This window comes from Myotis lucifugus, unplaced genomic scaffold, assembly GCF_000147115.1.
Source record: "Myotis lucifugus unplaced genomic scaffold, Myoluc2.0 scaffold_12, whole genome shotgun sequence".
Taxonomy (NCBI): Eukaryota; Metazoa; Chordata; class Mammalia; order Chiroptera; family Vespertilionidae; genus Myotis; species Myotis lucifugus.
In genome coordinates this window covers 3,378,414-3,450,502 of record NW_005871060.1, presented here as the reverse complement: position 1 = coordinate 3,450,502, position 72,089 = coordinate 3,378,414, and the positions used below count along the sequence as shown (strand labels likewise).

Below are 72,089 nucleotides of genomic sequence, written 5' to 3'. Positions count from 1 at the left end.
CAAACCGGTTAGGGCAAAATGATGCTTCTTTATCCCTCTCTATCCCCTTGCCTGCTTTAATCTTTTCTTTTCATACTTATCATTGTCACATTATGCTATATATTCAATTTTTATGTATTATTTCTCTCTACCACCTAAATGTAAGCTCTCTGAGCACAGGACATGGTCTGTTTTGTTCACTGCCATACTCCTAGCACCTTGTACATAGCATATTGTAGGAACTCAATAAATATAAGCTATTGAATATCCACTATATCCTTAGGATCTAACAATGAATAAGACATGGTTTTGACCTTGAAGGCATTCATAGACTTTTTAGAGAGACAGGTATAAACATAAATTCAACTCATACTAGGAGAACTTGACTTGTATTCATGACTTCAGCAAAAGTGATTTAACTGGTTAGCTGTTGGACTCCTGGGTGTGAAGGTTAATTTTATTTGTCAACTAGCCATGGGCCATGGAGTACACAGATATTTGGTTAAATATTAGTCTCAATATGTCTGTGAGGGTATTTCTGCATAAAATTAACATTTGAATCAGTAGACCAAATAAAGTACATTGTGCCCTCTAATGTGGGTGGGCCTCATGTAATCAATTGAAGGCCTGAATAGAACAAAAAGGCTGACAGCACACCACACCACCACCACTACCACCATAGTACCTCCCAACCCCCAGGAGTAAGAGGGAACTCCTTCTGCCTAACTGCTTTGACATTGGTCTTTTCCATTCCTCAGACTTAGACCTAACCATCAGCTCTTCTTGGATCTCAGGTCTGTCAGCTTCAATCTCAGGTCTGTCAGCTTCAGACAGGAGCTTCGCCATTAGCTCTTAGGCCTTCGACTGGAACTACACATTGGCTCCCCTGAGTCTCTAACTTGCCAACTTTAGACCTTGGGACTTTTCAGACTTGAGCAAATTCCTACTAATAACATATATACATGTTATTATGAACCAAGAGGAGATATATATATTTTATTTATGTTACATGTTATATGTTGTATGTTATATATAGGCCTATATATTATAGATAAATAACATTAATGTTATAATATATAATTATATATAACATATAATATCTCTATATGTGAGATCTAGCCAATATACATATGATTTCCTATTGGTTCTGTTTCTCTGGAGAACCCTAATGCAGTGTACCAGTCACACAAACTTTTGAAAGTGTCATGTTCTGTTTGTCCTAGAAGCAGATGTCAAATGGAATCAAATGTGCAAGAGGTCTACTGAGGGAAGTGCCTGTGAAGGATAAGGGATGAAGGGGAAAGGAGCAGGAATAGGCAGGGGAGCCTTTAGCCAAAGATGCAAGCGTAAGGCCTATAAAAGGGAAGAGGGAAGGAAGGGTTGAGTAGGAAGAGTTTCAGACCACAGGACAGTTCTGAGAAAGTTTTGGCCATCCTGACGGAGAGTCCCCAAGCCACAGTGCCCATTTGAGGAATTCCCCTTGAGACAGGAATGGCCCTGCTCTGGTCCAACCAGAGTGCTCAGTTATTGGCTGGGAATAGCCCCGGGGGAGTGTGGACTGGAATGAATGCTGCAGTAGACACAAAGCACAGCAGCTGGAGGCTGTGAATCAACTATGCTCCACAACAGGTTCTCTGAGCAGGGTACCTTCATGACCTTCTCTTCTAGAATGCCCTTCTGTGGCTGGGGGTGAGCTTTCACAAGATTTGGTAATCATAGAGTATGTGGTAAGGACAATATGATTTTAAGGGAGGATCCTAAGAACTTACCTTAGAGCACATGATCTTACTTAGTCTATTTACCAAAGCCAATCTGGAGTTGTCTCTGCCCTAGAGCAGGAATGGGCTGGGCTGCAGAAGGATGGTGGTGGGAATCCAGGGAAAAGGGACATGGAAGATGGACTATCTGTCAACTCTGCCAAAGCCAGCAGCACAAGAACAGTAGGCACCTGCCATCCCAATTGATAGGAAGGGCGCCTGGGTTTTGAAACCAATAATACATCAATCCATGGACCAGCTTTGGTACCCAACTCTACTGACAGATCTTGGCTGAGGCTTTGAGGATCTGGATACATTTCAATAGAGCTGGGAGGAATATGGCAGGGATGAGCTTTCCTTAGTTGGAGCAGATAAATCTCCCACAAGTGGGCAGAAAATGATCGTAGGCCACCTGTTCTTCTGGCAAACCAAATAGTGCTTGTTTTGTTAAATGATTATCAATCAGGTTCTCTCTTTTATCTCTCCTTTAGGATCAAAATTTATTAGCAATCCAGAAGATTTATGTGGGCTGGGCTTCCCCTGTAAGCATTTCACTTCTTTAGCTAGTGTATTTGCCCATCTCTACAAATTAAGAGAACTGCTGCTAAAAGCTTATAAAAGAAACAACCTTGCCAATTAATTTTGATGGAATCATAGTGATAAAACAGTGCTAGGCAGGAATTGGAAATCCTCTATTGTTACCTATAGGGAAATTGAAACCCAGAGAAATGAGTGATTGCCCAAGGTCACCTGGCTGACTAATGGCAGAAAGCAGGCTGGAACCCAAGCTTTCGTTCTTAGGCCACAGCTCTGCCCACCACGGCAGCCTAGCTTTCTTTTCTGAATGTAGCCTCCTTTTATTTTTTACATCCTTCAAGTTAAACACATATTTGGTTAGCCAAAGATGTTTTCGTAACACCTTCTCTAGGAAACCACGTTTTTCTCTGGCCAAGGGTTTTGTGACCTAACTTAATGTTAGAAAAAAAATACAAAGAACAAAAAGCAGGGCTGTCCCTCAGGAGCCTATATGAATGCCATTGCCTTGAAAACAATGGCCAAAGCCTAACATAAACCCTATGAAGGGAAAAGTAGGTCCCCAAATCACCCAGCTTTGTCACTGACAGAGCCAACACTTGTTTACTCATGTGTAAGATTCTGGCAGCTTGCTCACCTGGAGACTTTAAAACTTCTTTGAACTGGAAGGAGCCTTGATGATTACCTATGAGGAAGCAGAGCACCAGAAAAGGCAAGTTAGGATTGGAACCCACACCTTCCAACTCTTAACCAGGTAATTGTTTACTACAAAATACATTGACGGGTGCAGATGAGGCTTTTGATTTAAGACAAGTGAGGGCAATGATAATCACTATTGCTCCCTACTTATGTTACAGGCACTGTTCTAAGTGCTTTCCATGGATGGAGTATTTCTCTCACTAGACTATGAGTCAGCCTCATCAGGTTAGGTGCCAGCAATAACCCCCAAAGGCTCAGTGGCTTACAACAGAGGGTTATTTCTCATGCGTTGTATGATGGCTGAGGCTCTGCTCCACATGGTTTCTTTGTTGCAGGATCTGGCACAAAGACCCTATTTGAGGTATATCAATCTTGAAGCAGGAGGAAAAGGGTACAATGGCCCTGAAGGCCTCTGCTCACTTCCATTACCACTTCCACTCAAATTCCACAGGATAAAGCAAGTCATATGGCCAAGCCTGATGCCAATGAAAGGAACACAGCAAGTCATGTGACAGTGGGAATATACTGGTATATATTTAAACATGAAAGGCAACAAAATATTTGAAATAACATTGCAATCTACCACACTGGGAATCTCCACTCTACATAATTTTTTTTTTAATCTTTACAAAAAAAAACTATGAAGTAGGGAAAAATATCATCTGATGTCCAAAGTTGTACCATTAAGAGACAGAGCTGGTATTTGAATCCAAGCAGTATGGCTCAAGAGCCCACACTTAATCAATAGACTATAATCAATAAGTTGTTTTTCATACTATGTTGCCTTTATTCTGATAACCCTCTGACACAATCCACCTCTGAGAGAGAACATCTGTGAGCATGACATGATACAAAGCAGTAGGCAGAGAGTGGTTACCAAGAGAAACCAGAAATAGATTATTGGCCCTGCTTTCAGAAGCCTAGTCAGAAGTTGTATATCTAATATGCATGGAATAAACTGATAAATCCTAAATACAAATGTACCTACCATTAGAGTGCTGTGGTAAAGTAATAGATATCTTTTGAGGAGGGAGGCCTAGACCAGGGTGGGAGGGGTTGGGAATGAAGATGTACAGATGGAGGGGAAGGAGAGGAATGCATGAAGACAGGGCCTAAGGGCATGGTGTGGGGCAGCAGGCATTAATTCAAGGCATGCACACATTCAGCAGGGGCCTAAGAAGAGCTTCAGGCCTGTCTCAGGGACACATACACTGACAAGAGTAACAAGGACCTTTGTCATTCTAGTTTAAACGGGTGTTCCAATACTGGGTCACACTGCCTATAGTGACTAGGAATGGATATTTTTATAACTCCTGTAATTATCTTTGAATAGCACAATTATATTACATTGTGTTTAATAAACATTAAAAGCATTAAATTGATAAACATTACCTTCTAAAATATATCAAATATTTTAAAATCCTGTTTTGACTTTTCTTTATATTTCAAAAGTACACCTGCAGCTTCAAAAAATGAAAGCACATTTCATGTCTTTCAACATCCAACAGACCCTACAGCAAAACACAATGGATACACAGTACACTGACTTGGGCTGGGAAGATTGTTTTTATTCATTTGTTCATTCAACCTACAAATATTAAAGAGCGCTTACTATAAACAAGGCATTATTCTAGGTGTTGGGGGTACAGGAATGAACAAGGGGCACACATTCTGCCCACATGGACTGTGCATTGTGCTGAGTGTGCAAAGAGAAGTAGTGAGAACCAAAGAGCTAAATTGCACATTTATAAAGGAAGTGAACCATTATTGTTGAGCTGACTAGCATAATTGTTCTTCTGCAGAATGGGGGGAGTCATTGAAGGGCTTCTGCACAGAAGATGAGAACTACTCTTGCGGGGGTGGTAACTGGACAGTATTACACGTGTGTGTGTGTGTGTGTGTGTGTGTGTGTGTGTGTGTGTATGTGTGTGGAGGGGGGAGTGAACTAGAAAGGGATTTGAGTAAAAGAAGCAGCATCCAGAAAGCATCTGATGCCCAGCAGATGGAAAAGCAGTCCTGAACCAGGGTAGTCAGAGGAATGGAAAGCATGGACAAGATGGGAAAGATTCCCTCGAGGTGGAATAGGAGTGGAATTCCTGATCATGTGGCTGGGGGACCAAGACAGAAGAAGCAAATTTCCTGTAGTTTGCAGCCTGCTCTCTGGCGGGGGCAAGGTGGTTTAGCCCGGAGTGGGCTTTGGATCAGATGGCCCTAGCTTCAAAGTCTGGTCTGACCCTTACCAGCTGTGAAACTCTCGGTAGGTTGCTTCACCTTTCCGAGCTTTGATTGCCCCATCTGTAAAAGGGAAATATAACCCCTAACTTGTGGGATTAAATAAGAAATATATGATGCACCGAACACAGATTAAGCTTTCCATAGTTTTTGTTATGATTATGATGGCTATGTGGAGGATGAACTGGCCTGGGGCATACATTTGAAGTAAGTGTAAGACATCCAAAAACAGGTGTTGAGTGGACAGTCACAAAGATGATAGCCTCAGATGAGCCGCTACATAATAACAATGTATTAACATTTATTTTTGATCATTTATTGTGTTAATTGTTCGATGAGCTCTAGTTCAATTAGTCCTCACAGCAAGTCTGTGAGGAAAATATGGTTGTCATCATGATTTTATAAAGGAATAAACTGAGATTTAGTTACCTGAACGTAGACCAGTCCACACAACTAATGAGAGGCATAATTTGAATTCAGGCCCCCTTCCCTCCAAAGCCCATACTCTTTTGTTTTCAATTACACTTTACTTCCAATTTTATTTTGCATTGGTTTCAGGTTTACAGCATAGTGGTTATCGTATACTTTACAAAGTGTTCCTCCTGTTATTTCCAGTACCTACCTGGCACCATATGTAGTTATTATAATATTATTGACTATATTCCCTATGCTGTACTTTACAGCATCATAACTATTTTGTTACTACCAATCTGTACTTCTTAATCCCTTTACCTCTTTCGCACAGTTTCCCAAACTCCCCCTCCCCCCACCTCTGGCAACCACCAGCCTGCTCTCTGTGTCTGAGTCTGTTCCAATTTTGTTTCTTTATTTTGTCCTTAGATTCCACATATAAGTGAAATCATATGGTATTTGTCTTTCTCTGGCAGAGTTATGTCACTGAGGATAATGAAATAACTCTTGGTCCATCCATGCTGTCACAAATGGTAACATTACATTCTTTTTCATCATAGCCGAGTAATATTCCTTTGTATATAGTTACCAGTTTTTTTACCCACTAGTCTATTGCAAATAAAGCTGCATTGAACATGGGGTGCATATAGTCTTTCAAATTAGTGTTTTTGATTTCTTTGGCTACATTCCCAGAAATGGAATCGCTGGGTCACAAGGCAGTTCCATTTTTAAATTTTTAAAAATATATTTTTATTGATTTCAGAGAGGAAGGGAGAGGGAGAGATAGAAACATCAATGATGAGAGAGAATCCTGGATCGGTTGCTTCCTGCATGCCCCCTATTGGGGATTGGGCCTGAAACCTGGGCATGTGCCCTGACCCGGAGTTGAACCATGGCCTCCTGGTTCATAGGTCAACACTCAACCACTGAGTCACTCCGGCCAGACCATTTTTAATTTTTTAAGGAATTTCCATACTGTTTTCCATAGTCAAGGCCCATATTCTTAAACATTCAAGGTTTGTATTAGCAAACCTGGAGGTGGCATTTACAGTCATGCGCTGCATAACAACATTTTTGTCATCGACAGACCACATGATGGTGGTCCCACAAGATTATAATAGACCTGAAAAATTCCTGTCACCTAGTGATGTCATATCCATCTTAACATGGTAGCGAATCATATTGCTCCCATGTTTGTCGTGATGCTGGTATAAACATACCTAATGCACTGCCGGTCATATAAAAGTATAGTACATACAATTATGTACAGTTCATCATACTCGATAATGATAACAAATGACTATTGATTTATGTACTTACTATACTATACTTTTTATCATTATTTTAGTGTACTCTTTCTACTTAAGTAGAAAAAGTTTGCTGTAACACAGTATGCTGTGTTATGCTGGGAGCAGCCTCATAGATTTTGTGTTTACCACGTACCTTGATAGCATCGTGTTCTCTTATAATTGATTTAATCTCTTGTTGTTTTATACAGTAACATACTGTACAGGCTGGTAGCCTAGGAACAATAGGCTAGACCAAATAGCCTAAATGTGCAGTAGGCTATCCCATCTAGATCTATGTAAGAACAGTCTGGTGTTCGAACAAAAATGAAATCTCCTAACAATGCATTTCTCAGAACACATCCCCATCATTAGAGAGCCAATGGCTATAATTTAGTTTAAGAACTGGAACTCCCCCTGCCCGTCACACTCAGGCCACCACCCCACCCTGTGGCTGGCCCCATTCTCCTGCTGTGCCGAGGAGGCCTGAGTTCAGTCAAAGGGAACCACCCTGCCCATCTGAGCAGCACCATTTTTGTGAACTGGGGCATGTTTTATGGTTCCACTGAGATACCAGTTGGTCAGCCTAATTACCATCACAGACTGCTCACTGTCCTTCCAGTTTACTTTCCCAGGTAATCTTGACCAAATTTCCTGGGCTGGAAGCTACTGTGATGGAAATACAACCCAGGAGTCAAGGCCCAGGGTCAATTTGCCCAGGAGTCAAGGCCCAGGGTCAATTTGGGCCTCCACATCTCACTATCTGTGTGGTTTGGGGAAAGTCCCTTCTCTCTCTCTCTCTCTCTCTCTCTCTCTTTCTCTCTCTCTCTTTCTCTTTCTCTCTCATTTGCAAAACAGAGATAATCAGATCAAACAACAAGGAAATGGCATATGCAGAAGGAATCACTATATAAATAGCCTCTGTTCTCCATGCTCACTCTGCCCTAAGAGTGCCCAACTGGAGGACTGGGCTCCCTGCCCCAGAGGATGTCCAGGTCTTGAGCCACAGAATGCTCCTAAGGGAAACCCTCTTACCTGACCCTTTAATGAGATTGACTACCTTGAACTCATGTCAAACCTGTCTTACCTCTTCTTTTGTTTCCCAAGTGTAGCCATATTGAGTCATTTTTCACTCAAGTAAAAGTGTCACATTCTCAGTCCTGCCCCTTCTCTTTTTGATGTTAATTTCAGCATTACCTATGCAGAGTACAGGTTTTTCATCCCAAACAAGCCCCACTTAGAACAGAATGGAGGCAGCACTCTGCCTTACCATGTAATACCAAGCATGTTAATAGCTTTGCCATTTCCCAGTGAACAAAACCTGGCAACAAAGCCAACTATAGTTCTTTCCTAATAATTTTCTGTGTGAGTATCTGAAAATTGGCTTTCAGAAATCCATGCTACAAAAAGCCTTTGCCAGCCAGTCTTTGAGAAGAATTTGATATTATCAGAAGAAAGCCCGATGCAAACTGTTCTATGCTTGACTTTGCTTCTTATTCGGAATCAATCCCTTTAAAATAGGAACGCATCCCAGTGAGCAAAGACCAGCCTTTTTATGAACATTCACTTCTCACACTGTCTCACAAGTAGGCATTTTCTTTTCTTTTTCTTTCGCGTACGATCTGGCCTATCTAAGGAGACACCGAAATGCCAGAGCAGTCGAGCGAGTAATCGGCATTTGCTCTGGGCTCTGCCGCGTTTTCTAACCAGAAGGACGGCCGAGTGGAGTGAGTGGGGGTCTCTCTTTGCATGTGGCTTTGTGCAGCAGGCCTGCCAAGCATTGCTATTCCAGCCCTTAAACCTGTGCCAGACTGTTAATGTCTTAATGCTTATTGGAGTGTCAGGGAGTGCTGGCAGATGTCAGGGGGAATGGGAGGCTGTCAATAAGGAAATTACTTACATTCACAGGGTGATTGCCGGCGTCTGTCAGGTAGTGTTGCAGAGGATGTCAAGCTGAAAGAAGGAAGGGGGCGGGGGGAGGAGGGGAGGCAGCAAACAGCACTGGGGGAGGGTCCTTGTTCTATATATACCTAAATTGTTTAGAGATATTTTATTTTCCTTTTATTTCAGGTACAGCAATCACAGGTCAAGCAATAAACAAAAAGTGGTTTCCTATTTTGGGAGATTTCACACATAAGAGCTGCATGACCGGGGCCTTTTGTTTCTGACACGCGACAGATAATTCAAATGTTTTTCCTCAGAAGGCAGAAGGAGTCAGGTCCCTGGCCATCAGGAAACACATATTTTATTCAACAACTACTTACTCAACTGCCTACTCTGGGCGAGACGTGGTAAATAACCCAACAGCTACATAGGCGCAGGGAAAAGATGTTAAACACATTCTTTAAATTCTAGAGAGAAAAAAGGCATCCTCTTTGCTGTGTGGTTTTAAGATTAAGAATGTGAGCTAAGTAGAGTCCCACCCTTGTAACTACCAGCACCTGCCTGCCTTCTTTGCCTGTGAACAGAGGAGACCTGAGAATGGAGCTTCCGGGGAAAGAGGCTTGGAGGTAATCTTGCCTTTAAAAGCTTCTCTCAGTCCTGGATTTGCCATGGTGATTCTATTTATTGCCTCCTTAAGCCTGTAAAGCTCTACTCCTGTCTCATTTCTTTACTGGTCTTTACACCCCTCCCCCTCCCTCCAGTGCGTGTACACTGAGTGTGCTGGGAAGAGGCGGCTGCAAAAATACTGCTGTCATTAGTCAATACTCAGGCACAATGGTCTAATTACAAGGGGGAAGAGGGGGGGAAGCACATGAAGCTACCAACCTTACCTTTGTAAGGAAAGGTCAGCCCCCTCGGAATCACCCGGGCAACACGAGGCACCTCCAGTGTTTAGCCCTGATGATGAGAAAAACACCATCTCACTTAAAGGGAACATGGCAATTCCATTCGTGGTTGATGTTGGTTTTTTAGGGCTGTCTACACTCCATGTCCCATATCTCCTATTGTGACCTAGCTCCCTTTAATATTTTAGAATTCCTTTCGGAAGGAATAGCAGAGAGGAAGTTAGGCACATTCGTTAGTTGCTTTGGAACTACTTAAGAAAAAGCAAATATTTTACTGATGGAAACTCCAAGGCTAAAGGTGCGCAGAAATAACAGGAATGAAGGACAGGGAACTTTTCCCCAGAGTGCCTGAGTCACGTGAACGGAAAGATGCCGCTGTCAGGATTGAGTCCATGGGGACAGAATGGGCTGGGTTACCTGGGGGGAAAGCTGGAGTCCAGACTTAGCCTGGAAAAGAGATGGGCCAGGATGACTCCCCGAGGGCCCTCTCGCCACTGCCCTTCCTGTCCTACCCGGTTCCTCCCGCCCCCAGATGAAGCAGTGTGGAGTCTGGATTCCAGAGGAGAATATGCTTTCCCCATCAGCACAGCCCCAGGCGCTCCTCGCCCCCCTGCTGGTCTGGCTGTGTACTCGCGGATTTCCAGGGCGCATACCTCCATGGAATTCAGCACTGGTCACTGTGGGGCTCCAAGCCTTTTCAAGTGTCCTCTGAACCTTTGAAGTGCTCTCCCCAAGGAGGCATGAGCAAACTTCTGTCTGAGAAATGTGGCATTACTTAACCCCACCCCTGGAGACTCTTCCAGTGACACCTGACATTTCAGGAAAGAGTAAATACATTTCTATCAGCTTAACTCACAGCTTTCCTTCTTTTTCTTGCTCTGTGATACATATTCACTTGGAAACATCTTTCCTCAGTAGCACTGCAAGATTCTTGCCCCTCTTGCCCATAGCCCTTACACACCCAAGGAAAGTCGATCTAACCCTTTCTTTTATATGCTGCAATATTAAACTTTGGGCAAAAGAGCATTTCAATCCATCAATCAATCAGGACTATGCTGAAAGGGATATTTAAAAACACAGAAAAACATGCTATCAGCAGACATAAGCAATATCATGACAATATCCTAGGGGTATCAGAAAAAAACATTAACAAAGTATTAGGTTTCCTGTATGCATTTATTTTCCCATTTGGTTACTTACACTATACTGCTTATTTTACTGAAGATGTAAAAATTATATATGTCAAAATTATAATCCAAAAAAGAAATCCATAGCATTTAAAAAATATTTTCTTTTTCTTCCCCATCCTTTCTACTTTTATGGTTGTTATTATTCTAAATCTTGTTTCTTTTTATCTTGTTCTCTAACTGGATACTGGACAAGGCATAATAAGAAAAATAAGAATGACAAGACCAATAGTTTTCATTAAGTAAGTACTTACTAAGAGCTGGAATAACCTTTGCATTGCCTCACTAAGACTTGAGGACAATCCATTACCCCTACTTCACAGGTGAGGACTGAGGTTTAGAAATGTTAAACTACTCCAGACCTCCTGCTCTGTAATCCCAGCTCAAAGGTCATTTCCTCAGGCACTGCCCACAACTAGGACAGATAGCTCTTTAAATGTTCTTACAATCTTATAACATATCTTTCCTTCATTCTTAGTATGAGAATTTGTAATTTTACTTTTATTTATGAAATTAAATGATTTAAGCATTTCTCCCCACAACACTCTGAGTTCCAGGATAGCAGAAACTACATCCATTTTTGCTATTATTAATACTGATATGTAGTAGGATTATAACACATATTGAGTGAATGAATGAATATTGGAATGATTTAAGGAATAAATGAGTCCTTATCTGTCCAACTGCCTAATTTGGGAGTTTTAGTTTAGGCAGCAGGATTGCTTTTTAAATGAAGTCCGATCCAAAGTGCTATATACTATGCAGCATTGATCCATGTTAGTTGGACTGCCTGGGTTTGAACCCCAGCTCCACCATGCTTTAACTGTGTGACCTCAGACAAGTTACTTGACCTCTCTGTGTCTCAGTTTCCTCATTTGCAAAATGGAGATAATAGAACTCACTCCATATAGTTATGAAGATTCAATGAATATGTAACCTCTCAGAACAATACACTTAGAAAGTTTTGCATACATATTAGATATTATCAGATATTTAGGAACTTACCTAGCACAAGAAAATAAAGCATCCCAGGCTAATTTCACTCAAAGATTGCTGTCTTAGTGTTTATTCACTGACTGACACCCTGTTCTGGACCTTTGTGGAAGATCCTAAAGGTGTGAATCTTAAAGAAGCGGCCCCAGGTTTTTCACTCTTATATAGAAAATACCCAACATGAGTCAACATGAGATTTTTACTAATATTTCACTTACAAGTTCAGAAAGTATATTTAGTGAAGATAATTTTAAAAATTTGAATATATATTATAAATATTATTTTTAAATATGTAATACCCTCCTATTGGACTCACATCCTCTACAATAGCTCTCTCTCTCTCTCTCTCTCTCTCTCTCTTTCTCAGCCCAGTGCACGAGATTTGTGCACTGGGGTGGGGGGTCCCTCAGGACAGCCTGTGCTCTCTTGCAGTCTGGGACCCCTGGGGGGAATGTCCGCCTGCCAACTTAGGGATCGGGCCTAAGCTGGAAGTCAGACATCCCTCTCGCAGTCTGGGGCTCTCGCAGTCTGGGTCTCTCACAGTCCGGGACCCCATGCTTCTTACTGCCCACCTGCAGTGGAGGTGGGAGAGGCTCCCGCCACCACTGCTGCACTCACCAGCCGTGGGAGTGCACTGACCACCAGGAGGAAGCTCCTGCATTGAGCGTCTGCCCCCTGGTGGTCAGTGTGCATCATAGCGACCTGTCGTTCTGCTGTTTGGTCGATTTGCATATTAGACTTTTATTATATAGGACTGGCATTGGTTAATAAAATTTTATAAGTTTCAGGTATAATTGTGGAATGAGGCAGAGTGACTATGGCCAGACCCAGAGTTCCACAGCCCCAGATTTCATCACAGCCCTGCCACCTATTAGCTGTTTGTCTTGCATAAGTTTGTTAACTGCTTCTTGTCATGTTTCCTTAGCTAGAAAATAAAGATGACATTAATTAGATTGTGATGGTTAAGCAAGATGAAGTTCTAAAGACCCTGGTAAATCAGAAATGCTTAGTAAAAGTTAGTTTTTTTATTACCTCCCTCCCTTCTTATTTTCCTTTTTATAACCATTTCACCCAGGGCTTGACCAATATTCTGCTATCCTTTTGCGCTTTCTCTGATCACTTCTTCAGTATTTCTCCAACCTTCCCAAGACCAGAGTTGTCAAGTGGACTTTTTCCTTCTCATTTTCCATGTGCTCTCGAGGCTCAAAGTAATAAAAGTAGATAGTAGAAAAATGAGACATTCAATCAAAGCACCTGAATGGGAATTTGTCTCCAGTTTTGCTTCTGACTTGATTTTGAGCAACTTATTGAACCTATCTAGGTTTCCGTTAGCTCATGAAGCATATTCTGGAATAATTTGTTTTTTTCTTCCTCTACCCTTTCTCTGTATACCTGTATCATAGCAATAACAGTAGTACTACTTTCAATTTACACTTCCCAACATCTTTGATATGTATTGTATTATTTAGTGACCATATCAAAATTCTGAGGTATTGCAATTAGGCACTTTCTCTCTATTTCCAGATAAGGAAATTGAGGGGATATATGACTTGGTAAGTTACAAAAACCCTAGCACACAGATGTTTTTTACTGTGGTCTGTCAGACGTCTCTGATATACCTACTGTATGCATTACACTGGCAAAATGCTGCCGATGCAGCAAGGTCTCATACTTTTTTGTAACAGAATACACACAAGAGTAAACTGATAACAAAGTGTGAGATGCTAAGAGCCAAATGAGTAACACAAAATTCCTTTCCCTCTTACTGAGTTGTCTGTGAAAAAAGAATCTCTTCTTTTTCTGAGATGGAATTCCCCTATCATTGTGTCAGCCCATCTCCTGGAGATCCCATGGAGAGTCCAGAGCAGAAAGAGACTAATTTTACTTTGACAACATTATTTCAGTTCTATGTAAGCACTAGCCTCGGGATGCCTATCTTTCAACACGGTCTGTTTGGACTTTAAACAGGGCGTGTTTAAATGTATGCTAAAACTCTGAATTTCTGTAGGGATAGGAAACTAGCTTGATAAGTTTTCTTCCGAGTTTTTGCCCCAAGTCCATGTTTTAGGTCTGGGTGCACGAGAAGTATGCAGAGTTTCAGTTTCACTTTTTGTGAAACCGAGAAGGAAGAGAATTGACTCTGAAACTCCACAACAAGAATAAGGACTAAGAATAAGGACTATTAAAATATCTGGAATATTTTCTATTATTAAAAAAATACATTTAACCAGGAGCTTTGATAAGGTGTTTAAGGAATATTTGAATTTTTGAATATGTCATATATCCACAGACTTCAAGCACCATAAAGTATGAAGAGGAGTCTTATAAAAGGCTTCCTTCCTCTTTCTCCCTCTCACTGTCTGCCACCTGCCTAGTTCCCATCTCCTCCCCCAATAGCTAACCACTTATCATCCCTTGTTTATCTGCCCCAAATTTTTATGTAAAAAATAATACAGTACAAATATATGTTCATTCTTTTCCCTTTTATGTATGTTACACTATATACTACATAATAATCTGTACCTTTTTTCATTAATAGCATATGAGCATTCCATGACACTATAGTATCCTTAGTAATTTTTACTATTCAGTGGGGCCTTGACTTACGAGTGTCCCGACTAACGAGTTTTTTGAGATACCAGCTGTCTCTCGGCCGATTTTTTGCATTGAGTTGATAGAGTAATTTGAGTTAACAAGCACCTTAACGAGCTCAGTCTTGGAACAAATTAAACTCTTAAGTCAAGGCCCCACTGTACTTGCAAAGTGTTTGATTCTGTGAATGTATCAAAACTTAGGACAGTTAACACTGGCCAGGTAGCTCAGTTGATTAGGGTGTGGTCCTGATGCATCAAGGTTTAGGGTTTGATCCCCAGTCAGGGCACCTACAAGAGTCAATCAATGAATGCATGGGTAGGTATAACAACAAATCAATGTTTTTCTCACTCTCTAAAATCAATAAATAACAAATTTTAAAAATCTTAGACAGTTAGTTGAGTCTAATTGTTTTCCTGAGGAAATGAATAACTTTGTCTATGTGTTATTTCATATCATGAGTGGAATGTATCTGTAGAATGATTTTCTTTAGCTGATATTGCTGGATCAAAAGGTACCTGTATTTGTAATCCCTGCAATGGATTTTTGCTAATCTGGTGAGTTATAGAAAAAGATCTCAGTATAGTTTTTATTTGCCTTTTTGTTAATGAGTCAGATTAAGCATCTTTCATTCATGTAAGACTTTTCAGATACAAACTATGTGATCATATAGTTTTCTCTTAGGCTGTTGATGATTTCCATTTAGTGGAAGTGCAATAAATAAGTGTGTATTCTCTGTTTCTTAAGTTTGCTATGGGATAGGCTTTTTTTTTTAAGTAAAAGGTGGCCATTCTTATTTTTATTTTTGAATTTGAAACTATGATCACTTGGTTTTGGCAAGCCCTAACAAATCATACATTTTTTTTATTCTGTTTTTAAGATTTGGCTGAAGTTGAATTGAACAAATAAAAGCATAAATATACCCGAAGTCCTTCTCTTTCTATTGCACTCCTCCACCTGGTTGAAATTTGCTCAGTATATTTGAAAGAAACAATTACAGCTAAAACACGGGCAGTCTTTCTTCCTCTGTAAGTAATTTTAGAATCATTTCACCAGTCTTTACAATAAGAACTAGAAGAACTGGAAATGTGAACGGAATTTAAAAAATGGAATTGTCTGCAACCGAATTAATCTAACACTATAGCTAAATTATTGTTTGCACTTTCTCCTCTCTTAGAAGTTTGAAATGATTCTTTTTCTGTCATTATGTAGCTTTCAGAAATTTGGAAAATAGTGGCATGTTCTCATTAAACCTGCTATAAAATTCACCTATTGGCTTCATTGTACACATTTAGAAAAAGTGAACAAGCTATAGTGTGAAAGGAAGATGCCTATCTGTTGAAACTTAATTCTGCACGTAGTACTGAGCAATAATTACAAGCCAGGTATTCTACTGCACACTGAAAATATGTAGTAGTAAATAAGGAAGGTGTGCCCCTTGCCTTCTCACAGTTTGAGTTGTAAACCAGTCACTCTTTACCCTGATTACCTGGGGAGGCTTAACAACAATATCCATGCCTGGGCCCCAGGCCAAAAATTCGAGGGTGCAACTCAGTAACAAATATTTCTAAAACTCCCCCAGAAGATTCTAAGTGAAGCCAGAGTGGAAAACCACTGGTTGGTCTAGCCATACCCCAGAGAGAGCGACAAAACCACAAAATATTTTGAAGAGGAAGTGGTCATGGAAAGTTTTATGTGATGTCATATGAACTACACAGCATCAACTTTGAAGCGTTCTTGCCACAATGTTTAACTAAAAAGCAGTAAGGCTTTAAGACCTGCATTCCCAGGTAAAGATAACTTAGAGGACAGAACAACAAGTAAAAAGGCACCTTGAGGGAAAATATCAGACAAATCCAGAAAGTGGTACTTTCTCCAGGACAAGTGGCCTGGTTTCTTCAAAAACAGCAATGTCGTGAAAAGCAGCAAAGGGCTGGGAGTGGAGAGGGGACTGATAGAGACTGAAAGAGAACAAAGAAGCAACAACCAAATATAACTCATCAACTGGATTGCATTCTGATTCAAAACATCCTTTGGAATAGTTTTTGGAGACAATTTAGGAAATTTAAATATTTAAATATATACTAGAAGTTAAATGATATTAGTTAATATTGTTGCTTTTTCTTAGGAGCTTAGGTACATACATATGTACAAGAATGTCCTTACTTTTAGGAGCTGCATGTGAAAGTATTTAAGCGTGGCAGCAACTTTCAAATGGTTCTTCAACACTCAAATCACACATATCATATAGAAAAGCAAATACAGTCAGACTTTTTAAAGGAGTTTGGAAGAGGCTGAGGTATTAAGGATGAAAGAGGCTGCTGAGTAGTGATGACAATTATATTTAATTGACTACCATTTATTGAGTGAATTCTATGTTCTAGGTACTGTACTAATGACTTTATAGCACGATATTGTTTCTATTCTAAAATAAGCATCATTGTTTTAATTTCACAAGTGAAAAAACTGAAGCCTGCAATGATTAAACTCCTTCAGGTTCACACTGAGTCAAGATTTGAACCGAGTTCTTCCTGTTTCCGTTGTGGGTGGTCTTGATCATTACAGCAGTGTTGCTCCACCCCCAAACTGTGCCGTGACCACTTATGTGGTCATGGAAAGCACATACGCTTTGGATTTATTTCAATTACAACATCTACTACAGTGCAAGTCCACCTGCTGTTTATGTGGTCATGGAAAGCACATAAGCTTTGGATTTATTTCAATTACAGCATCTACTACAGTGCAAGTCCACCTGCTGTTCATGTATCTGCTCTGTGTCCTCCTTGTCATAGGAAGGCTGCAGAGTCAGGCCCACCTGGATCCAAATCTTGGCTCTGTCATTTACCAGGGGTTTGTTCTTGGGCGATTTTTTAAAACTCAGCTTCAATTTCCTCTTCTATAAAGATGGAGATAATATTTGTGCTTTATAGGATTGTTATGCAGACTAAAGAAATATATGTATATAAAAAGCACTTAGCACAATCCCTGGCATGCAGTAAATGCTCAATATGTTAGTCACCCACCACCACCTTTTCTTAAAATCAATTTGGATGGCCAGAAATGATTCCTGCTTATACAGAAAACCCTCTGATGCTCAAAGTGATTGCCAGTGTTGAATCCGTCAATCACTTCCATTACTATCAACTTAGCACTAGGGACCATAGCTTTGCATCCCTAACACCTACAACAGGAGAACTCAACTAGTGTTTTTAGTACTAATTATCATAGGGTAGTCGTTATGATTCATTATTAAGGCTGTGCCATATATTAAACGTTCCCTATAGGAACTTAAATTTAATATAATTTCAATGGATTTCTAAAATGCAGGCAGAAACAGTCATTTGCAATATATTTTGGGACTATGAAAGCTTATTTCAGGTAAATAGAATAGTATGAGAAAAGTTATAGAGATGGAAAAACATAGACACTTTTCCCCCCTAGAGTCAGTTATCTCAATTGCATTATTATGTATGTAAAAGCAAAAATATGAGATAAGATTGGAAAGTTGGTTGAGAACCTTGATTTCTTCAATAGAGCAAACCACTATCAGTTTTGAATTACGTGAGCAATTCAAATTCGAGAGATATCACATATCAGGAAGAGTCTATTCTAGCAGTATATTATGTGTATATTTGTATGTGTCTTGGCGATGAAGAAGAGGGTACCAACCAAGTAGGTGGTTGCTTCTTTAATCTTTGAATGCAATGGGACCAGAAATGGCAAGGGAAGGGAAGGAGAATTTGGAGGGTAGAATATGAGAGGATATAGCTGCTGATTGAATGCAGGCAACAAGCGTCAATAAAGAAGCCAAGAGGACCCTGAGAATAAAGGTAAGATGATCAGAAATTAAAAGGTCATAAGGGGGGAGCTATTCTGGGGGAGGTGAGAAATTTCCTGATGGAAATGGTGAGTTTGTTAGACCTTTTAATTAGTAACACTACAACCCACTGTTGGAGGCCAGTTATCATAAAGCTGAAGGCTTGAAACTGTGTGATAAATCTCTCCTCAACTTAGGTAGCAGAGCACCTAACATCTCATGAGCCAATACATGGGTCCAGAGCAAAGGACAAGGCTTCAGAAACTTCACTTGGAGCTAATAGGCACAGACTGGCTCAGAATATCTCTAGCCTAAAGCTTGAATGTCCCATGGCCAACAGGATCTATACTCCATATGGACAAGCTGGTGGAAAAAGAGAAATAATTCAGGGAAGTGAGTTTAGGGAGCTGCATAGTAGATCAAAAGGTAGCAAGATTTTCACTCAGTTATTTATTCAGTATATATTAAGCACCAAGTATTGTTGTGGGCATAGGAGTTATATATTAAGGTCTTTGCTCATGTGTACTTTTTATTCTAATTATTCTATTAGAATTTTGACTCCAAATATAATTCTAATAGTAAATATGTAAATGGATAAATAAGATAATTTTAGAGAATGATAAGGTCTTCTTGAAATGCCTCTTCATTCTTAGAAATGACCTAGAATTAACCAGTCCTGTCAGTACTCACATCTGACTCCTCGTCCTTCACATCTTACTTTAAGAGAAGCCTTCTCTGCCCGCTCCAAGCAGGGCCCACAGCCGTTCTCTATCCCAGTAATTATCTCCATGTAATGATTGGTTGTTTATTTTTCCCTAGGTTAGTGTCTGTCTTGAACACCTGGATGGTATCCCATGAGAGCAAGAACCTTGTCTATTTAGCTCTCATTGGTTCCCAGTGCCTTTTCTAGGGCCTGGCCCACAGTAATATCTCAGTAAATATCCATGGAATTAGGATGACCAACCATTTCAGTGTGCCTGGAACTGAGGGTTTGCCCAAGACATAGGGCTTTCAGTGCTAAAACCAGGGAAGTCCTGGGCAAATTGGAATGTTTGGTCCCCCTCTATGGAATGCATAGCCATTGGATAAGAAAGCAACCCCAGAAAAGGACCTTCCATCATCATAGTTAAATCTCAAGTCTCACTAACCAAACCCAGAGCAGGTATCACCATGCCATGGCACACTTAGTTGCAGCTACTGCCTCTAACATAGGCCAAGCCTTAGGGAAACCTGAAAACAGATGCCTAGGGACTCATGCAGGCATCATACTCACTATAGTGAGGCAGATATTGAGCTGCATGGAAAGAATATGCCAATAATCATAAAATCAGTGGGTTTGGGACAGGTCTATCACTTCTGGTTTTCCTTAACCCTCTTGGCTCATTTCTAGGGTATCCAGATGGAACTGGTCTAAAAATTAACAATTAAAACAGTCTTAATACGAAGTAGCTTTTGACAGCTAGAAGACAACTCTGAAATCATGTAATCCAATCCACACCAGATTTTACACTGGAGGAAACTAAGGATCTGGAATGTTAACTTCTCCAATGGAGAGCCACCTTTTATAGGATCCTCTTCATTTGCTCCTCCACTGACCAGAGTCCCTTTGCAAAACTGGCCAACGGCTCTTTTTCTGGTCCCTGCTGCTGTTTGCTCTGAGCAGGCTGTCCTGTTTTGCATTTCCTCCCTCATTTGTGTGTTTGTGTGCTCTTGAACAAGTTCTGCCAGCTTTTTTGCAAATTACTTATTACAATATACTGGTTGTTTCTCCCTAAAAGAACTATTGTTTAAGAGATTTAGACATTCCTTCTTCCTTGAAGGTAAGTTGATTACTCTGAGATTTGAAGTGAAAAATTTTCACCATCTGTGTAGTTTGCCAAAGGAAGGAAGGAAAAAGGAAGGAAGGAAGGAAGGAAGGAAGGAAGGAAGGAAGGAAGGAAGGAAGGAAGGAAGGAAGGAAGGGAGGGAGGAAGGAAAAGAAAGAAAAGAACATAAAATTTTTAAAAATTTGTGAAGCTCAATAGGCACATTACTTGTCAGGTAATATGTTCCTGGAGTTTGTGTCATTGTGATATACTTTAGAAGATTGGTTTTGGAAATAGATATGTTTTTTTTCCTCACTGATAGAAAGACACAGAAAAAAAAGTCACATTCATTTTTATGTTATTGTATGTTCTGAATCAAAAAATGGTATCTGTCTGCCATTAGCCTTAAGAGCGGGAGTAAGGCTAACAAGAATTGCATCTATTTAGAGATATTCTCAAATCAGTATGTCCTAGTTTAACTATTTTGGGGAAAATATAAAGCTTGTTGTTAATATTTTGGAAGTTAGAAAGTTTGGATTCATGACTGCCTTTTGTAATAGTTGGTCGTAGAAATTTAAAGAAGAGTTTTTAGTGAGTTCTTAAGAACAAAAAACAAAACAATCAACACAAAAAAACCCAGAACCTAAGATGAATATTTTATTTAGCTGGGGAATTTTATCCAGAGTGAAACATTTTATTTTACCCTTTGTTGTGAATTTCATTCCATGAGAGATGTTAAATCCATACCTCTGTAGAAAAGGCCTTGGTTTTTCTTAGGCCTATTTCTTTATGTACATTTTCGTAGGGCAAAAATCTCTTTAAAATCATTGAGCCAATAATCTGAGCCAGAAAATTTCTCTTCTCTTGCAAACTCTACTTCTATAAGCATCAGCCACATTCTTTCACACCAGTCATTCATCCAAACACTTCTTGAAACACACACCTGACTCTCTCAACAGACCTGAAGTAAAGGAACCATTCCACTAGTGGGGACATTGTATCCATCTATACAACCTTCATTTGCCTTTAGTTCTTGACCACTCTTCAGAGACAGCTCATTAGAGACAATTATGTGAATAATTATAGATTCTAAAATTATCACCAGTTAATTCCAGGCCCTAGAAACACTAATCATATGCTAGTGGTGCTGGTCTGTGGGAGATTTGACTTTAAAGCAGGCTTCAGTCAAGAATCAAAGCTCTTTTGTGTGTTTATTCACAATGCATATCACTGTCTGAAAGGGGATACACACAATCACATAAAAAAGCAAGAGGAGCTGATTGTAGTAAACTATGGGAGATGCATAATATTCTTTAATAAACTTTTTACATATTATCATTTTGTACAGTGATACCAAATAAAATTCTCTGTACTTTTGATTGACAGTTATATTTTATAAATGTGACTAATCAGTGAGCAGAAAAAGGTAAAACAATAACTTTGCCAGTATATATTGCCTTAAAATGTAAACTTTAAATATAGTTTAAGACTAAGCAGTATGGCTCTATGAAAATATCCAATTTTGATTATAAAATTCTTTTGTTTTTTTAAAGAAATTTACAAAATATATAAGTAAAAACACACGTGTGCCCATCATGCACAAATGATACCAATGAACATTTTGTCATATCTGCTTTATGTCTTTCTTTATGGAAGAGATCAAACACTACACAAAAAGTTGAAGTTCCCATGGTCTTCCATCCCAGTCTCCCTTCCACCCGTTCCCAGAGACAGCCATTTTCTCTAATTCGCTGGAGAAATACAGGCAAACCACATGATTTGCTCCATTTGTTTTTGTGAAGAAAATCTATTCAGCATTATATTTTCACATAGCAATATCTAGCTAAATATATTTTACAGAAATTCTGGTTTTACCATGGAAATAATGATTTCCATGTGTTAAAATGAATGTTTGGACATTTTACAAAATTAACCTTCCCAGAATCATCTAGAAAGCACAATAATGCTCTAATATTTTTTTAAATGATGGCGTTTTATGAAAATAAATTATTTTATTATATAAAAGAGGAAGTACCTTAGGGATGTTTTCATGATGACAATAGTAAATGCTTACTGGATAAGTTCTTTGATCAACATAATTTCTTCAATAAACTTTATGAAGTCTGATTAATAGTCCAGACCATGTTACTTTAATGATAAAGCAACAGAGAGTTTACTAATTTACTATCTTCAATGTTACATAAGATAAATGGTATTAACCATCTTTAGAGAATTCTAATAAAAGGCTTTAGCAACATCTAGAGAATACGTTATCATTTTATTAAGAAGTGTTTAATAGAGAATATTTGTCACCAATATTTGAAAACAAATTGTACTTCTATAATGTCAAAGTAGCTCCATAGATTTCACCACTGCAGGAATAATTAGGGAGTAAAATATAGTGTTTGAAGTTTTGGGCTTATCATGAAGGCTCTTTGACTCCTGTAACTTTGCTATTATCTTGTTGGATGGCCTTGGAGAGAGATCATTTAATCTCCCTAGGATTCAATTTCCTCATCTCAAAAATGCCTTTTAAGAAAACTGCCTTGGCATGGGGGTGGGGAAAGATGAAAAGAGATGATCATCAATATCTCTCTCAGCTCTAAAATCTTATTATTATATTATTCATTTTATTCCTTCTCCCTTCCCACTCAATGTTCTAGGACATAGATTGGTAATTAGTCAAAACTGAAGGGATCTAGCAAGACAATCAGACTTAATATTAAAGGTAATAAGAATTTGAAACAAAAAAATCTTTTCTTAGTTCATTATAAAATCAATTCATTCATAGGAACCAGACAAAAACTGTTTGAAAGAGACATTAGAATAGAGAAATATATTTATACTTACTATTAACTATAAGTATTTTATAGAATGAAGAACCTTCTAAATATACTCTCATTAAACATAGTTGAATTTCTACTCAAAACAACGATATATGTATCTTATCAAAATGATGCCCATTTAAGGTTATGAAATATATTTTGTCAGTGCAGAAATAATAATTCACTGTGCATTATATAATCAATGAAGATGATGAGACTGTCTTATGACCCTGTGGTTAGGCCAAGTTATATTTAATTTCTCAATATCAGTATCCTGCTTGAGGATATTGCAAATAATTACTGTGTAAAAATATATAAGAATTGACAAATTAGGGAAACAATAAGGGAACAAAACAGGGAAAATAATAAATTTGCTTTTCAATAGTTCTTGTCTGCTATAATAAAAATATAGTCATTTTTTACATCTTCTTATCAGACTTTGAAACCCACTCTATCTGCTGTGGAATTTTCCAGGCAGCCGTTGCATTCTTCTGTACAGTTTAAGGTCTGGGAGATAAAAAGTGACAGTGATTAGGGATCAGAGGGATGTGTGGAAGAGACTTCCCTGAAGTTATCTTTTCTAGTCAATACCCTTCTATTTAGGAGTATTTTCTTAGCAAATTTAAATGAATAGCTGTCTATGATATTTTTAGTGATCCCAGGAAAGGAAAAGATATGCCTCTGTAATGACCACTGTTATAATTGACTGATCTTCACAGACTCAATGTTCTCATACGAGATAATGGATGTGAAAGAACACTGTAAACTATAACAAATGTTGGGAATTATTATTGAGATGACCATTCCAAGGCTGTCCCAATTCTGTATTTCATCACAAAAAATTGCTTGTAAGTGGCAGGATTCATTTTATAGTTTGAAGGGATTGATATGCCTGGGCAGGGACGCAGGATCTTGACTATCTAAATCTTCCTGTCCGTCCTTCATCATCCTTCTCTCAGGTTCCAGGGAAATGCATGTACAGAGCAATGCCAAATACACATACACTTTTTATTACTATGAAATTCCAACCTGGCCCCTAGTAAGCTAGGTTGGCCCAGGAACAGAATTCCTCTTCCTCAGGCTAGAAGCAGGAAGAGGGCATGAAACCAAAGCATGCCAAGCAGTCTCCTTCCCTCTCTCACTCTAGGCCCTCAGATACTAAGGAAAGGGAAGTCAAGGAAAAGCACGGGGAAAGTAAGGGGTTTTCTCTATGGTCTGCCCTCTGTGTAAGGGGTGGGGGTGAGAGTGGAATCGTTATATTTTCTTCCTCTTCCTATAACTCTACTCTCTGTGCAACAGCAATTGCTTTTTTCTTCATATAAAACTAGAGGCCCAGTGCATGAATTGGTGCACCAGTGGGGTCCAGCCAGCTGCCCCAATGGAGTTCGGGGGCTAATTGGGGGCAGGCTGGCCGGGGGGAGGGATCAGGAGAGGGGCCACGGGAGGTTGGCCTGCCTCACCCCTGATGGGGGTGATGAACTCCTTTAGCTTTTTCTTGTCTGTGAAGCTCTTTATTTGGCCTTCAATTCTAAATGAGCTTTGCCGGGTAGAGAAGGGCATGGCAAGAAATATTCAGTGATGAAGAGCAAGGACCTGTAGCCAGGGTGACCTTCCTTTTGAAAGGACAGACGGGGCTGCTTCAGGGGCCAAGGGTCTGGCCTCCGTGAAACCTGGGTCAGTCTTTGCATCGGGCGAGTGAAATCGCTGAGGCCTATTTGAGAGTCGCCAAGGCTGGAAGCATGAACAGTTAAAAACACGTTCACGAAGGGATGTTATGGGTTCTCTCTCATCAAAAAGCCCACGCGTGTCTGTGCCACACCAACAGGGTTGTTTTAGCACTGAAGTCTCCATCTGCAAGCGCACCTGCCTCCAGGAGCTGGCGGGCGGGAAGTAGATGAGGCTGGTGCCAAGCGACCTGGCAGGTGTCAGCGGCTCCGCAGTCTGAGCCCCGGGCGCGGGGAGACAGGCTCTGACATCACCACCGTGGAGGATTTGACGGCATCGGCAGCGGCTTCAGAGCTTGTTGCTATTTTGTTTTATTTTTTATCTCCCTTTCCCTTTAAACCTCTCCAGGTTGCGTGCATTCGACAGAGGAGCAGCCTTTACAGCCTCCTCGGCAGAGAGCAGTCCTTCGATCTGGGTTCACACACAGCCGGACAGGGTCCTGTTTAGAAACGCACGTGGGTCTTGCATTATTTGCGCTATTACCGATAAAGAGGGCTTTAGATTCTGGCACGTAAATATGTTTCCTGCTTATCCACGAGGGCAGGAGGCCGAGCTCAGCCACAGGCGCAGCCACAGTTCTTCATGCACTCACAGGCCTCCATCCAAGGGCGACAATGCAGGTGCTTGGTAAACGGAGGGGGCCGGGGAGCAGGGTCAGGCAGCAAGCGCCGAACCCGGCCACCTGTGCCCTGCTTTTCCCAGACCTTCTGTCTCAGTCCCCATCTTCCCACTCCGCGTCTGTAGCATCTTCCTCTTGAGGCGGATTCAGGCCTCTGCGGGACATGATGTTTATCACACGCTGTTTCTCTGTGTGGGTGGTCAGCAGGGGGTGTTCCTGAATCAGGCTTCCTTCGGCATTGTGGTGGTAGGGGGGTTCAGCATGAAGGTGCGAACACAACCTGTGCAGACTCCTCGCTGAGCGCCTTCTGTATACCTTCTGTATGCCTGGCTGGCGTCTCCCCTCAGAAGGGGTGCTGACAGCTCAGTCACGTGTTCCCTGTGTCCATGACCAGCATGTGGGGGGGCCTAATGGGGGCTGGGCCTGCCAGGGGGAGGGGCTGCGGGAGGTTGAGGGAGGGTGCTGATCAGCCAGATCAGGCTGGTTGGCTGCCGCAGTGCTGGTCATAGCCACCGGTCGTTCTGGTCGTTCCACCATAATGATCACTGGGCTTTTATATACATAGATAAACACTTTGTGATCTGTGCCATACTCTGGGTCTTGTGTTTTTTTGTTTATTTCTTCCCTTCAAAAAATTTTTGGGTTTGTGTGTTCCACAGAGCTGTGATTAAATTAGAGATGCTATGGGACAAGTTAACCAGCTACAAAGTCTGATGAACAAACCTTTTTTAGCAACTGTTAAGTGAGTTTCTCAAAAATTCATTTCTCATGTTTTTGTTTTATAAAGCTCAGATAATCTTTTGTCAACATACAAGAATGGCAATATGCATCACACTTATCAAAAAAGGGCTTGTCTTCCTTGGCTTTGAAAGTGAGAAGGAGTAGGCTGTGGTCTAGATTGACTGTTGTGTGACCAATGCCTTTGTTTTATCTTATAAACGGGCTAAAATCCCATATCCTATGGGTGTTCATCTCCATATTCAAGAGTAATATTGAGGAAATAAATGAAAGATAAAATGTGAATGTGTTTTGGAGAGTTACTTGGACATTTCACAAGGTCCTTTAAGATCCAGAGAGGGAATTCAATGTTGAAAAAGGCTACTACCCCACCTCGAACACCTTTAATGTTTTTTTCTTACACAGAAGCTGTGATCCATTCTCTTACACTTTTTCCTCTTACATCCTATCTCATGTTTCTGAGCCTCATTCCTTTTTCACATGACAAGTTTTAAATATTTGAAAGCAGTTGTGCTTTGTGAGATTTGTATTTAAAGTTCAAGTGTTTTAATAATATAATTAACATATTTTTTTGTAGTTGAGACAAATAATGAACTGCTTTGTGATTACAACAACTGGCTTCTAGTTTAATATAGAGCTGCTAGTGTTTATGTTTTACAAAGTAGGCTTTTATTTCAGAGTGATTTTTAATTTACAGAAAAATTGTCAAGATGGTAGAGTTCCTATATACTCAGCACCCAGCCTACTCCAAGTCAACATCTTACACCTTACATGGTATATTTGTCAAAACTATGAGACTGACCATAGTTATTATTAACTATGCTATTATTAACTAAAATCCAGACCTTATTCAGAGTTCTAGTTTTCTCACTAATGTCCTGTGTGTTTTTTTCTGTTTCAAGATTTAATCTAGGACATTACACTGCATTAAAAAAAATACATATTCCTTATTTTTAAAGCTTACTCATTTATTTACTTGTTTGTCTTTAATACTCAACTGAGGATCTGCTTATTGATTTTAGAGAGAAAGAAAGGAAGAGAGAGAGAGAAAGAAGGGAGAGAGAGAGAGAGAGAGAGAGAGAGAGAGAGAGAGATCGGTTGCCCCCTGTATGTGCCCCTAACTGTGGATCGAACCCGCAACCTAGTATATGCCCTGACCAAGAATCAAACCTGCAACTTTTCAGTGTAGGAGACGACACTCCAGTCAGGGCTAGAACTATCTTCCTTTTAAATTCTATTGGTCACCTCAGTCATTTTTCCAGGGACAGAGAATGGGTGGGAGAGCTGCCATCTTCATTACTGAGCTAGAGAAACTGAGGTTTGAAAATGACTAAGATCCCTTAGCAGGGCAAGGAATGCAAGGCCAGCCTCACTTTGTCCTTCCCAGGACTCTTGGTTTTCAGAGGCCCCTTTGGAATGTTCCACCCAGCCTACCTCATCCCACCAGTGTAGTCAATGAGAGACTCCTCTATCAGGTGGGCCCACCACTGCCCCATCACCTCCTCCTCGAGATTTGAGGGCCAGGACAATGGTTTAGTGGCTTCAGCCTGGGCAGAAGGAGGAAGGGAGAGAGAGAGAGAGAAAGAGAAAGAGAGAATGAGAAAGAGAGAGAGGAAGAGAGAGAAACAGAGTGAGAGGGAAATACTGTTATTTGCCTATGCAAATCATTTGTGATAAATAAAAAATGGCACAAATTATTTTCAGATTCTCTAAGAGAAATAGGCTGTTCCCTTAAATCTGGGCCAGCTTTATGATTTGCTTGACCAAAAGAACTTAGTAGAATTGATGTTGTACCAATTCTGGGCTTAGAACTTAAGAAACTTTGCAGCTTCTACTTTCATTTTCTTGGAATTCTGAGGCCATCATGTGATTAAGGCCGCGTGGAGAAGAAGCAAGTCACCCAGCCAACAGCCTGCCAACAGCCAGACCATCATAGACCATCCAGCCTCATCTGAGGGACAGTTCATTGATTGTAGTCCCAGGAGTGACTCTAGGTGACATCAGCAGAACTGTTCAGATAAGCCCAGTCCAAACTGCCAACCCACAGCAGTGGGAGCAAATAACTGACTTGTTTTTAGCTGTTAAGTTTTGGGATGTTTGTTATTCCCCATTTCTCTCTTGGTAATGATATTCCAGTTTTATTTCAGGAGGCAGTATGCCAATCCCAGGAGATAGAGTATGATTGGTTCCCTCGTTTGTGACAGTTCTGTTCCCTGCTATTTTAGTTTTCATTGTAGCTAGGGGTGGTGATAGTAGCTGGTTTGGGTCAAGGAGACCTTAGTGGAAATATGCAGGGGAGGGAGTAGGAAACAGGTCTCTGAAAACTTTAGGATAGAAGTTGACAGGTACAATGGGTTGGCCCTTATTTCTCCCCCACTCCTTTCTTCCTTGAACATAGCCATGATTCCTGGGGGTACTGCAGCCATCTTATGACCATGAAGTAACAAGCAATGAAGGAAAGTCTGAAGGTTCACAGAAAAGTGCATGCTACTTCGTTGAGTTGTTAAACCAAAACCACTAGTTGCCTGTCTCCAGGATTGATGCTCTGTGGAAAAACTAACTTCTCTTTGTTAAAGCCACTGTAACCTAGGTTCTGTTTACCCACAGCTAACTGTATGTTACATAATAGGATATACAAACACACACACAAATGCATAAGGATCCTGTCCTTGGGACTCTGGAGCCAGTAGCATGTGGCTCTCCAAACCTGTGTCCTATTTCATTTTACCCTCTCAATAACCCCTTGAGAGCAAAGACATGACCCATTTTCACAGCAGTGGGACTCGGGTCTCCCACACTGTTCAGCAGTGAGTCCAAGGTGCAGTTAGCAAAGAGGGTGCTTAAATTTACACTCTCCTTGCAAGTGCAAAGGGAATGCACCCCCAGCTACACCTCTGCATGGGCCAGCCCACTGGAGGTCAGGTATGTCTTCTGGACTCTTGGGAGTGGTGACAGGTACCAAGGAGACTGCTAGTGTAAGTCCTGCATGACGCACCCATGTCTACACCATTTGGTCCGAGAGCGTGGACTGGACCATCTTGGCAGGGATGGTCTCTCACCTGGGTACGGCTCCTGGGAGGCAGCACAGCGGTGGGAGCCCGAAGGAGCAGAAGAAGTCCCCACCAGGGGCCCCTTTGATCCACAGGACACTGATGGGGGCACACTGTCTAGGTCCTTCCGGATCATGTCCTTGAGGCTCTGAACCTTGGCTGGGTCCACCACAGACGGCAGTGGTGAGATGATTATGCTCAGTGGCACACTGGGCACCGTGGTGATGCAGCCCGAGTGGGCGCTGCCTCCCTGAAGGCCGCTGTTCATTCTGCCCAGGTCCCCCGGGTGCTCCCCACCCGCCACCAGTCTGACCCAGTGCTCCCACACACAGCCCTGTTGTACTGCTGCACACATATCTACTAGTTTTAACAGCAATATCTTAGACATGTAAATTGAATCCAGTTAATGGTTGAGGATATTTTTTTCAGGCATTATTTCATAAATCTTACCCAGTTTATAGAGTGGGAAGATGGGAGCGTTGGAGTCAGAGAGATATGCATTGAACTCATGGCTTCCTCAGCTGAATGGCCTTGGCAAGTTACTTACCTTCCTAAGCCTCATCCCTTCATCTCAGAAATGGAGAGAATCATACCTATATCTCAGGGGCTTGATGAGGACAGCAGATAATACACGTAAAAAAAAGCATAACACAAATATGGTGAAATACTCAACCGGGAGTGAAAGGAGTGAACAACATCAACATGTCAACATGGATGGACGATCAAAATCAAAAGCTAGAGGGAAATCAGTGAGCGGCTGAATGAGACGGATTGCACAGAAACATTTACGTAAATACATTTATGGGCACTCACACAGAACAATGCCATCATTGCTCACGAAAGGTGGATTGAAACACACACTGGATACTGTGTGAAAGAGTCAGCACAGTTGGGCTGGTGTAAACTGGGACTCTAGATGGGAAAGAGACTAGAATAAACTGAAGTGCTGGAATGGATCCACCCTGATGCTTGCTGTTATTGTGTGCACCTGAGGTTCAAGAGGAAAGCAAAACAATGTTTAGCACAAAGCCTGCTATTTAGCAGAGGCTCAATATAGGAGGCTATTTTTGTTACTAGAGTAAAGTCCTACTCAACAGGGGCTTTATTTGACTAGTATTATTGAGCTTACCAACATTTACAAAGATAAGAATTGAGTTAATGGAGTCAAAAGACCAGACAGAAACTATTAAAAGTAGAGAATGTAAAGAATATCTTTTCATGATAGAGAATAATCGATACATAATCATATTATTTCAGGAGAGAATAATTGAATACTCATGTTATTTATTGAGCGCTTACCATGTGCTAGGCATTAATGAATTCAGCCAACATATATTTAATTGAGTGCTCATAATGAGTGAGACACTGTTATAGACATTGAAAATACAGAAGGAAAACAACAACTACAGTGGCAACAACAAACTGCCTATTATTAAGCTTCTATCCTAGTGAGGGGAGAGGGGCAGTAATAAGTAAAATATAAGTATGTCTAATGGTGGTAAGTCCTATGGAGGAAACAAAACAGGGGAGGAAGCTATGGAGTGGGGGTCAGGGAAGGCTTCTCTAAATGGCATGGTTCCAAACCCATTTCATGTATTATCTCTTTTATTCTTCTCAGTGCCCTATTGAAGAAGTTACCTATGTAAACCACAATTGCTGTCTTCAGATGAGTAGAGTGGGGCCAGAGTCTTGCGGTGCCTTTTCTAAGGTCTGATGGCTGACCAAGCCCTAGAGATGGGATTAGGGTTTGGGCCACCTAGCTTTGGAGCTTCCCCCTAGGTATCACCTCTCATATAGGGAGCTGGAAGGGGCCCTGGGGATCCACCAGAAATGTGGTTTGATAAAGCATTGCCACATCCTATATAATAAAACCCTAATATGCAAATAGACCGAATGACGGAATGACCAGCAGAATGACTGGCAGAACAACCGGTCGCTATGACGTGCACTGATTACCAGGGGGCAGGCACTCAACGCAGGAGCATCTGTCCCCCCTCCCCCCCACCAGAGGGAGGCAATGGCAGCGTCAGTGGCAACAGTGGTGATGGAAGGCGGGGCCAGCCAGTGGGTGGTGCCAGGCCACCAGCTAAGGTGGGTGCCAGCCGGGGCTCTCCGATTGACTGCCTGCCCAGTGATGACATGCATGGACTCTGACTTGCACATTTTGTGGTCAGCCCTGATTCTGACACTTAAAATTGTGTGACAAAGCCAATTACTTAACTTCTCTCTGCTTCAGTTTTTCCACCCATAAGATGGGGAAAATGGCACTACTGCCTCAGAAGGATCATGTTATGTACTACTTTTTATAATCAGGGCAAAAAATGTAGCTGCCCATACAACAGCAAGATGCCTTTCACCTGTATGAAAAGTATGGTCACTGGTGCATGCAGTGTCCCGGATTGCGAGAGGGATGTTCGACTGCCAGTTTAGGCCCGACATCCCCTGAGGAGTCCCAGATTGCGAGAGGATGCAGGTCAGGCTGAGGGACCTCCCTCCCCCGCCCCGCCCCATGCAAAATCTTTTGGGTTGGTGGGTGGATCCAGAGGTTACAAAGGATATGTCAAATATTTTCCATTAAGAAGTCCTGATTTAGTCCAAACCTCTTAATTTATCGCTATAGGACTAGAAATCTCGACATTGTAAATGACTTGTCTAACTTCCTATGGCTTGTTACAGAATCAGGATGGAAAACTGAGCGTGAAAGACTAACCAGCCACCACAGTTGGGCTGGGCTGCCCACGCCTCTGTGCTTTACTCTGCATGAGTGGCCCCAGCCAACCTCTCTTGGCTTTTTGGTTTCTCCTTTAAACTGCAGAGAGGCTGGGATAAGTGAGAGTGAGTTACTGAGTCAGGGACACCCATTTGCAGAAGAGAAGGAGGGAATATAATTAGAGGAAGAGAAGTGAGAGGAGGTGCAGATGAGGAAAATGAAGGTAGAAATCAGCTATGAATAGGCAATGTGAACTGCAGGAGGACTGGTTCCACCCCAGGAAGGAGGAGGGAAGGGGAGAAGATGGTGCAGGGACAAAAAAAGGTTTCTGTAGCTAGTAAGCCTAATTATGGCCCTAAAAGACAGGTATGAATAGTGTTGCTTTATATATGGGAAAACGGAAGTTTATAAAAGCTACTTCACTTATTCAAGGTCACATAGCTGGCAAGATAGTCTGTGTGTGTGTGTGTGTGTTTCTTCCTTTGGGTCTTTTCCTACACTTACTTGTTTCCATTGTTTCTTCCCTCCAACCTCCTTTTATTTATACAAGGTGAAGTGCTGTGGTATTTACCTTTCAAAAATAGTTACCAAGTATACAGTGATAGAGTATATGGTTACCATGACAACAGCTATTATTGAGGGCTGACCTCCCCTTTTTGCCTCCAGAATACTATTTCGCAACATTGGCTCCCATCCTTTGTGTAATAGCCACAATACAATTTTACATGTTGTTTGGGTGACCATTTACTGAAGGCTTGCCCTCCGCTAGACTGTAAGCTTCACAGTGGCAGGGACCAGCCTACTTTTGCCTGAAGGGTGCCCCCAGCGTTTTGCACAATGCCTAGCACTCAGGCTCTCGGTAAATACTTGCTGAGCGAAGGTTCTTGCAATTGCTCTCAGCTCTCTTCTGAAAGTTGCCTGGACAGTAAGCCTTAGCTCATAATTATGTTACTAGATACTGTATGACGAGTCTGGCCGGTATTGACAGTAGAACACAGGTAAATGAGTGGACACACACACACACACACACACGCACACGCAAGCACAAACAGCCCCGGGCAGGTGCACTCGGAGGAATCGCTCACGCTCGGAGCGAGCAGACCCAGCGCGGGTAAACGCCACTGCGTGGGCTCCGCCAGCCTCCGCAGCGGGGGCGGGCAGCCGGTGACCGCACCGCTGGAGGCCCGTCCCGGGAGGCGCGTGGGCAGGTCCCGGCACCCGAGGCGGCAGCGCCGTGGGCGGTGAGCTGCGCCGTGATTGGCCCGCGTCGGCCCGGATGGGCGGGGCTGCGCGGAAGGCGGGCGCTCGGAGCCAAGGGGGTGTGCGCGGCCGCGGGCCGTAGTTTCAGTATAAACAAGGAGCCCGGCTGGTTGTGCGGGATTTTTCTCCACGTCCCGCGCGCTTCTGCTCCCGGGCCTTTGGTAGTGTTTGTGGGCGCGCGGCCAACAGCCGGGAAGGCGAGGACTGGGGTCCATCTGCAGGTAGGTGTTCCCTGGCCAGGCCATTCTTCTGGGAGGACGGAGCGGGGCCGCGGGAAGCGAAGGGCTGCGCTGGGCTCCTCCAGGCGACCCGGGAGCTGCGCGCCCAGCCAGCCGGCGCTCACCCTGCGCCCGGAGCTGCCGGGTGCGCCTTGGGTGCTGAGAAAGCCGGGGGCAAGCGAGCTCTCACCGGCGCAAAGTGCCCCCCAAAAGCCAAGGACCGGGGAGTCCCCCTGTCCCGCCGCCCAGGACGCCCGGGGCTGCCCCGGGAGCGGACCCAGTGCCAACAGGTGCGGGGCCCAGCCCCCCTGGGCCCCGGGCCGGGGAGGGGCTTGGGTTTTGCCTTGCTTCTCTCACCCTGATCCCGCAGCCAGGCTTTCTGTTGCGAAATCTTGGCACAGTTTTTGAGGATTTGTGCGAGTTCTAGTCGCGTTCATCCTTTCTTCATCCCCTCTTTCTGTGCACAGCTAAGCTGTTCCCTTATACTTATTGGCTAGTTTTTTTTTTTTGGGGGGGGGTGTTTGTGTGGTGGAGGGTAGAGGGGAAGTTGTTTATTTCTAATGCCGGAGCCGATAATCTAGGGGGGTCTGATTTAGGAAGGGACAAGGGAACAGTCAAGTCATGTGCTCGCCGCCAATGAGATGGTAATCCTTTATCCCACTCCCGTTTAAGTGGCGAACTTGGGGACACCTTGCCTGAGCTCAGGTGAGTCGCCGCGGGTGACCAGGCCGGACAGTAATAATCTGAACTGGGGGGTACCTGGGAGCCTTGCGAGCAGCTAGCCTGAGGGAGGCTCCTCTTTCTGGGGCAACGGTGGGGACCACTTCAGTGCTGTGCAAGAGGAAGGAGCAAAGCAGGGGGGGGGGCTGTGTGTGTGCCCGTCTGTGTGGCTTCTCACCTTACCCCAACCCAGTTGGCGCAGTTCAAGCAAAAGCAATGTGTGGAGGGTGGCACAAGTGTGGTAAATAGCAGGAGGAGATCTCTAGGGAGCGACTTTCTCTGGTGAATGTAGATATTTATGTCTGTCATCGCCTATTAACTTGGTGGCTATAGTGTGTATAGATACACTGAAATTTGCGTAGGTGTTTTTGGGCTGAACACATCTCCAAGGAATCTTTCCTAAGCAGCACCATGTGACCACGGGGAGGAACTGCTGGTGTGCGTAGATCTATATTTAGTCCTGGATGATCTCTCATGACCCAGGGAAGGTCTCTGAACTGGGTACATAAAAAAGGGGAAGAGTCCGAGGAGCAGGTTTTCTGCATTCCTGAATAATGTCTGGTACAGTCAGACTCAGATGGGGTGAATAATTATTCTTTCCTCTGAAAACAGTAGCTAGGGCTTGTCATGTGGTATCTGTGTCTCAATTTAAAACATAAACATAGTGGGACCCTAGTGATAAGCCTAAGCTAAGAAACAGGGAGGTTAGAATTAACCAGACAGTAGATATGGATCTTGACAGGTCAGGTGAGGGTTGGAGCAAATGTAGAATTGATGTCCAAAAAGAAATAACAAAAATGAAAATGCTTGCCCATTGAGATTTTCAGAGAAAATAAAGGGACAGCTTGTTAGACCTTTTCAATGAATGGCTCTTCATTTTGGGGGAGACAGTGGTAGAGCCGATGAGGGCCCAGGGCACTGTTGATGGAAATCAGGGTTCACAAGCAGTGCTGTGTTATGCCTTTCAAGCAGATTGGCTGGCAACGATGAGAAGATCAGCTACTGACTGGCAACTTTCTTGTTGGCATTCTTCCATTTCTCGTCTGTCAGTGCTTTGTTTTCCTAGAGGTGGCAACATTTCTGGCTACTAAGCATACTGGCCTTGGGCCTTCTGGTTATCTAATGGAGTGTTAAATTCTTAGAACTTATTTCTCCCGTGTGTATTTTCAATCTTGCTTGGTTTTATGTGCTCCATTAGACAGTGAATCTGCTGCTACCACACCTGATACCTGGGGATCATACTATCTTTTGGAATAGAAAATCATCAGAAACCACTTACATTTATTGTATCCCCCCCCCCCCCCCGCCAGGTTAGTATCTAATTTAACTTTATTTTTATGGGTATATATTTCAAAATATCATTCCATAATAAGACATGTCTTATTGCTAACATTACTTTCTTATAATCTAAAATTAACTACTGGCTGATAAACTACAATAAGGCCAAAAAAAAAATCAATTGAATAACACCTATCTAGGGAAAAGAGAAATGGTCAGAAAATTGAGGGGGAGAAGCTGTGTGACTGTCTATGCTAAGCAAGGTACCTAATATGGCAACTGTATCCATCTCCCCAGGGACCGCGGAGGAATTGGACTTTGGATGAGCATATAGATGGCCCCAAAGAAAGTATCTCCTTGGAGAGGAGATGGGGAAAGGAGGGTAGTTTTCCTGATGAGAGAAGAATCTGGAATCTCTGAAGCAGGGATTGAGAGTCTTGAGTCTGATGTCCACAAATAACCAATGGAAAGACCATCATAGCATTTTGTGAGAGCCTAAAGACACAAATTGTGCTGTTGTGGTTGAATTCAAGAGTTGCCTCCCCATCCTCTTCATTTTTCAAGAACCACAGTTGTCCTTTCTTGGTCCTGCAGTGAAATCTACATAAACTGTATCCCTGCAACCCTCCCTTATCCTAAAATGACAGATGCTGTAGCCTAGTGCTGTGGACAGATTTCAGAATAGAGACTAAGGTTCTGGCAGACCTGGTGCCCTAACAAGTCACTTACTTTCTCCCTGTACCTGCAGTATTTGTAAAATTAGACAGGATGTTGAACTCGATGCTTTTCGGGTCTCTTTCAGCTCTGTGATAACTTATTTATTTTGCTGTGCTACCACTTCGTGCATTTGCACCCTGTATTAGCGGGGGGAAGAAGGAGGGTTGAAGTGATCTGCAGGCAGATGTTCACCTACTTTCTGGGTGCACGGAAGCGAGGAGAGGAGAATGACGTTTCTTTCTCTTTTTTAAATATTTTTATTTATTTCAGTGAGGAAGGGAGAGGGAGAGATAGAAACATCAATGATGAGAGAGAATTATTGATCAGCTGCCTCCTGCATGCCCTCTACTGGGGATTGAGCCTGAAACCTGGGCATATGCTCTGACCCAGAATCTAACCGTGATCTCCTGGTTCATAGGTTGATGCTCAACCACTGAGCCACACCAGCTGGGCTGAAGTTTATTTTTATTGATGAAAACTATGTAGAGATTTAATATTTTCTTAAAATGCTTTTGTTTTTCCCCCCTTGTTAGTATATTTAAAAATACGAATTATCAAGAGGTAGAGTCAGGATATTTTTTTGAATTAAGCCAGTCACTTTTTTCTTAGGTTTATATGTTTACTATTTTACTTCAAGGCATGTCTACATCTGGGAAATCATTCAATTGATAGAAATTTTATTAGGAAACCCTGGTATGAAAAATTTTAGTTGAACACAGAGAAAATACAAATAAGCCTCGTATGAAAGAAAGACACTTTAGACTACCAGTATCTTTCTATTTATCTAAAAGAATGGAGGGGGAGACATTAGGGTAGTTTTTCAAGAACTTGCAGACAAAAAATAAAATTATCTTAGTAATCATGTTTTATAGTGCAATGCAAATAGAAAATTCTGCTTGTTTACTAAATACTCTCTTAAGTATCAGGCCATATAACTGCTAAGATGAATTGGGTTGAGAAAAATATATCCTTTTGGTAAAGGATTCTCCCCAAATAATATTCTGTAATTTGGCTTGGGATGATTATGTATAAATGATGATTCAGCTACTTTCTTTGGCATTCAGTATGACAGGAAATAGCCACATGGGGGTATTTCAATTAAGTTTAAAGAAAATAAAATAAAGAATTTAGTTTCTCAGTTGTGCTCGCCACATTTGAAGTGCTCAATGGACACATGTGGCTAACAGCACAGTGTTGGACAGTGCTGAAGAGGAACATTTCCAGTATCCCAGAAAGTTCTTTTTGGCAGCACTTAATTAGCTAGTGATGATTTTGATTATCCAGAAGATCACTTTTATTCCTCTGGGAAAACAAAATAATTAAATCTCGTCACAGACAGGCACCTAAGACATAGGGAATAAGACAAACTGGCTTTATCAGCCAGTATATATTTTCCACTGTACAGAATGAACAATGCCACTTTCCTAAGAGCAATGACATACCAAGATTACAAACACTTATTTCTCAAAATTTCTTCCCCAAACTATAGTTGTCCTTTTTACTTTTCTGATCCAGCACCAGCTGTTATTGCTGGAAAGCGCCAACTCTTTCAAAGACAAGGGATGTGGAGCCATCTGCTGTTAATTGCAGGAACTGCAGGAAAGTTGTAGATTAAACCAATGCATGTCAACATGTTCTGTGATCGGTTCCCACACTGCAAAGATTTATCTCATAGAGAAGTTTTAAATGATTATCCAAGCCCATTTAGAGTTTCCATGTACTGAAGTATCATTTTGTGTTTTAATAAACTACTATAAAGATATCCTTAAGACAAAAGATGACAAGTTTTAGCTTTGTTTATCTTCCAGGGAAACCAGATAATAGTTATCTGAGTCAGAACCCCTCCTTCCATCAATTAGAAATTAGAAGAGACTTTTTTTTTTAAAGTAACATCTAGGAGAAAGAAATACAAAATACTTTCTGTATAGAAGCCTATATAAAAATAAGAAAACAATACCACCATTTCATTATTATGGAGAAAAATTGGACCTTCTTTCCTTAAAAATACTGATTTTTCTCCCTTGACTTTGAAATCTACTCAGCATTTTGGGCTCATTTCCAAAGAATGTACTTGTCTGGAAATTACTTACTTTTTGTTCAGATGCCAGAGAAGTGAGTTGATCTGAGTTGTCGGTTTTATATGTTTGTACTCTCTACATAATACCTCTTTTTTTCAAGGAAGTGAGCAGAGTGTAGAATTTCTACAGTTCTCAGGGCTGTTGCTAGAAATCTCTGCTTTAAGATTTTCCTTGGCTGAGGAAAGACTTGAGAAGATAATCTTTTAGACATTTTCAAGCTCATATAAGCTGTATTTTAGGGAGTGTCAAAAACTTGACTTTGACCTTCACCCTGGTTCACATCTGTAGTTAGATGCACTCTGAAGTAAAGATGAAATATATGAAGTCTTTTTCATTCAGATCTCTGGAACCTCAAATGTAAATAGGAAGAAGATATATCTAACCCAAGTGCAAAGTTCCTTTAGGATCTAGATGGATATTGGGGAACTGGTAATTCCAGGATATTAAATTAAGCCACTCCTCACTAAACAATCATGCTATCAGAGTTCAGCTGTGATAGGGAGGCCTTCCTCCACCTCAGTGGTTTTTTTTTTTAATTGGAACATATGCTCAGCATTTGAACAGAAGCTAAAAGGTAGTGATCAATATAAAGGCATTGGATTTATTAAGTCTTTGAAAAAAAAAAGGCAACACTTTTTCTTTGACTCCTGCCTTTTCTATCTCATTCACTTGAGGGTAAAGGGAATGCTGACTCGACCTTTTGGGAGAGATTTACAATGCAACGATAGCAGATGCTGAAGGATAGCTTTTGATTTAGTCCCACACCCATCTTTTCCTAGAGCTCTTTTCCAATCCGAATTGTCACCTGAAACCACCTTATCCTGGTGCACCTGCCTCATCATAAATAACGTTGTGCAAAAGCAGCCGCTAATTCAAACACAGTCTGCTGTTGGGAAAAAGGCAGCTTTTCATCTGGTGCTTTAGTCGGATTGAAACCATTAGGCATGCCTTTCAAATCCATTCATCCCCTAAATCACCCGGAGCTGGCTTCCTTGCTGCTGGATCAATGTCAGGCGGAACTTTTTCAGGGTCCTTGGGAGAACATGATATATCTTTGTGACTGAATTAGCTGCCCCTGTAAGATACCTGGTCTGTCAACCAACTCTCCAGCTTACCAAATTGATTTTTAAAAAGAACATTCATCTTGTCTACCTGGATTGGATGTATCTTTTACTTCCCTCAGGGAAGTCTTCTGGCAGGACCTGCAATCCGCATGCTAATTTTGGTGTTGCTAAACTTTCTTCTAGCCTGATTCCTTGTTTAAAAAACCAAAATTTGTTTTCCATTGTCTCATTATGTCCTCTCTATCCCAAAGGGCTGCTCCAATATAGGAGGGGGAAAGTCTATTTAAATATCTCTACCCAAACTAAAAGCAATGTCTCTCTTTTTTTAATACTCTCCAACTCCACATGACTGGTGCTGCCTAAAAATACAGCATTCCTTCATTTTGAAGGAGGAGTCTGGAATGTGGTAGACCAAGGTTCCCTGCAGAGCCACCACGTTCTCCTCAGTTGAGCCGGAGTAGATAAATGACTAGATTCTGTACATGTGCCCACACACGTGCGTCCCAACCTGGGGTCTGAGCTCCCTGAAAGTATATGCACTTCTTATGGGGAGAGGTGTATGGTTTCCCCCAGAAAAGTTAAGAGCCACTGACCAGATAGACTATATTCTGAGTTTCCAAGAGCTGGTTTGCAAATGAAATTTAGAAAGGTGAGCATTACTTGGGAGATTAACCTGCCCTCTGCCTTATCTTATTGGCAGTGATTTGAATAAAGCCAATAGCTTAACTTGTTCAAGTGTCAATCATAAAGCTCTCCTTTTTTTTCCCAAAAGGAATTAACTACTTTGAAGTTTGACTTAACAGTTAAACTCATGCCAGTTTTTAACTTTATGCTGTCACACATTCTAATTTTGGGAAGGAGTCTATTTTTCCTAAACAAGAATTTTGGTTAGCAGGTCCCCATGGATAGGTACATTGGGTTGGGCAAAATATGTGCTACAGAAGAAAGGCTGACCATGGAGAAGTTGATTTTGAGGTTATGTTGGAAAGGGTGCAGAGGAGTACATTGAGAGCTCACAGGACCCCAGGAAATATTAACTGTGAGAGCTGTAAAGAAGTTCGCTGCAGATAAGAAGTCAGAACTACAGTGACACTGGAAAAAAGAAAGGGAAGCTATGAGATAGGAGCCTTACACTTAGCCCTTCTTCCACTAGGAAACCATTAGCAAATTAGCCCTAGAGTTGATAGTACCCAGGGATAAACAGTTCTCTGGATCCTTATGTCCAGTACTTGGGTTTTATATTTGTCTTCTTAAACAAGAATGAAGCCGGTATTTAATCTTCTGAATCTTTTCACTTTCAGAAGCGAAGCAGGTAGAACTCAAAGTCCTGGTTGTGAAATTCGAGTAATACTGACAACAGTAGTTCTTGATGTGGGTGACACTTGGGGAGAAAAAAAGTGCAGTATGTTTACTTCTTCGGTATTTAAAAATACACTTCACAAACAGCACCTTCTGTACCATTCTACTGACCTTCCTCCTTGTTTATCAAAGGCATCTATTACACTAGGCAACTGATCTTCCCAGGAAATGTCCAGGCAGGCCACTTGTTGGAGATTATCCAGAATACTCTGATGCATGATCTTTCTTTTGGTCATTTGTCTCATTAAAATTTTTTACTGGAAATCTAGAGAGTGCACACAAGCAAATATTTCTATATTTCTGTATTTCATTGACTCTAAGATGCCATCCATTGTAAGATGCTCTTTTATTTCATATATCACTAAAAAAAGACTTAATTAAACATGTTTTCTTATCGCTTGACTATTTATGTCCAACCCAGTTTCAAAGACACTAAAATAAAAGAAATGCATATTAGGATCTCTGAAATCTTTATTTAGATGGGATTGTGTTTTGATTGCAAAGATCAGTAGCTTAAGCTCTTTTGTTGATAGTATTGCTTTGTAAGAAGAGTACTTAATGGCTGTAATACATCTTTGGAGCCAGGATTTATGTAGAACATGTAAAATATATAAATTTCTCTAATAGCCTACAATTTGGGGGATACTGACGGGCTTTTCTTTTCATGGTTAAACGTTAGAAGTTCAAAGAAGACCACTTGCAGTGAAGCGTTGTGGTGTAATAACTTTTGAACTTGACATCTGAAGACCTGGGTTTGAAGCCCTGCCCTTTCTGCCCCTTATCTGATGTATAACCCCAGGCTAGTTATTACAGGTTTTCTGAACCTTAGCTTCTCATGCAGTCAAAACAGTGGGGATGCCTGCCAGACAGGGTGGGTTGTAGAATTCAAAAAGGCATCTGTAGGTGGTAAACTTGACACAGATGGAGTGCTGTGGACATTCTCAAAGCCTTCCACACCATGCTTCTCAGGTGAGTGGCCTTGGGGGGGAATCAGAGAAGCAAAGAACAGTGGGACTGGAGACCTTTTCCTACACACAGGATCCCATAGTAGAGGAATGCACAGCTGAGGAAGCGGGGAGGCCTAAGGAGTTGTAAGATGCTGTCTTGAATACCTGGCGAGGTAAAAAATATGACTGCTGTGCATAAAGAAGGGGCTGGAATCTCTTGGAATGGCTGGAATCTCAGCAGTTGCTCCGTGCAAGTTCAACAATCAAGGTGGCTCACGGGAAAATCAGGTCAGCTGATTAGCGACAGAACTTTGGGCTAATTGCAGAGAAGCGCCTGTGTCATACTCTCTTCTTCAAATAGATTTTTAAGTATAATAAGCTACAACCCCAATTACCTCACCCCAACCTCGGTTTGGTTTCCATTGCTATTTGTAGTATTTTTGTTAGGCGCCTGGTTGGAGGGGGTTTTCTAAGTGTTGAGATTTTGTACCTCTTCAGACACATTCTGTGCGACACATTGCCAAGGGACACTAAAATAGCCTTTTGCCATTGCTCTACTAAGGCTTTACGAAGAACTCTTGCTATAAGGAAAATTGGTAGTTTTGTAAGAATTCCAGAAGGGGTAAATGAAATTGGAAGTAATTTTCCAGATGAAGGACCTCCTGGGGTGGGGGTTGCAGGGCAAATGACCTTCCAAAGTGTTCATGGCTGTTCAGCACCAGATTAGGACTTCACTAAATCTGAGTCCTCGTCTAGATCGCAGGCTTTATCTGCTTAATGGGAGCACATAACTAACATGTGCAGGGACTTGGTGGCTTTTGGTGCCGAGTGACACCTGACTGTTTTATGGGTTAGTTCTTAATGTTAACAAACCGAAGGCAGCGGGGTGCAAGATTTTTTGGATGCTACTTTCCCTAAATGCTGTTTTCACCTGCCAGGTCGGCTGTGTTGTGGATGTGTGTGTGGTTTTTTCCAACACTGCACCCTTGGCCGCCCCCTGCCAGGCACCTGCACACACTGTGAGGCTGTGGCCCATTCTCTGGCGTTGGAACAGATGCCCTAGCAGTGAGGGATGTGCCTTCTGAGGCAGGGCTCCACACCCCTGCCCCATCCGGGTGCAGATGACTTTCAGCATCTTGAGAAGAAGGACTAGCCCAGGTTGTATCCTCCTGCAGCCTCTACACACCCTGTCCCTGTCAGCCCAAGGCTGGAGTTGGGCTTCCTCTGATTGTGTGGTTTCCGACACCCTCCGTCTGGGCAGCTCCTGAACGCCTCCGTTGTTCAGATGCGCTCCCAGAACAGGGGCCTGTTCTCAGGGCCGGGAGCTCTGCCCTTAGGAACCCAAGTCATAACCTACTAACCTCTGGCCTCTGCTGAGCACCTGTGACAAGGCTCTGTGAGCTGCACACTCATGGGCAGAGAGGACTGGCGCCTCCTGTTCTCCACACCAGGTGTCTTCCCAGCCTGTGTGTTTACTGAGAACTCTGGCTCTCTACAGCTCCTCACCCCCACAGGAATTTAACACAAAGGGGTGAAAACCAACAGCATCCCCATCTTCTAAGGGAAGCTCAGGAGTCAGCATTCAATCTCTTAACACACACTCACATCCGTGAACACACATACTGTGTGCTCTACTGTGCACTTTCATTCTAGGCCTCTTTGACTGTTTCACTTTGCCAACTTTTGCTTCAGTTGTCTCCTAATCTATGCCCATTGCTAGTCTGATATTTCTTAAGTGTTAGGTCCTACTTCCTGATGAACTTTGAAGGCTTACACATTTCCTCCTTAGGATACTTGCCCCACAGGGCTAACGCAATGGCCAAATGGGAAGGATGATATCTAAGTATAGCAGCCAGAGACTTGAATTTAAGTCTATAAATCCTTTGAGCTGAGCATTTTATGGTATTTGATTGAATGAGATTGGTACTCAAAAGTATGGTAACTCAAAGAGCAGTTTGCTTCTTGACGGATTCTGATATTGTGTCAGAACCTAACCTGTTTTTTTAAAACTGCCTGTTCCTGCCTTACCGTTAAAGCTTGTTAAAACTTACTTCTCTTTTGGATTGTATATTACTAACACTGTGCTTTCTCCTTTTTTGTTTACTTTAGGAAAGCATGCCTCAGACGCCTCCCTTTTCAGCCATGTTTGACAGCAGTGGTTATAACCGAAACCTCTATCAGTCTGCAGAGGACAGCTGCGGAGGGTTGAATTACCATGACAACAACCTCCTCTCCGGATCTCTGGAAGCACTCATCCAGCATTTGGTACCTAACGTGGATTACTATCCGGATGTAGGTATCCGTGTTCCTCTGAAACACATCCTTGGTTTCTAATTCAGCAGAAAGTATGATACAATAGTCGGGACCCTAGATTCTACAGAATTATATCTGGGATGTTAAAGGTTTTCCTAATAAGAAATTGCATATGATTATTAACTGCTTTGAGATCAAAGTGTGCCTGGGTAAGATCCCAGTTTTGGTTGTCTGCATATCAGTTTCTTTCCAGGGTTGGTACCACATTGTAGATAGTCAGATACCATCTAAAGGAAGTATCTGCAGGTTTGATTCAGGCATGTGCCTTGGTCCTTAAATAGACATGCCGGAGAATATTGGACGCTCTCAGATTATTGAATGCCTTTGTGTTCCCAAGAGCATCACTATGCTGGGAAAAGTAAAGTTAGAGAAATTTCATAGCAAAGAGAACAAGTGTTATATTCCAGATGCAATTCTTTGTGATTGGACATCAGATGACATGATAGCTTATGTTTTGCTTTGATAAATGGACATTTCTGTAGATCATACTTTCTAATCTAGGCAATTCATTTACATTTGCTCAATCTTTATAGCAATTCCAAAAGCTAGAGAAGAGAAAACAAATTTAAAATTTTCACACAGCCTCACTCCTGGTATTAGCAATCAAACATGGCTTTTCTAATTATGGGGCAAGTGATATTCCCCCCTTTCTTGGTGCTACAGCTGCCCCTGCCAACCAGCAGCCGGTTGTTGATAATAATTTCATGAAAATATGTAGACACTAGATTCATATGTTTTTATAAATATAACTAGAGGCCTGGTGCACAAAATTTGTGCACTGGGGGTGGAGGGGTCCCTTAGCCCGGCCTGCACCCTTGACCTCTCACAGTCTGGGAGCCCTGCCATCAATTGCCCCACAGAGGGAGGCCCCTCCGACCCACCTCAGTGCTGCCAGCTGGGTAGCCTGGGCCTCTCCCCAGCCGGGGCTCTGTTATCGATTGCTCTCCAGAGGGAGGCCCTGTCCACCCTCACAGCACCACTGGCTGGGTAGCCTGGGCCTCCCTCTTTGGGGTGATTGATTGCGGAGCCCCCTCATCGATCACCTCACCAGCCAGTAGTCTAGGCCTCTCTCTGCGGGGTGATCATGGGGCGATGGTTGGGCCCCCCGACCAATTGCATTGCACCTGCCTTGGCTGGCCTGGTGCCAGTGCATGCCATAGTGTGGTCATCCAGACGGTCGTTCTGCTGTTCGACCTTTTGGCCTATTTGCATATTACGCTTTTATTATTATAGATAATGACCTTGGTGTGCAAAGGGTAGAGTGTGCTTGCCTCTGTAAATCAACATAATGTTTCTTACTGAGTTATCTCTCTGTGTGTGATTTGTTACATAGCATTTTTAAATATGTTGCCACACAGGGAAAACTTGTAATCAGAAGTAAAAGGAGTCCCTTGTTCAGCCCCGTAAGTGTTTATGAGCTATTAGAGGCGCCCAAGGTTGGGGAAAAAATCCCATGGGATTTTTTTTTTCCATTGGGAGTCTAAAACTATTATAACAAATAAGCACTACTTCATTACTGGCTTCTTGGGAGATAATGTGGTCAAAGAAAAGAATATAGTATGATATTGTATTTTATCAAATTGCTTAGCCTTTGAGCAAGTAAATAGATGACTTGAAAGCCTGCCTTTAGCTCTAGCAGAATGCACAAACACTGCAGTGTGTTACCCTGGGCACCCTGGAGAATTCCTGAGCTGATGTGATTGGCTGTTTTTTTTGTTTCCATTGAGTTACCCTAATATTTGAACACAGAACATGATTCTGTTTGAGTAGTATATTTTAGTTAGATTTATCTCTCTGGGCTGAATTTTATTCTTTTTTTACTAGAGTGAGTTATATGCCCTGGTGTCCTGGCTCCCAGAGGATAGATGTGAAGATGAGCTGTGGAAAATTTATTTTTAGTATGGTTTAAAGGAAAAGATACATGAAAAGATAATTTACTACTAGTAAGCATCACCTTTGAAACTGCAGCATTTAACTTTGATTGAGAGAATGTAATGAAAAAAGATGTGTAATATAGAGGAAAAATATTAGTTTCAGAAGAAATGTAACCATGTGATTTTTTTCTCTTGCCACAGAGAACATACATATTTACCTTTCTACTCAGTTCTCGGTTATTCATGCATCCATATGAGCTAATGGCCAAAGTTTGCCACTTATGTGTTGAGCACCAGAGACTAAATGACCCGAACAGCGATAAGGTAATTATATGTTTGAACTTCACGATTTTTTTCTATTAGGTTTGGTAACTCTGTGGCTTAGATTTTATGAAATTGGTTTCCTTATGTAACCCTAGCTTATCCTTAGGCTGAGGTACATAAGTGGTATTGTTGCCATGCACAGGGGATTGGGAATGGCATAATGAGCACAATACACATCTCATGCCATGGAACATTCCGGATCCTGCCTTAAGTTGGTGGCACTTGGCATTGACTGGGGGAGGGAAGAACTAGAGCTTCTTTAATCTTAAAGACTTTGCACTAGAAGTTTATCAGGGACACTGTTTGTAATTATTTATTTGATGTGGTCCATGGTGATAGACATCACTGAATTAGATTTTGCTTTTTCTCCCTAGAACCAGATAAGAAAAATTGCACCCAAAATCCTTCAACTTCTGACAGAATGGACAGAAACTTTTCCTTATGATTTTCGGGATGAAAGAATGATGAGAAACTTAAAAGACCTGGCTCACCGAATAGCCAGTGGCGAGGAGGTGGGTAACCTGACTTTAGTATGACTGCTTGCATCTCTGGCCAGAGCCTTGGTGAGGAACGATGCTGAATGAGGTATCAGAATCTCCATGGCTTCCTGTTGTTTTTTTTTTACCTTTGAGCAAGTTCTCTCCATAGCACATTGGTCTGTTTGGGGTGTTAAGTGGGGATGATTATACAGTCCCACTTCCAAGGGTATAATCTAGAGCTTTATGTGATTAATTTTGGGGTATGTTCATGTCAATTCATGCACAGGATTCCTGTTGCAAGCATGGGTGTTTTTTGTGTCTTATTTTTTTTAATTCAATTTATTGGGATAACATAAGTTTCAGGGGTACAACTTTGTAATACGTCATCTGTACATTTCATACTCACCACCAAACTCTAAGTCTCCTTCCGTCACCTTATATTTGACCCCTTTATCCTCTTCATCCTCCCCCTCCCCTTGCAGATGTCTTTAATTTGACTGTACACATACCCTTTTTCCTCCAAAAAGGTTTGACATATTAAAATAGATACTAGCTATCATATTGGTAGACATAAACACTAATAGATAGAAAATAACATATTAATATAATAACAGATAGAAGTAGTATATTAATAAATTATAAATAGAAATAGAGATTGTACCATGGAAATGAGAAAACAAATAGGCTAATGTTGAGACCAGTCCAACAGGACAGGTTGCTGTGATTTGAGTGTAAGCTCAGATAAAAGGGAAATACAGTTGGTTATGTAATTTTCACTGTCAGAAAAGAGAAAGCATCCTAATTTTTCAGGGCATTGAGTTAAATGCTATTTTAAAAAACGCTTATATGAGAGACTTTGTACAGGGGCCATAGAATGAGGTCAGGGAAACCACTCTGTATAGTGTTTATAACAAACGCGCCTTGATAAAAATGGAGACCGTAAGATTAATGTGTAAATTAGCAAAGGTGATTCTTTGTGAGAGGAGAAGAGAAGGAAGTTGATTCAAGGCTAGCACCTACAATAGGTGGAGATGGAAAGTAAGCCTCTTAGAAAATCTTTCATAAATATCATTTCCCTCAGGTGAGCCTTTGATAAGCGCTAACTAGCTGTGACAAATTCAAGGTTATCCTCTTTGAAGCAGGCCTGGAGGGTTGGTATTCTGTGTTGAGGCTTGTTGGGCAAAGATGTCTTTGTAGTTTCTCTGTTGCTGGTGAGCTCCTAGGAACAAGTTACTTAGGCACAGATACAACATTTTCACATAGGAAGAGACAGATGAAGCTCTTGGCTGTTGTAGTGATGTCTTGTTTCTTTCATCTTACAATGCATTTCCCATTTACAATAACCTTCCTTGAGAAGTCAGTCTTTCACTGGCACGCTGTTAAGATCATGTAACGAGACACTATATCTATTCTATTTCTCGTGAACACGTTTTAATACCATTTCCCCTGACTTATAAAAAAATTAGAATAAAATTTTATAAGATTAGCACTTGAAAAATTTGCACTTGCTTTCCCACATTATGTTCTCCTGAAAACAGAATTAACCCTTCTACTGTTTCCTTGTGACGTACTGACCCTGGTGCTAAAGACAGCGCTGTTTCCATAAAGGCTGAATGAGGGGTTTCCTGAGTCATTTTGCAAGTTATGTCTGTTATAATCATTTTGCCAGTTTGTGTGACAGGTCCCAGCGAGGTATGAATTGGTAAGTCCCTCACTCACAAAGGCACACATTAAGCATCACAGTTCGCTTTTGTAGTGAATGTTTTACTAGAGGCTTGGCTGTTGGGTTGCTTGGTAGGGTCAGTGCAGGCTCAGTGACTTGACTATGACAAGCTGCTCAGAAGGTTAGTGACTTCTCAGGAACTTTTTCTTGTATGAAGGCTGAGCCCCAAGTCCGTCGGTGCTTCCTCCCGGTTACGTGGTGTTTTGAGTTCTTGATATGGCAGTATCTTGAAATGGCTGAAATGGTGACTTGGTCCTTTCCCAAAGGAACACCGTTTTCTAGTCAACACTAATAAAAAGTTAGTGGTTTGAAAATGCCAAACGGATGGCTTTTTGTCCTTCTTGTCGTGGGAGAAAGGGAAGTGGTTTCTATCTGTGTTGGCCAGGTGGATCTTGTTTTAAACAAAATCAAGCCACTTAGGGGTTGGATGGAACTGTGCAAAGGGCAAACAGCCTTCTGACCTGGCTTCTTACCAGCATTTCTGTGTTAATAACAAATCCTTGATAAACCTTTAGATTTGCAGATGCTCTTGAGTGTGAAAAGAGATGGGAGCATAAGCCAAGTCTACAAAGAATTGATTAACCTTGGTGTTGAGCGGAGAGATGTCACCTGCCTTGGTCAGGTCGGGTTTATAGTGAGATTTGTTCCTTCTCTTGCTGTCCAGTATTCAGAATCGGGTCCACACTTGGCAGCTGTGTGTGCTTTGGCAAGTCCATAAATTTCTTGCTCCTTCTTCATTTCTATAAATCATAGAGATGACTGTCTGTTAATATCCCTTTCAGCTCTAAAATTTTGGGATGGATGCTCTTTCCTCAGTTCTTTGCTTGGCATGCCACTTACCTGTGATGTGGTCAGGTGTCCCCCCAACTACAACCACCCTCCCCCCATTATTGGCTTTCACTGTTTTTTTTCAAGCAGAGTGAATGAACAAATGAACGACTTGTTTCTTATTCAATTACTGGAATAGGGAAAAAATATTTCCCTCCACAGAAAAATTATTTCCCTCCACGGGAAGGAGCGTGGGCTGGGGTTGGGACTTGTTGCTTCTTGCCTGGGACTTTACAGATTTATTTGGCAGTCAATGAATCCAGGTGTGCCCCATATATACTTTAGTCAGATTTTTTTTTGAATCTGCTAGGACAGTTCCACATAATTTGGCTTAATATGTTTCCCCCTTGGGGGTTTGCCCAAAATAAAGTGGTTTATTAAGACTTGCCTGCAAGAAACATGAAACGAAACTAATGAATGAATTGTATGACAAATGACTATCGTGGGTAGAATGCAGTTTTCTCTTAAGGAGCTGGTCGTTATTCTGTCTTTATTTGCCAGGTAATTACTGTAACTGGCATTTGAAGTTATAAAAAAGAATAAATACATATTTAGCAATTCATGACTCAGTAAGGAAGCATGCTTAACAACACAAAGCTTGGTTTCTGAAGGAATCAAATGGCAAAAGGAAACTTTTAAAGAGGTCATGCACATATATATGTGCTTTCTGTCTCTCAATATCTCTCTCCTACTCACACATGCACACACACACACACATAAAGAGTCTAGTTCTTTGTTATTTAAATAGCTTTCTCTCTCGTATACTCTGTTGTATACATTTTCCCCTTATGCTTTGTTGTTTTTGCTCATTAGCTGAATCCTTGACTGTACATTCCACTACCTCTTCCCTAAGAAAGCATTTCCTAAAGTGTAGAATAAGAATCTTTTGCCAGGTAGGCTAGTGGTTCTCACACTTTGCTGAATATCAGAATCACCTAGGGAGCATTTATTATGACATTTGAAACAGAAGACTGAAGAAATCATTTTAGGTTCATAAACTTTTATTGTAACTCGATTTTGAAAGAAGAGGGAAGGGAATAGGGAAGAGGGATTTTATTTTTATTGAGGTATAATTGGCATACAACACCATATTAGTTGCAGGTGTACAACATATTGATTTAAGATTTGTCTGTATTGTGAAATGATCACCACAGTAAGTCTGTCCAATATTCAGAATCGTCACCATAAATAGTTACAACATTTTTTTCTTGTGATAACTTTCCAAGATCTACTCTCTTAGCAACTTTCAAATATGTGAAATAAGATTATTAATTATAGTCACCATGCTATACAGTATATCCCCAGGACTTATTTATTTTATAACTGGAAGTTGGTACCTTTTGTCCCTCCTCTCATTTTGTGCTCCCTTCCTAACCCCATAGCCCCCCAATGCAAGATTTAATTCAGCCTTGAACAGCTTTGAATTTCAAAGAAAGGCATATTCTTTGTGTGACAAGCATGATAGATAGATAGATAGATAGATAGATAGATAGATAGATAGATAGATAGATGGCATCTTCAAAACTGATCATCATAATGCTGTGGAGAAGACAGATTTTTCAAAGGTTCAATTTTGTTAAATACTTAGGCATTTCATTAGTGATTTTAGGGTGGTCTTGAATGTTGAGAGAAAAGAGGGTCATCTAATGGACAGTTTAGAGAACTCAGTGGAATATATACCAGATAAGTTGAGAAGAAGAAAAGAAAGAGAGGTCTGTGTAGGCCTTTTTGCCTTGACTATGTGAGAACTGAACATTTCCAGATGTGGTTTTCCTTGGCTTCAGTATGCAACTATCTATTCATTTGAGTTTTTGTAATATGCTCTGGTAACCAAATTGCCTCTGTAAAATAATATGGTTCTTACACTTATAGGTAAGATGCCATTTAATTTTCAGATAACTAATCTCAAGAAATGATTTTGTGGCAAACTTTTAGAAAGGAGCTGATTAGGCAGTGGAATGTAAACAGGCCCTTCTATGTTCAGTTCACTGGGACTCACCTGTTGGAGCTGCCAACCTAAGGACCACGCTGGCATTGAACTGGCCAGAGTGCCATGCTTTGATATGGCCTCATAACTTCTCAAGAAGGACAATTGTTTGTTTGGCAATTTGGGGCTAGAAAAGGAAGATTGACATTTATTGATTCTACATGCATTGCTTTAAAAACCAGTTTCTCTTAAGTGTTGTGGCTGTAGCAAATGCAATAGCGAACAGGTGGCAGATGGTAGTAGCATTACGGGGAGCATTGCCATGTGAAAGAGTTCAGTTGTGAACTTGAGGACTGACTCCTGAGTACAAAAGAAATGAACATGAGTCAAGTAGAGGTCAAGTAGATAAATGAATATCCACCTCTTCTTCGTGTCACCCACGTTATGTATGGAAGCCAGGAAGGTGGTTGAGGGGTGAGTGGGAAGTAATGGTGTATTTCTGTCAGGTAGTTGTTCACGCCCTTGACTAATGAGATTGGAAATGTTAGGCGTGGGGAAATCACAGAGGTGGCTCTAAATAAAAAGTGTTAGGGAAAGGATGCTCTGACTTGAGATCCAAGTATTTTAACACACCAAAATTCAACCAGTACATTCCTATGCAACCCAGAGAACATTTAGTTATACATGGTGAATAGGACACTGGATTTCTTCTCTAGGTAATCCCAAATGTCACTGTAGTGTTTTCTTGGTCCAATCTACTCTCCAGAGCAGCCCAATTAAAGAACTAAATCTTACAAGCCTGAAAAGATAGCTCTTGTGTGTTTGTCTCTTTTAAACTGGTTAGAGCTTGGCTGTATTCTCCCTTAACTGCTCTGGGCCAAGATGGTTCTCCACCATCAAATCATTTAAGTCTATAGTCTGTGAGTCTGCATAGCGGTGAAATAGACTTGCAGAGTGAGGATGTAACCAGTTGCTTCTTCCCTTGGCAGACATATAGGAAGAACGTCCAGCAGATGATCCAATGTCTAATCCGCAAGCTTGCTGCCCTCAGCCAGTACGAGGAAGTCCTGGCAAAAATCAGCTCCACATCTACAGACCGGCTCACAGTTATCAGGACCAAGCCCCAGTCCATACAAAGGGACATCATCACTGTCTGCAGTGACCCTTACACGTTGGCCCAGCAGCTGACTCACATAGAGCTGGTAAGGTTATTGTCATCCTGCTCTTTGTGGCCACACACTTGCTTTGCTGTGGCAACCAGTGTGTGTGTCAGCAGCAATGTCACAGGAGAGGTTAGAACATTCCAAATGGAAACTAATCTGTGAAATAGCTGGAATGGGTTTTGTTTAGACGTTTGAATATGAATGTTTCTGATATTCTGGGAATTCACTTTAAAGTAAATACTCAGTAAAGACTGAAAGAGCAAAGAGTTTATTGACCTTCCTCCTCTTGCCTCTCTAATTAATTTTCCCATAACTTGTTCAGCCTTTCACTATCTAGTGTAGCATTGACTCAAGCAGAAAATTGCCTCTGCTTAGGGTTAAAGGCTCACTTTACAAGCTGCATAAAAAAATGGGGGTAGTGCCAAAAGTCAATAGACAGTTGAAAGTCCATTTCTTCTAATTTTTTAAAATCCTGTTGACCTGCTGGGTTTGTGTTCCAGGAAAGGCTCAATTACATCGGGCCAGAAGAATTTGTTCAGGCATTTGTGCAGAAGGATCCTTTGGACAATGACAAGGTAATCAGTCCACCCAGAGGTCAGCCCTGAAATCAGAAATGGAATCCCTTAGCCTGTGATAGTGGGTATAGGAGACAGAAATTGGAATTATTTGTTTTAGGTTTTGAAATCGAAAGTTTTATTTAATTAGCCTTGTCTGATTCATTGCAGTTTTCTTGAGTCAGGTGTCCAAGTGCCATCACAGTATTCTTACCCTATCACCAACTTTGAGCCTCTTCTTGCTTCTTATTGGGAAATTTAATAAGCAAGTGGATGCAGGCATTTGTGGTGATGAAATTAGGAGACACAAGAGTAATGGTTTTAGCAGATTAAGTGAGAAAGAAAATATAAGAAAATACTCTGCTCATGACTCAACAATCGCAGGGGCAGGAAAGACAGGATGCACATCCAGGCTGCTGAGCAAGAGTGTTTACTGCTTGGCCTCTTGCTTCGAGGTGAATCCCTCATGATTGGTTTATTGCCTGAGTGAAGCCCACATGGAAGGAAAACAACACTGGGCATGGACTGTACATAAGGAATTTTTTCCCCAGTGACCTCCAGAAACATTTCAAATTTTTAGGCAAAGTCTGTATCACCAGCTAATGACACTCTCCTTTGGGAGTCTGGGCAACAGCTGTTTTCCTGCCTTAGAATAGTTTCCTGCAGTACAGGAAGTGAAGATTAGGTTTTGCAATCAATAGAAGGCTAATGGACTTTTTTGGGTATGTGTTTCTTTTGGAAGGAAGGACAGAGGGGTGTAATTAATCTGTACAAGCTGGGCTTTGAACTCCGAGATGAGCTTAACTCCTTTAGTTTTTGAACACTATGTTACTCACCCTCCTAAGGACGATGGTGGTGTAGCCTTCCATTTATCTACTTTGAAAGATAATTAGTGTCTTGCTCCATGATGCTCCAAAATTTTGTCCTAGACTTAGTTTTTAGAAAAAATTGGCTAGTCTCTGGCACTCTCAGCTTCTCCTTGCTGTGTTGGGAGCAATTGATATTCACACCCCATGCATCAGGCAAGATGGTCGTAGAATGCAGCCAAACCCTTCTTTTGACTTGTGTTCTGGAGGACAGTTCCCACCCAGAGAAACTTGGTTTCCTGGGAGGGGAGGGCACCATAATGAATGCATCAGAGTATATTTCTAGACCTTAGGGGTTTCGCTGGACTATATATACTAAGAGGTTCTGATATGTCTATAAAGATAGTCAAGAATGTTAGTGTCTCTGTCTTTCTCCATCTCTTTCTCTGTCTCTCTTTTCCCATAAAGCTTTCCTAATCCATAAACTGAGAATAAAGTCCCACATATGACAAAAATTAGTGCCTCTTCTTTCCCCCTCCACTTATCTGCTCATTTTTCTTTCCTTTAGAGTTGTTACAGTGAACGAAAGAAAACACGGAATTTAGAGGCTTATGTGGAATGGTTTAATCGCCTCAGCTACTTGGTTGCAACGGAAATCTGCATGGTGAGAAAATGAATTTTCTTGGTCTCCTAGCTCTCTGTATTATTTTTCCATAGTTATGTTACATCTGTTGGGCCTGCATGTTGGATAACTTTCCTCATTTTCCTTTTTCTCTGCAGCCTGTGAAGAAGAAGCACCGGGCACGGATGATTGAGTACTTCATTGACGTCGCTCGGGAGTGTTTTAACATCGGCAACTTTAATTCCTTAATGGCAATCATCTGTGAGTGTTTTCTGGAAGATACATGTCCTTTTTGTTTTATTCTTTATAAATCTTTATTTTTGGAAGTATTACATATGTCCCCTTTTTTCCCCTCCATTGCCCTCTCCCACCTCCTTTATTTTTATAGGTCCTGTGAAATGTATCCACTGAAAATTTGCAAATAATACAGTTTTGTTAATGAAAACTGTACTTTTTAATCCTGAATTGTTTCAGAGTGTTCAGAATGCTTTAAATACCCAAACTGATACAAGTATGAATAATCTTTTAAAAGTACACTAGAATTCATGGAATACATTTAGTCACTTTATCCTCATCTGAATATTTACCTATAAAAGCTTATAAGTGAGACATTTTTCTAAATTGTGTTTAAAAAGTGGGCAGCTTTTGTATCCAGCATTATAGAAATATTGATCTGAGACTAAAGTATATGATTCCATCAGCATGGACAAGAGAGTGGCTTGAGAAACTGGAACATTTTCTGAATGCCATCTCTGAGTGCTTACCAGTGCAGACCTTATAACCCTGGAATGCAGATGTTGCTGCTCCTTTCTATCATGGGAATTTAAATGCCAGGGACCATGTGTCTTTCCATTCATCCTGTCAACATAGGGCATGGGGTTAGTTTTCCTAAATGATGCCTGTTGTCTTGCCACATTGATTGACAAGGACTTTTTCATTAAAAGTGTCCTAATTCATATAATAAATGATATGGCTGTGCTTTAGAGTCAGGGTCAGTTTAAAGCCAGAGATTTATTAGGATCAAAATTCAGTAATCTCTCCTCTCACCAATTTCTCTTTCCATATCATTTCCCCTTTGTCTTTTCCATAAAAATACTGGCCAAGTTTCTGCTCTTTATCTGGCTCACTCCATGAAAATAGTGAACAGAATCTATAATAATAAAAGTGGAATATGCTAATTAGACCGGACATCCTTCCGGATGAAGCCGGGGCTGCGAGGGAAGCCCAGGTCCCGGGTGCCAGAGGGAAGCCGGTGCTGGAAGCCAGGGGAAGGGAGGCCTACTCTTTTTTTTAAATATATTTGATTGATTTTTTACAGAGAGGAAGGGAGAGGGATACAGAGTTAGAAACATCGACAAGGGAGAAACATCGATTAGCTGCCTCCTGCACACTCCCTACTGGATATGTGCCCGCAACCAAGGTACATGCCCTTGACCGGAATCGAACCTGGGACCCTTGAGCCAAACCACTAAGCCAAACCAGTTAGGACAGGAAGGCCTACTTTTGCATGAATTTCGTGCATCAGGCCTCTAGTGATATATAAATAGGTGACCTGATAGGTCCACGGTCTAGGTAATAGATGATGACTTAATTTTAAGTATATAAGAATTCATGGAATACGTTCAGTATTTATTTTTCCTCCTATACAATTAGGAAAATGTTAAGACAAGCCATATCATGGGAGAAAATATTTATCATATGTATAGTTGAAAAGAACTTATATCTAGAATCTATAAAGAACCCTACAAATCAATAGTAAGACAAATAACCCAGTAAAAAAGAAGTGAAAAATATTTGAATAGACACTTCACAAAAGAAGACATACTAGTGGATAATAAGTATATGATAAGGTGTTCCATCTCCATCATTCGTTATCAGAGAAATACAAATTAAAATCACAGTGAAGTATCACTTCACATACTGGAATGACTAAAGTTCAAAAGATTGGTTACATCAAATATTGGTGAGGATGTGGAACAAGTGGAACTCGTGGAACTCTCAGACATTCTTGGTGGGAGTGTAAAATGGTATTATACTTTGCAAAAACTGTTTGGCAGTGTTTTATAACGTTTAACTTATACTTAGTAGTGAACACTTTTTCAGAGTATAAGTTAGAATGGTTTTTCTTATGTCTCTCTTTCAACTTTCTCTCCCCCTCCCCATTTTAAATGCGAAGCTGGCATGAATATGAGCCCAGTGTCTCGACTAAAGAAAACTTGGGCCAAAGTGAAGACTGCGAAGTTTGACGTGCTTGAGGTATGTGTAGCTGATGTTTCGCTCCTAAATAACATTTTATACCTGGAGAGTGGAATTCCTCTGTGTGATCTTGCCTTCTGATCGGATAGTTCTACACAGAAGAAAACCCACCTTACAAACCCAAGGGGAGGAAAGGAAGTAGAGTTGGAGGAGGGGGATAATCAGCTTGTAGACTAGACCTTTCATGGAGAGGACCGAAGAAATGGTGACCTGTCAGTCACATTCCATTGTATGCCAGGATGGAATCCGGATCCAAAACAGTTCGGAGTTCTACTTCAGTGTGTCTACTAACTTAATTTATTCACAGTGTCCCAAAGCAGGAGTTCCCCATCCCCACAGAAATACTCATTCTCCATCCTTTCAACAAATTTAGCTAACCACCCTGTGAAGAAGCCCTTCCCATATAGTTCTCAGGATAGTAAGACTTATATCATTATTGCCTTGGCGTATTGGTGTTTGAATGCACTTTGTAGACATTTATAAAGTATTTTCCCCCCAACTTGGGGATTAACATTGGGTTTGTTACATTTTCTTTATTCATATTGTGTAACAAATACCTTCTTGTAAGGTAGTATGCCTCAATTATTTGTGAATGGTTTGTTACCTACAACAAAGCACAAGTTCACGCTGAAGCGTTGGGTCACTGTATGATGGCTAACCATCAACTGACACATTAACCTTCAAATGAAACTGAGGTTGGTGTTTGACTCTGTTATCAGTTTGAAGTCTAATCTCAGCAGTTCACCTGGAAAGAATCTGGTCTGGGTTTAACATTATCGAAGCTGACGTAGCGCTTGTATAAATAAACCAGACCTCAGGAAGGAAAGAAAACCTTTGTGTTCTTATGTGTTTCATGCCTATGTGTGTGCATAAGAGAGGTAAATGACATTCTTAAGGAGTTCCCTAGTTATTTTGGATTTTTTTGTGCAGAGTTAAAAAGGATGATCTCATAAACTTTCTGCAGGTGAGAAGCAAATAGCTCACACTCTCCTCTCTCTTGCCCATAGCATCAGATGGACCCTTCCAGTAATTTCTATAATTATCGAACGGCTCTTCGTGGGGCAGCGCAAAGGTCTTTAACTGCTCACAGTAGCAGAGAGAAGGTATGTGTTTACAGGCATTCTAGTTATGGTAGAGTTGCAATGTATTGCACAGAAATGCAATGTGAACTGTGAGGCTGAGCTGCTTTTACCTGTTCAAATCTGATACCCTGTGGAAATTGTATCGCTCGCCGCATAGGGAAGGGGGGCGCTAAAGGAAAGTCGGACTGCGGAAGGAGAAAGGGTAACTTGGTGTAGAATTTTGCAAATGTATATTACCCGTGTTATTATTGCGCTATTTAAATGATTATTTTATAATGTGTCTTAGTTGCATTTCAAGCAATACATTAAGTCATCTGTTAAGATGATGTATAGTATTAGAGAGTAATTTGATTGAATGGGAAATACATGTTTAAGCTCTGCACAAGGTAGCTGACTTACTATAACCTTTTCTTTTAAAAGAATCGGCTTACCTCCCATGGTTAAGTCATTTATTTTCAGAAAGTAGGTTAGTGGCTGTAGCATTTGGCTTGCTATTACTCATCGGATATGTGGGTGGCAGAAAAAGTACAGAATGATGTTTGAGAAATTAATGATTGTGACTGTATCTACCCTGCCCTTTAACAGTGGCATGCTATCCTGGACCCTGAGGGTCCTTTCTTGACACATTTCAGTGTTGTATTTCCTTTCCTGGGAAGGATAAGCTGCTTGGACATTTGGATATCATGTTATCTGAGGAGTAGAGACCTGCTTGTGGGAAAGGGCTGATGAAGGTTGCTTGACGAAAGTTATTTTCTGTATAGATTCTGTCTGTCTTTTAACTTAAACTATATCTTCAACTAATAGAAGGAAATAAAGGTAAAAAATAGTTCAGGGCTTCCCCCCAGAAAGCTTCAGCCTCCGTGATCTAAAATAAAAACAAACGCAAAAATAACTCCCTATATTAAGAAGGCTAAATTGAGTCTCAACAAAATCTGAAATAGCAGTTCTAATCATGTTGGAGAGGTTTTATAAATGCATTAACTTTTCTTTAAATAAACAAATCAGGTCAGAGGAAGGATGAAGCAGAATTCACCTCTCTAAATTATCCCCATGGAGTTCACCAGCTTTTCAATTTTACCTGCCCAAATCCCCGTACTCCTGTGACTAGATTGAGAAGAGAGCTAATCAGAAGTTTTCCAAGCTTTTGAAAATGAGCACGTGCATGGGAATGTCCCAGCACCCTGAGCGTGAGGATGTGTTGGAGGCTGTCCGCAGCTTCTCACTTGCCTCTGAGCCTCTGCATAGTGGACGCAGGGCTCCCTCTGCATGTCTGCAGGGCCCTCACTGAGGGCTTGGTGGGCTCCACCTCAGTGAGGCAGCCACAGAATCAGCTGTCTTAGCAGGGAGCTGTGGCAGTGGCCAGAATAATTTTCATTAAATAGTGTACTTGTGAGCCTCTAATAGCTTTTTCTAGGGAAAAAAACACCTCCACCAAAGTATTTACCTTTTACGTAATTTAATAAATGCTTAGTTTTGTTGTTTTTTTTTAAAACCAGTTCTGTGTGAGCATGTGAATTGTATTCTCTAATTCATAAAACAAATGAAATCACCACCATTAAAAAGCACACACGCTGTTTCTCTTTCACAATTGGTCTCAAAGGCTGTGGATATAAACATTTCTAGATAAAATCCATCTTTTATTCAAGAGACTTGGGATTCTTTTTCTTTTTTGAAGTGAGGGTGAACTCTCTTATGCCATTTTAAAACCTTCCTGGCCACATGATTAGAGTACTAGAATCTTTAGTATTCTTTCAGATCTCGAGTTTATGCGGCCAAAGTGGCATATCTAACACCACCTTATAGAACAAATCAAATCTGTCTTCCACACGGGCCTTCAATGTTCTTCCGATTTGTTGTTGTGTTTTTCCTGTGGGAACATTTGTCTCTGGGTCTTTAACCATTCTTGATTCGCTTGCATGTTTATAACTCCTTTGGCCATTCTCCTTGTGTTCCTGGGAACTTGTTCATGCTCATCAGCCTTCATTTCTAGGTGTGGAATTGATTATGCCTTTAAGGTGTAGTGGCTGGATCTCTTAATTGAGCACATTTTGAGAGGGAATTGGAAGACATTATTGAGACGTTCTCCCATGAAAGGCATCATTGGCAAAACCTCCTAGAAACCAGACTTTCGCTCACTCCTGTTAGTAACCCGTGCATTCACCTTAGCTCAGGGAAATTCAAGGGCCTTGGACTCGCCTGATTTTTCCTATGTTGGATTTAGTAGATAGGGAAGAGAGAGCTGAAGGGAACTATCTATGAGTGAATGAGAAGTTAAAGAAGACTTTTTCTTGCAGATGGGCCTAAGGAACAGAGCAGGGAAGTATCTTGAGGAAGATTACTTATAATTCTACTAGAGGCCCAATGCATGAAATTTGTGCAGGGGTGCGGGGCTGGGGGGTGGTCCCTAAGCCCAGGCTGCACCCTCTCGCAGTCCTGGAGCCCTCGCTCCTTACCGCCTGCGTGCTCGCTGCTCTGTAGTGCTGCCACAGAGTCAGGAGAGGCTCCCGCCACTGCACTTGCCAGCTGTAAGCCCGTCTTCTGGCTGAGCAACGCTCCCCCTATGGGAGCACACTGACCACTAGGGGGCAGCTCCTGCATTGAGCACCTGCCCCCTGGTGGTCAGGGTGCATCATAGCGACCGGTGGTTCTTGTTCTGCTGAAATGATCGCTTAGGCTTTTATTATATAGATTTTCTGGAAGAGTGATTCAGTCAGTAGTGGAGCATCATACAGGCATCCTGAATGCAAAAACTACATAAGGTCTAGCCTTGGCCACCCAACAAGAGGCACATGACATGAACTTATGAAAAGTTTAACTATCACTATGAGACATAAATTATCAGCACCCCCTGGCTCTCACAGCCCAGCACTGCAGAATAGAGCACAGAAATAGAGTTCTTGCTCAAAAGCGGTCACACCATGTAAATATTGCGCCTCAATTATAATAGTGCTTCATTTCCCGGCAGCTGCCTTATGATGATGTATTCCTACTATCTTTTAAGTGCCTCAGTAATGCATCTGTCCCTTTGTATGGGGCCCATTGGTTTTTTGGGAGTGCTTCAGTGAATTCAAACCTGTATTATTTAATTTAATCCTCACCACAACTCAAGGAGGTAGTTGCTGCTGTTTTCATTTTAAGGTGAGGACACTAGGCTTTCTTAGTATGTTAGGCTTTACCAGGGGTTGGTAAACGTTTTCCATTAAGGAGCAGATTATAAATATTTTAGGCTTTGTGGGCTGTACCTTTTCTGTTGCAGCTACTCAACTCTGACATAGTAGCACAAAAGCAGGCACAGACGTGTGGATGAATGAGCGTGGCTGTTCTCCAGTAAAGCTCTATGGCTACTGTAATTGGAATTTCGGATCATTTTCATGCTCATGAAATATTATTCATTTGATGTTTTTCCAGCCATTTAAAACTGTAAACCATGCGGCTCTTAGGCTATCCCCAAACAGGTGGTGGGCTGGGGCTGGGCCACGGGCCACAGTGTGCAGACCCCTGCCTCAGGTTGCCAGTAAATTGTGGAGCCAGATTTTAAACTGATGCTTGGCAGAGTCCCAAGTCCAGTGCTTCCTAGTCACAAGTGGTCTTCCCAAGAAACGAGGTTCAGCTGTGCTTTTATCATTGGTACTGTGCCTGTTTAATTCTAAAATTAATAGAAACAGTAACATTTGAAAGAAGAGGAGGATCTTGAATAATTCAGTTTAAGAGATTTCCACCACAGACAATAGCAAATGATTAACAGTATATTCAAAGAGGCTGTCAGAACCGAGATTCACTTTGAAACAGTGAATTTTCAGAGATCAATGAAAGAAAAAATAATCGAAGTTGGGTAATCACTTTAGGGGAAAATCTGAATTTTTCTCTAGAAGTGGAAATTGATATCTAATATTTCGGGGTCTGAGCTAAAATGTATGTTTTGCAGACCTCCCATTCATTTAGTATAGGTGTATCCCATGAATCATAAGCTTAGGGAAACTTAAAAAACTTGCTCTTGGGTAAACAACATAGGCCCACAATTTGTGTGTGGAGCACTATTTGCATCGTTGCAATTTTAGAATCTTTAAAATCATGTTGGCATTTGAGGGAAAGTGGAAGTTACTGTGCCTGAGCTTTGTTCTTCCTTCTTTAGGGGCGTGATAGGATTTAGGGCACTCTTAGAGATGATTATTACTTTAAGTTAGTTAATTAAATACTACTCATCAAACTAAAGATGAGAGGCAGGCAAGTCTTACTAAAAAAGGCTCGGTGTTTTTTAAGTAACCATTAATTTTAATGTGCACATTTATATTCCTCCTTCACTTGGGCTCATCTCACAACATATTGTGCAAGGCACTTCTTCGGTGATTTCCCATGAGAACAGGTGCGAACTTGTTCTGTCATTCGAAGGCCAGGTTTACTCAGTAGGAAGTTTGTATTCACTAATACCAAAAACCCTGAGCACTTACATCACCTTGAGTAATGTCTTCTAGAGTAAAATGAAGTGTTCATCTGAAAAAATTCATCCAAAATGTAGAATCTAAATGATGTAACAGTTCAGATTCTAGCAGGAAGGGAGGTCATACCTCTTGAAATCTTGGTACCTGCAATGACAGGTATTCTATTAATAATTTGCTAAATAAAAAGCAAGAGTTATTGTAGATCTTTTTTTCTTGATTATAGTTAGAATGGTCAGATGTTGTTATATGCTATTGCATTGTGAAAAATAGGAAAACCGGGGGAATAACATGAAGCCATCCACTTTCCAATGCTACTCGTCTTTACTGTGGTTTGGTTATTAAGAGCATTTGTGTCTTCAGCAAAATTATGTAAGGGAGTAAACTGCTGTCATGGGAGGTAGACAAAACACTGTATCTTAATTCACCCTGGCCTTTTATTTAATCCAGAGTTAATGTTGTTCATTAATTTCTTGTATTGTTTGTTGAGAGGCGAAAAGTTTATTTGCCCCAAACAAACCAGAATCTCTTTTGTTTTCTTTAGATTGTGATACCATTCTTCAGTCTTTTAATCAAAGATATTTACTTCCTCAATGAGGGCTGTGCCAACCGCCTTCCAAATGGCCACGTCAACTTTGAGGTAAGTGTACAAATCTGAGCAGAGAGAGCATTGCACCTCAGGCCAGGCAACCGAAGCTGATTCTGAAGTTCTAAACATTGAATAAATGGTTACCTGTACCAGGGGTGGGTAACATTCAGCCCTCAGGCCTTATAAGACCCAAAAAATTATTTGGTCTGGCCCTACCAAGGCATTAGGGGTGAGTTAATTAAATGTTTGACCATATATAGCAGGCTGATTTTTAAGTTGATAATTTTATATGGCCCAGGAATGATGTTATACATATCCAAATGACCCTTGGCAAAAAAAGAAGGTTCCCCATCCCTGAATACCTAGCAGATACCTAGACCTGATTTTTATTAAATTAAGAAAATGATGTAGTCCAGAAAATTAGAAGCCAGAGAAAAACATTAAGTGGAATTGGCTCTTCGAAGCTTATACTTTGTGATGACTGCTTTTAAATTCTTTGATTCTTTTCTAGAAATTTTGGGAACTGGCCAAACAAGTGAGTGAATTCATGACGTGGAAACAAGTGGAATGTCCATTTGAGAGGGACCGGAAGATCTTGCAGTATCTGCTCACAGTACCAGTCTTCAGTGAAGACTGTGAGTAGGCCATTCAGCTGAGCTGCCATCCATGTTCCCAGACCCTGTTGTTGGGAAATTAGTGTATAAATGCTGGTTCTTCATATAGTATGAGGCCTGTCTTCTGATCTGTTCAGTCTTTAAAAGCACAGAAAACCATAGTATTTATCCCTAACATATTTTCCACACACTCACTTAATATTCACCCATAAAGAGTATGTTTCTGGGTTTAAACATTCTAATATGAGATCTGCAGAGGTTTGGGCATCAATAAAGAGTTTTCAAAGGATTTTTCCCCCCTTGTTTGGGCTTGCTTCATTGGAGAAAGATGTTTTGTGATATACTGATATTCAAGTTAATTTGAGTAAACAAACAAATAGTTCATTGCTACCCCCTGCTGTTTGAAAAAGTAGTAGAAAGTCTTTAGGGAATTTGAGGCAGATATAAAGTGATTGATGATATACAGAAAAAATTGGCCAAAGGAGGGCTAAGGTTTATAAAAGACTTGTGGATTTATTCTATTGATTTTTTCGATCCTAATATTACAGAAATCAATAGCATCTATTTACTGATAATATCCTATGGTAGATGCATAGTGTTCATGATAATGCCTGAAGAACATTTTGAATGAATATTATCACTCCAGAGGGGACTTGATCATTTTAAACCTCTACATAAGATTGATAACAAGCTTTTAAATCTTTCATTGAAAATGCTTTTCGATTTAAAAATAAATAATAAAAGTATATTAGGAGGATGGAAAATTAGCCTTGAAAATCAGGCTTATTACCTAAGTCAGCGGTTCTCAACCTGTGGGTCGCAACCCTTTTGGCGGTCGAACGACCCTTTCACAGGGGTCACCTAAGACCATCCTGCATATCAGATATTTACATTACGATTCATAACAGTAGCAACATTACAGTTATGAAGTAGCAATGAAAATAATTTTATGGTTGGGTCACAACATGAGGAACTGTATTTAAAGGGCCAGAAGGTTGAGAACCACTGACCTACGTGTTATTTTAAAAAGATGAAGGCTCCCAGGAGTAGATCCTCCTTCCATCCCCTTTGTAAAGAACATAAATGTGAGTGTATGATAGCTCCATGGCTTGTATTTGTAAGCCTATTGTTTGGCCTCATAAATTGTCTCATAGTTAAGTTCCACTTTGGCCCAGAGGCCCTTCAGTTTTTGTTGAGATGGTCAATCCGAGACAAAGTGATGTTATGTTCTTAATAAAACTGTGACCATTCTTAGTCACAGCTGGTGTGCTGAGGAATGTGTTTGCTAGAGCGTTTGGCTCAGGTTGAACAGGGCATGGGTGGTGGTGGATAATCTATCAGGAGAAAGGTCCAGTGTTAATGCGTTCTTACTTTTGGTTGATTGTAGCTCTGTACTTGGCTTCCTATGAGAGTGAAGGACCTGAAAATCATATAGAGAAGGACAGATGGAAGTCTTTAAGGTGGGTCTCATTGCTTCTCATTGCTGCACATATTTAAAGGAGATGTCGCCTTCCCTGAAGAAAGCCGCATGCTTTCTGCAGGAAGTCCCTGTCTGTGTGTTCCAAGTCCTGTGTGTCTTGCCTCTTATTAACTGAATTTTTGTGGCTTAAAATCCTCATTGCCATCATTCAGTCTTATTGTCTTTCTTTTTTTTTATATTGGCAGATATGCATGGTGTCTGTTTTTTTTTCTATCTCCCATTATTTTATGGAATGAGGAACTGAAATTACTCCTTGGTGTGGTAAAAGAACAGTGACTCATTGTCTTTGTCTGAAAGATAAGAAGTTCAGACTATGTTTCTGAATAGTTCTTACACTATTTAATTAGACCTGAGATAAAAGAGACCTAAGTGCCAGTTGGTTCAGTAAATTTGAGTGGGTCATATACCGACTGGATCTTGGTCCCCACTTTGGTTTGAGAGAGAGAAAGTTGGAATTTTAAACATAACCCAGCATCTTCTCAAGTTTAAAAATTGTGTTAATCAATCAGTATTTTCAAATAAATGTAGTTTCAAACAAAACTAGGATAGGTAAATTTATATTTTAACCATTTGAGATACTTTAATAGGCAATAGCACCCTAGCTGGTTTGGCTCAGCAGATAGAGTGTCAGCCTGTGTACCAAAGGGTCCTGGGTTCAATTCTGGTCAAGGGCATGTACCTTGGTTGCAAGCTCCTCCCCGGGCCGGGCACTGGTCAAGGCTCATTCAAGAGGCAACCAATCGATGTGTTTCTCTCACATTGATGTTTCTCTCTCTGTCTTTCCCTCTCTTTTCCACTCTCCCTAAAAATCAATGAAAAAATATCCTAAGGTGAGGATTAACAACAATAAAAAAAAATAAGCAATAGCATCCCAGAATATCCTATATAATAAAAGCCTAATATGCTAAGTGTCTGGTTGTCCATTCAACCAATCAAAGTGTAATATGCTAATGATATGCTAAGGCCGCTCAACCGCTCCCTATGATGTACACTGACCACCAGGGAGCAGACGCTCTGACTGGTAGGTTAGCTTGCTGCTGGAGTCTGGCCGATCGGGACTGAGTGAGATGGGCTGGACACACCCTGGAGCCCTCCCACGGTTACTCCCCGCTGGCCAACCTCCTGCATCCCTCCCCAGCTCCGATCATGCACCGTCGGGGTCCCTCAGCCTGGCCTGCACCCTCTCGCAATCCAGGACCCCTCAGGGGATGTCAAAGAGTGGGTTTCGGCCCAACCCCACAGGCCAGGCTGAGGGACCCCACTGGTGCACGAATTCATGCACTGAGTCTCTAGTAATAATATAATCAAAATTGCAATATTTGTTTTTCTCCTAAGACACTCTGGGAATGTGTACCTTTTTATACTAGGGTTGACAAGCACATTCTCTCTTCTTCCTACAGTCATTTGTGAGCCTTCATTAAATGATGTTGGACTAGGTTTCATGAACCAGGACAAATATCTAAGATGTATTTGGTTTTGTGCAATTTTGTTTGTTTCAGTGGACAATTTAGGCCTTCCTTGTACTTCTCACTGAGGAGGCTGAGGTACATTGGCACTGAACTTATTATATGTAGCACAAATTGGGGTGAAGGTAGAGGACTGGAGATGCTTTTATCCCCAGACACAGACATGAAGACAGTATGGCCAACACCTGGAATCATGGGAATGTACAGCTTGCTGGGCTGATGTCTGGTTCTACTTTTATGAAGTTTTGTGCCTGCTGATGGCACATTTACTGAAAATCATTTATTTCTTTATGCTGGTATTAAATGATATTACCTACACTCTTAAATATCATTCATGTGTAAAACATGAGCTTCGGAGTACACATCTTGCTGGATAAAAGATTTGGGAATTCCTTTTTTAAATTATCCTTTTTAGATAAAATTTACCTTCCATATTTCTTTTTTTAATCCTCCTTTCTGTTTTTAAAAACATTATGTTGGTACGACCCCTGAGTACAACTTAACTATTGTTACTTTTCTTATAGATTTTTAAAAAATTGTTATGCAACTGAGTTCACTATACATAAATGTTATCTACATTACCTATGAAATCCAGACATACTGAAATAATCCAAATGTGCCACATACTTGTCTAGTTGTTATTCTCTTGGATTGTTATTATTTTATGCTATATTCCTATTGAGTATAGTTCATTGTGATAATTTGCAGTCACATATGTTAAGTGGATACTAAGACTAAGTACTCTACCTGAAAACTTGTATTTACATTGGCTTTGAAGGCAGTAAGATATTTTTAAATAGACACTTTTCCTGCTGGCCTTAGAGCCATTCACTCAGACACTTAAGTTTAGCAGTGACAATGACAAACACACCTCTGAGGGCAAGCACATTTCTTGTCACTTGCCATTTAAAAGCCCTGATGGGCATGGAATGTGAGGATGTTGATGTTTCCTAAATTAATCCATTGGTGATAGGACTAGTACATATCTAAAAGCTTTTTATCATTAATGACTTTTTGTTGTTGTTGTTTTTAATATATTTTTCTTGATTTCAGAGAGGAAGGGAGAGGGAAAGAGAGATAGAAACATCAATGATGAAGAAAATCATTGATTGGCTGCCTCCTGCACACCCCATTCTGGGGATCGAGCCCACAACCCAGGCATGTGCCCTGACTGGGAATCGAACCGTGACCTCCTGGTTCATAGGTGGATGCTCAACCAGTGAGCCACCCTGGCTGAGCTTTATTGTTGTTTTAATATAAAGCCACTCAAGATATAGACTTATCTATAAACAAAGTTTTTGCCATACCCATTAATAAATTTTATTTTAAGTGACTAGCAGTTCTCCCAAAAAAATAGGACAACATAATATTTTTTCTTCCTTTTTTAAAATATGTAAAAACAAAACAAAACAAAAAAACAACAAACTTAAAACACAGGAAAAATGCAACTAGTGTTAGGCAAGGCGTTTTAATCCTATTTCAAATAACCCTGACACATTTGTTCTTATATTGTCTTCTTTATTTCTCAGGTCAAGCCTTCTAGGCAGAGTTTAACAAATGGGATGCTGGCTGCCGCTGCGTCACGCCGTCATTGAGGGGCTGGCCTTGGTTGTCGGGCACCTGGGACTGCAAAAAGTCAGGAAGTCCTCGCAAGCCTTGATTTGTAAGAGACCTTGAAGAACAGACTCTGGAGAGCAGACGGGGAACTCGTTCCCCACAGCTGACAGACTGACTCGGATCTTGTGAGACTGAAATGTTCACTGAGGACACTCGAGAAAGAATCCTCTGAAGATCCCAGCTCTGCACATGACTCATCTCCTGGAATTTCCATGTGACTCACAGCTCTGCACCTGGATGGAGCTTTCTTTTGTGTGTGTTTTTATTATTGGTTGAACATTTGCTGCTAATGGGACTTGTCCAGCTGAGTGCTGGCTCTTAGGAAGCCCATGTTTCTTTGTTAACTTAAATGGAGGAGGGAGAGGAAAAATCCCTCCCATTAGATCCCAAACTTCAGCTCGGTGAACGGCCAGGAGAGGAAGACTGCTTGAAAGCTGGCTGTGGACTGCGTTTCCCTTAGTGTGTGCTGTGTTGTGAATTCCTCTCCTCCCTCTTCCGACAAGGTTTTGAGTTGGCTGCTGGTTAGCAAACTCCTTTTTACCCACATAAGTTATTTAATATAATAATGAAGCTCAACACTGTGGTAGGAAAATAGCCACTAGGAAAAAGAAAAAGCAGAGTTTGTCATTGGACTGCTTCATGTTCTAGAAAGCGCTTTTGTTTCCTTTACCCCCCCGAGCTGTTTACAGCTGACCACTGTGTTGCACAGATGTATTTTTCAGTAGTTTTTTTTGTTACTTAGTTTTCCATGACTCATATTTTTTTTCTCTTGTAAATTTAAATTATCTGACTTTAAGGGTCTTGGAAAAACCCAGGCCTAATTACAACTTAATTTTTTTTAACAGACAGTTATTTTTCATTGCCTTTCGGAGGCTGTGGGTGACTAAACATGTGAACAAAGAATAAGTTGGAAAGGTTACCACCCCCATGCCACCCCCGCCCCCACTACAGCCGTGCACAAAGCAAATGAAAAACATCTTGCTGTTAACTCAAAGGTCAACCTAACTGTGAAAATCGTTCACCTTGTTAAACATCTCAGTAAGTCTGTAGTTGCTCTGCAAAAAGGCATTGTACTTATTTACTCTAGGAGAAGCTGTAGAGTAGTAAACCGTGCTAATGAACAAAACAAAACATCGTGCTCAAAACAGACATGTATTTGAAAATCTTAATGACGTGGTTTCAGAAAACAGCATGTGTGTGTGCTGCACGCCATCCCAGCAGACCTGCCATGTCTCCAAGTTCTCCCTTTAGCATCATCAATATAATTCACACTCTGCAGCTGGACTGGTGGCGTCTTTTTTTCTATGGATGGGTGGCTGGGTGGGGGTGGGCTGTCATTGCAGAAGTGCAGCTCAAGTGACCGTCTAAAAGTGTGTGTGTCCTTAGGAAGTGGCCTTTGGGGGTATGTGTGTGGACACTGAATTGATGAGAATGAATCATAGTTAGCATTTAATAATCATTACTTTGATCTGAGGCCCGAGCACTAAGTGTTTAGCATAGATCATCATCCCCACTTCTTAGGTGCGGAAACAGCCATATTAATAATAATGATTTGTTCAAGGCCACAAAGCTAACGAGAAGCCCAGTGACTTAAACTCAGCCTTCTAATTCCAGACCCAAGCTTTCCACCCACAGCCAAGCCTTCGCAAACCTCAGCATAACCTTCAAACTTGCAGATAACCTGTGAGTCTTCTGGAGTGGGGCCCAGGGGGTGCTGATGCTGCTGGTCCTGGAATCAGCTTAGAGTAGCAAGACACCCCCCAAAACTGCCTCCTTTCCCGCTGCATTGCTTGTCCCTGAACTTTGTGGCCCTGTAGTTGTTGTCATGACAGCAGTGATGTTTAACTTGCAACCATCTACGTCAGGAGTCAGCAAGCAGTGGGCTACTGGCCAAATCTGCCCCTTTCCTACAGCCCACAAGGTAACAGTGGTTGGAAAAAAAAATAAAAATAATACTGCCTAATACATGAAAGTTATGTGAAACTCAAATTTCAGTGTCCATAAATAAAGCTTTATTGGAACACTGCCACACTCATTTGTTTATGCATTTTCTTGTGGCTGCTTTCGGCTACAGAGCCTTGTAGTTGCAACAGAGACTGGATGGCCAGCCCTCAAAGCCTCAAATATTTGCTCTCTGACCCTTTAAAGAAAGTTTTCTGACTCCTGATCTAAGTGGTTCTTTTGAGCATTACAATGAGTTTGCAAAAATGCTATCAGATCTCTATTATAGCATTAGATATATAAATGTGGCTACTGAAAAAAATTTCCTAAAGTACTATTAGGCCTAAAATGTGATTCTGAGGCCATTTAATCAATGAGTTTCACAGAATTCCCATTCTCACACATAGCCTCTTGTGTGTTTTTGTTTTGTTTTAAATATATTTTTATTGATTTCAGAGAGGAAGGGAAAAGGAGGGAGAGAGAGAGAGAAACATCAATGATGAGAGAGAATAATTTATCAGCCACCTCCCACATGCCCCCACGGTTACACATAAAGCCCACAACTCGGGTATGTGCCCTGACCATGAATTGAACCTGGACTTCCTGGTTCATAGGTCGATGCTCAGCACCTGAGCCACACCAGCTCTTGTTTTAATGTCCGAATAAGCCAGAAATTTAGACCATGCATTAACTTGTCTGTGGAAATCAATTACTCTCCTCCTCTTAGTGCTACGTGTGGATTTGGACTCCCAGCGGGTAACTGGTGCATTTATAATCCGTGTAGCTGGCTGGAAGCCTGAGTAAACACGGCATGAGCGGCAGCAGGCGGTGTCAGTCGGAGACTCCCATTCAGGATGTGTCCTGTCCCGGCACGCCAGGCTTTGCTAAGCAGCAGGCTTTGAGCTGAGGCCCGAGGGAGCCTCAGAACATGCTGGGTTCAGTAGAGCAGTGAGAGTGCACCTTTCACTCTTTGAAGTGCCCCTTGTTTTTCAGGACACGGGTTCCCCAGGGGTGGCCTTTCATCGAACAAAGAACAAAGTCATCAGAAATGGGTGGTCTTGCCTGGGTCTTTGAAGGTTTTCAGCTTTGCCTCTCACCTGGCCTGGCACTGGCTCTGGCGCTGGCACCCCTGTCCATCTCCTCACTTCTCTGTACTCCTAGCTCACGTTTACATCTTAAACTGCTGTCCATATGCCTCTGTGCTTAGAATCCCAAGAAAGCACAGCCCCCATCGGAAGCTGAGTTGCTGAACTCTGTAGGAATGTTGAACTGTAGATTGTTGACATTCTCTACCTTCTGCTTGGGTGCATTTTGTTTATCCCGTGGCCTCTCTCAGAAAAGACAGTGCCTACATCGATTCCCAACATGTCTTACTATTCTGATGGAGAAGAAACACTGGAATAGAAAGCAGGGTGAGGCTAACTTTCTTTTGGAGCTAAGGGTTCAAAGAGATTCCTAGATTGGGTTTCTAGGGAAGATAAATGTGGTTAGGGATCTGGAAACTACTAACCAAATGTATAAATCTTGAATATATTCTGATGGCAATGCTATTAGCCTTACCTTAAGGCATTTTAGAAGGCAGGACTTCTGTCAAACTTGGGCTTTTTGAGGTTTAATGGTAAATGAGCACTTTTCTAAGGGGGCTACTTTCTCGATGATTCAAACCGAAGTCTTGTTTGCTGACTACAAATGATCAGATAATTGCCTCAAGTCCCTGCTTCATGAAATCAAGATCACATGACTGTTCAATGCTACAAAAGAGAAGTTGGGGTTTGTGGCTTATGTATCCCAACCTTATAGATTAAGGACCGTCATTGAAAACTAGCACATAAGGCTGGCTCCATGCGCAGAAGACCACTGCCTTAATTCTGTGATAAGAATCCACTCCTTTTAAAGGATGCTTTTTTTTAAATTAATGCAATGAGGAAATTCCCAGATAGCCAATTCCTTTTTGAGTGCTGGCAGCCTTCCACAAACTTAAATCCCATTTTGCCAACCTGGAACCCTGCTTCCTTTCTCCAAGCGTCCTCTAATAAGAGAGGAAACATCCCAATTTGTGTGAGTGTTGGACAATATGAGGCAGCTGTCATAGAATATTGTTAACAGACTTAAAGTTCAATGTGCACATAAGCCAACATTTTAGGACTTCTAAAAAAAATGATTTGTAAAGATCATAATGTCGGGAACTAAAGAGGAAGAAGGGGCTGATATTTCTCAGAATAAACAAGAGAATTCAGTAGGTACTCCTTGAAGGGTGCCAAACCAATGGCTTTTCTACTGTGAAACAAAGTTTGCTTTCTTTCCCTCCTCCCACCCACGCTGCCTGGAGAAAATGCAAGTTACGGTGAAATCATCTTTCTCTGGGTGAATCATCGTGGGAAAGTAAGTTCAGCAGAATGTGTTGTCAATTTGGTTGAGACCTCGCAGTGTGGAGGCCCGTGGGCAGTGTTAACTTTTTCACAATGCAATTATGAGTCCCCCTAAGTGCAAGTGAGCCATGCGGGGAGTGAATGAGTACTCACTAAGTACATATTGAATCCATGAGCCTGTCTATTATCAGTCTGGTTATTGGAGATACACAGGGTTTTGGTTTATTTAGATTGAAT

At 41.3% G+C, this 72,089-nt stretch overlaps 1 protein-coding gene across 5 annotated transcripts; it reads left to right on the top strand.

The window, feature by feature from the left end:
• The first annotated feature begins 33,068 nt into the window (after positions 1 to 33,068).
• RASGEF1B (RasGEF domain family member 1B) lies at positions 33,069 to 68,826 on the top strand. 5 transcript variants are annotated; one of them, XM_006084532.3, is made up of 14 exons: positions 33,069 to 33,229; positions 43,499 to 43,681; positions 45,778 to 45,900; positions 46,275 to 46,412; positions 51,847 to 52,059; positions 52,521 to 52,595; positions 53,949 to 54,044; positions 54,161 to 54,263; positions 56,179 to 56,258; positions 57,266 to 57,361; positions 62,321 to 62,416; positions 62,877 to 63,000; positions 64,367 to 64,439; positions 67,455 to 68,826. In XM_006084532.3, the coding sequence occupies exons 2-14, from the start codon at positions 43,505 to 43,507 to the stop codon at positions 67,477 to 67,479; spliced, it is 1,419 nt and encodes a 472-aa protein (XP_006084594.1). In that variant the 5' UTR covers positions 33,069 to 33,229; positions 43,499 to 43,504; the 3' UTR covers positions 67,480 to 68,826. The 5 variants fall into 5 exon arrangements, with proteins under 5 accessions (XP_006084594.1, XP_023606100.1, XP_023606097.1 ...); XM_023750332.1 differs by lacking the exon at positions 45,778 to 45,900; XM_023750329.1 differs by lacking the exon at positions 52,521 to 52,595.
• Positions 68,827 to 72,089: the final 3,263 nt, after the last annotated feature.

Coding starts and splice junctions, on each gene's coding strand:
- RASGEF1B (XM_006084532.3), top strand. CDS start 43,505: ATGCCTCAGACGCCTCCCTTTTCAGCCATGTTTGACAGCAGTGGTTAT. Junction 54,045..54,160: donor TTGCAACGGAAATCTGCATG/GTGAGAAAATGA, acceptor TTTTCTCTGCAG/CCTGTGAAGAAGAAGCACCG. Junction 62,417..62,876: donor ATGGCCACGTCAACTTTGAG/GTAAGTGTACAA, acceptor ATTCTTTTCTAG/AAATTTTGGGAACTGGCCAA.